This window comes from Lotus japonicus, chromosome 4 (genome assembly GCF_012489685.1).
Source record: "Lotus japonicus ecotype B-129 chromosome 4, LjGifu_v1.2".
NCBI classification, from domain to species: domain Eukaryota; kingdom Viridiplantae; phylum Streptophyta; class Magnoliopsida; order Fabales; family Fabaceae; genus Lotus; species Lotus japonicus.
In genome coordinates this window covers 38303416-38375504 of record NC_080044.1, presented here as the reverse complement: position 1 = coordinate 38375504, position 72089 = coordinate 38303416, and the positions used below count along the sequence as shown (strand labels likewise).

The following is a 72089-nucleotide window of genomic DNA, read 5'->3' as shown; positions in this document are numbered from 1 at the left end:
TCGAATCATATCCTTTTTGAGTTCTTGGTAATGCCACGACAAAATCCATCGATATGCTATCCCATTTCCATTGAGGTACATCCAAGCTTTGTAGCATACCCGCAGATTTCTGATGTTCCACCTTCGCCTTTTGACAGGTTAAACATGCAGCTACATATTCTGCCACTTGTCTTTTCATTCCTGGCCACCAAAAATTCACCTTCAAGTCCTGATGCATCTTTTTCATTCCAGGGTGAATGCTCAACTTACTTTTGTGACCTTCGTCCATTATCAACCTCCTTAAGTCAGGGTTGTTAGGTACGCAAACTCTACCCTTACACCGTAGGATATTGTCACTTCCTACCTTGAATTCTGGGTCCTTACCCTGAATTACCAAATTCCTTTTTCCGAGTAAAAATTCATCTTGTAACTGTTGGTCTCAGATTTCTTCCATCAATCCATTGGTAATCCTGATCATCCCGAACCTCAGTTCTCCCTCGGATACTCTTACGTCCAAACTCAAATCTCGGAATTGTTCCAGCAGTTGCAGCTCCTTCACCATCATTGACGAGATATGCATCTTCCTGCTCAATGCATCAGCAACAACATTAGCTTTTCCAGGATGGTAATGTAAGGTAAAATCGTAATCCTTGAGAAACTCCATCCAACGTCGTTGTCTCATGTTCAACTCCTTCTGGTCGAACAAGTACTTCAAGCTCTTGTGATCACTAAATACGGTGAAATTGCATCCATATAAGTGATGTCTCCAGATCTTCAACGAAAACACAATGGCAGCAAGTTCTAAGTCATGAGTCGGATAGTTCTTCTCATGAGTCTTCAGTTGTCGTGAAGCATAAGCCACCACCTTCCGATGCTGCATCAGCACACATCCCAAACCTTGATGCGAAGCATCACAGTACACTTCATACGGTTCCTCTGGTTGCGGTAAGACGAGTACAGGTGACGTCGTCAAACGTTCCTTCATTGTCTGAAAGCTAGTTTCGCACGCTTCGGTCCATGCAAAAGGTTGATCCTTTCTCGTAAGTTGAGTCAAGGGTCCAACGATCTTGGCGAAATTCTCAATGAAGCGACGATAGTATCCCGCCAAACCGACAAAACTCCTGATCTCAGTCACGGTCTTTGGCCGTTCCCATGACAACACCGTCTCTACCTTTGCTGGATCCACAGCTATACCTTCTTTAGAGATCACATGGCCCAAGAATTTTACCTCTTCGAGCCAAAATTCACACTTAGAAGGGTTGGCGTACAGCTTTGTCTCTCTCAACACTTGTAAAACCTGACGCAAGTGCCCTTCATGATCTTCAGCGTTCTTTGAGTAGATCAGAATGTCGTCGATAAACACCACGACGAATCGATCCAAGAACGGATGGAATGTCCTGTTCATGTAATCCATGAAGATAGCAGGTGCGTTTGTCACCCCAAATGGCATCACTAGATACTCATAGTGTCCATAACGAGTCCGGAATGCCGTCTTCTGGATATCCTCAGTCTTTACTCTGATCTGATGGTAACCCGACTTCAGGTCTATCTTTGAGAATATCGCAGCTCCTCGTAGTTGATCCATCAAATCATCAATTCTAGGTAGCGGATACCTATTCTTGACGGTCACTTTGTTCAGTTGTCGATAGTCGACACAAAGTCTAGATTTCCCATCCTTCTTTTTCACCAATAAGACGGGTGCTCCCCAAGGTGAAACGCTTGGTCGGATGAATCCCTTCGACAGAAGATCCTCAAGTTGAGACTTCAACTCCACCAATTCCGCAGGTGCCATCCGATATGGTGCAATCGAAATCGGTCCTGTTCCCGGTACGATGTCAATAGCAAATTCAATGTCGCGTACAGGCGGCAAACCAGGTACATCGCCAGGAAAAACATCCGCGAAGTCTCTCACAACTAGAATATTACTCACTTTCGGATTCCCTTTGCTCTCCAAATTTAACAAAACTGAATACTCTTGAGATCCTTCATTCAGAGAGACGCTGATCTGATTGGCGAATAAATACTCGGAAAGATCCGAGTCGGGAAATACCACTCTCTTTCGGCTGCAGTCCAGAAGACAATGATAGTGGGACAACCAGTCCATCCCTAGGATAACATCTAGGTTCTTGAGAGTTAGGCACACTAGGTTAGCATGGTAAACTTTATCCCTATAGGTTACTGGGCAATACATGCATGCAGTATTGGCAAGCAGAGTTTTGGCAGGTGTGGTAACTATAAGATCGAAACTCAAAGTAGTAACGGGAAGTTTTAATCTAGCAGCACATTCCCTAGAGATAAAAGAGTGCGTTGCTCCGGAATCGAAAAGTACAGTTAGGAGATTACCGTCAATCTCGCAGTCTCCCCTGATCAGACCATCAACCCCTTCAGCTTCTTCACCATCCATGGTGTAGACTCTTGCCTTGGCAGCAGGACGCTTCCCACGAGCAGTGTTAACAGCTGGTTCTGTCTTGGGTGCTCTGCATTGAGCAGCAGTATGCCCCAACTTGTTACAGTTAAAGCATTTGGGCCTCATGTCAGTACAAGCATTGGCATAGTGCCCAGGCTGCCCACATCTGTAACAGGTCATCTCCCTGTTCACAGTCTGACCTCCAGAACCTCCAACAGTACCCACCATGGGCCTATAAGATCCTGAAGCAATTCCTCTACCTGCAGGACGTTGATACGGCCTCCTGCTCTGAAATCTCCCTCTGCCTTGAAAATTTTGAGAGCCCGACCTCATCGGCCCTCCTGTTCCAACACGGTTAAGTCTCCTGTTCTTCATTATCTCCACCTCAGTGGCTTTCTCAACCAAAGTTTGAAAACGAGTGATTCCCAACGGTTTCACCGAGTCTTCAATATCGGGCCTCAGCCCATTCACAAAGCGCTTGCACATGTAGGGTTCATCGACCCCATTGCGGAAGAATCGAAAGTGCTTGGCCAACGATTCCAGCTTGGCAGCATATTCCGGGATGGACATGCTACCCTGACGAAGTGTCAGGAATTGCGACTCACGCTCGTCCCGAGCACTATCTGGAAAATACTTCTCTAGAAAAGCAGCACGAAACGAAACCCAATTCACTTCCAAGTTGTTTGCTTCCATCATTCCTCTAGCGCCTCTCCACCAGTACTCAGCATCACCCAACAGTAGAAAGGTTGCCATTCCCACCTTGGCCCCCTCAGCAGTCTGTAATACACCGAAGATCTTTTCAATCTCCTGGATCCAGAGATCCGCTTTGTCCGGGTCAGTACCCCCCGAGAACTTAGGTGGATCCTGTCTCCTGAAATCATTCAGGCCTCTGTTCTGGTCCATTGTCACTTCCCTCTGGCGTTGGTGCTGATCACGTGCCTCCTCAGCAGCACGCCTCATAGCATTATCGTTTGCCTGTGCAGTCACAGCTTGGGCCATAGTGGCCATCATCTCAGCTAGTTGGTTAGCGTTCACCATGTTCTGCTAAATTAACAAACAGTTAGTGCTCATCATAAGATAGCATCTAAAATAACTATACAATATGATTAAGCAATAACTTCAAACAATTCTAAGCGAAAAATCGCTTGGCAGACAATCAATTTTTACTCTTTGCAGAGTCACACAACCTAGCACAGAAGACCTATTCCCCAAGACTCCCAAAAGACTCGACTAAGCTCTGATACCACAATTGTAACACCCCGATTTCGGTGGCGTCACTTTAGTAACCAAAAGAAATACTTAAGCGGAAAAAACGTGAATTATTTTTTTTTCGATAATATAACTAAAGACAGAAAGCAATAAACTTTCCAACAAAAGATAAAAGAAACTACTATACAACTGTATACACATGCCTCGCTAAATACAACCACGTCACGAGTAACCTCCAGTGACGGGTGACAGAAAGAGAGTAACGCCCGAAGGCAATATGTACAGTCCAAGGTAAAAATACTGTGTCCGCAACACTAAACCTCAAAATCTGAGAACAAGTTGGCCCAGCGGCCTAAGAAAAGACCCCCTAAATCCAACCAGCTCTCTGTGATCTCCATAGGAAACCACACAAAAAGCTACCGGTAGGAAACTACCCTGTCCCCAAAACTGAAGCATGACGGTCAGAGCATCGACACTACTCCTACACTAATCCCTACCCGAGGAGCCCACACTAGCACTCGATCCTACATGCTAGCGCGGTCGTCATCCGAATCTGCATCCAGGACGACTAAGTCGACATACTCAACACTGCCCTCTCTGTCCACCCTAATGCGCTCCTGCACTGGCCTCTCGGGCTCGGGGCCCGGAACGAGATCCGAGACGACAGCAGCAGCAGTAGACGGACTAGACTCCGTCGAAGCCCCACCTACTGGCACCTCCTCAGAGGGGTCCTCATCATCCGAAGGGGATGGTGGCGGTGGAGGTCCTCCCAAGCCGGGTCCACAGTGTACACCTGGAGGCAGGTTGAAGCTCACTATGTGCCTCCTCATCACCCCCTCCGTCAAGCGTCCGAATCGGTCGACACGGTCCTCCATGACCCGACCGGTGTAGGTCGCACGGTGGCCCTCGGGATCGACCACCCATGCACCTGGGTCGTCTTGATCAAGCATCTCGTACCTGGTCCCCCCCGAGGGGCTGACCATGGTAAACCAATCCCCCATACTCATCTGACAAATGGCGTAGTCCGCCCAAACACACACAGCAGACGCGAGGGTCAACTCCAAAGAATTATATAATTAATAAAACCAGATATAATTATAGGATAATAAATACTTGCCTCTCAGGCTTATAAGTTTTGGGATAGCTTCCTAGGGTTGCATGTATCACAATGAATATAAAGAACCATAAAAACAAGTAGCATGCCTCAAAAATAGGATAAACAGTTACCAATCACACTCAGCAACTAAGTCAGCATGTATGTTGCATGAAATGCAATGCTGGGTAACAAAATGCATTCCGGAAGAAGGATGGACACCATCGAGTCAGCCCTAACACCGGCCAAAGTGGGACCATTCCGCTCGGGCGTCTCTTACACCACACAAAAGTAGTCAGATCAGCAGTGAACCCGTAGGTCTGCCATTCCGTCTGCTACTAAGGACCACCGTAGTGTCCTAAATATGGAAATCCGGGTCTTATGACCATTTTGGAATCCACCGAGGTCCGGTATCACGCCGTGTATTAACCTCAAAATGAGTGCATGAATGCAAGTGATTAGCCAAACAACGTCTCCGACCTCACCCGACACGTCGCCACGTGTTCTAGATAACTTAAAGTCTCTAAAAGAATACCCTAAGGTAAATGTCGATTCTGCGACAAAATACAATTAATCATAAACAAAAGAGTGCAACCACTCACGACAACTCTTCGAGTCATCAATGCTCTCACGAAGTCTCACGCTTCTGTGGAGTCTCACACATTCACAAAGTCTCACGCTTCAGTGAAGTTTTATGCTTTCACAAGGTCTCACGCCTCGGTGAATTTACACACTTGCACGAAGTCTCACGCTTCAATGAAGTTTCATGCTGTTCACGAGGTCTCACGCCTCAGTGAAGATCCATGCTTTCCACAAGGTCTCACGCCTCAGTGGAGTATCACGCATTCACAAGGTCTCACACCTCCGTGAAGCTTCTCGGCTCATCCCTTGGATGGCTAAACAAACTGCTCCCAGAGCGAATGAGTATCAACATACCCAGAACTCGCAATCTTCTCAACACTTGGATCCGACGACACTTCTCGTTCTCCAAAACTAAACTTCAATCCAAAGCTTGCATCCGAGATTGTTATCTTTATTTAAAGGTTTAGAGGTTGTTTAATATCTTATGAATTTTCTTTGTAAAAACAGCTCCTTTTTAGTCTTATCGTATTCCCTATGAGTTTCAAAGTTCCCATAATCCCAAGTAATTCCCTGAGAAGGTCTCGATCCATTGGAGCATGACAAGGTCCGAACTCCGTTCGTCCTTTTAAAACTCTCTCAAAATCTCATAAAAATTTGGCATGACCTGCCCGTAAACCTCACTCTTCAGAATCTCAGGTACAAGTGGAATAGCATAAATAAAACAGCTCAGTCAAAAGCATAAACAGCATATTCCAACACATCCTAAGTTAACCATGTAGCACATAGCATGTGAATCATTTAGCACACAATATCATGGCATCAATTACTCAACAAGGTCGGCCGAAGCCTCAGAGAACAATTCAGACATTTAGCAATTAAGTGCATAACACATAAATCAAGTCGAACTTGTCGACACCTAAAGCATTATCTAGTAATTCAGAGAGTAGCCCTCACCGGTGGGTCTTCCAGCTTCTTCCTCAAAATGTTCTTCAAGCTCTTCTCCTTGATCTCTGGGAATCTCCTCAAACGAACCTTAAGCAAAAATCACAGAAATCAACACCAAGAGTCAGAAACTCAGCAGTCAAAGAGTCCTAGGGTTACACGGTACACTACTACCTCCGTGGTACGACAATCTAACGCGTTAAGACAAGTTTTCGAAAAATCGGATTCTCCCCCCCTTGATATAGCTCTCGGCCACTTCCTTTAATTGGGAGGGTCGATTTTTCTTCGATCAAACTTGGTTCCTAGGTTAACATAAGTCGTAACTAAGACGGTTCTAGGCTCGGAAAAATTTTCGGATCGAAAACTGATATAGGGGTAGTTTGGTCATTATTTTTAGCTCAAAATTTCAAAATTGGATTTTTGAAAAACAAATTGGATGGGGACGTCCACAACGACGTTTATGACGACAAATCCTACTAGCACTAAGCCAAGTCGATAGATTAGAGCGTAAAGGTTGCGACTTTGCCGAAAAATGGGTATTTAAGGTAGAAATTGATCCCGGCGGCATTTCGTCGACATTCGACAAAATCTAATCCGCAGAACACGCTCAGGAGCATGCAGGGAAGAAGTTTAGACACTGAAATCAGCGTATTTGAACAGTTTTTCAAAAACCTCAAAATTTTGAACTCAGAAAGTCGTAGGAGAAGTGGACAGAAACGACGATTCGAAGGAGAGTATAGTTTACCTACCTCGAGGTCTTCGATTAGTGACGATCGGTGAAGCAAACGGGCAAGAAACGACGAAGATCCGGATCTTTCTCTCTCTCTAGGTGCTCGCGGGTTTGGGGAGGGGAAATGGGTATTTTTTTGCAAAAATCTAATTTTCAAGCTATTTATAGGTTTTGGAAAAAGCGGAAAAAAGATTTTTTTTGCGATTCCGATTTTTCCTGCGCGTTCCTCTGCGCATTCTAAGATAGGTTCTGGCGACAGAATTCCAGAACTCAAAACAGGATTCTTGGAATTAAACCAAAAGATCCAAAATCGGCATAAGTCGGTGTAAGTCGGATTATCCCGAAAAACTACTTTTTGCAGTGATCGTCGGATGAGAAAACTTCCTTCTGAAGAAAGATTAGGAATGATGAGAGAAATAGGAGAACGCGGGTGGAATCTTCTTTTGCAGCTCCGAATAGAAAAAGTCTTCATCGTCTGTCGATCTTAGGTTTTCTCGAACTATCAGGGATTCCGTTTCGGCAAACTTCCGAGAATTGGAATTTGACGTTCGTACTTTCCTGGATTTCGCATCGAAATGATTGTTTAAGGACGGAAAAGAGAAGTTCTAACATTTCTCTGAGGATTTTTGGAATTAGTTTCCATCGTGTCCTAAAGCGTAAATTAACCATTCACTAATACCTTGACCTAGGATTAAGCGTATGTTAGTCGTGCTATAACTCTTATCGGTTTTTCGATAAATTCTTGGACTTTTCCTGAACCTTTTTCCTTCCCAAATTTATCTTAATCAAATAACTCTTTTATTTTATTCACTTATCCAAAGCGTTAAAACTTGGGCCTTACAACGGTTAACCCGGTAACCAAATGCATTCCGGAACAGATGGACATCAACGGATCAGCCCTAACACCAGCCACGGTGGGACCATTTCGGCCCGCGTGCCTCTTACTCCAACAACAACGGTAGTCAGATCAGCAGTAAACCCGAAGGTCTGCCATTTCGGTCTGCTACTAAGAGTCGTCTACAAACGCTCTTACGCGGAAATCCGGTCTTATGACCATTTTGGAATCCACCGAGGTCCGAAGTCCGTCTCGTGTTAATACCTCATTAATGGTGCATGAATGCAATGATGATTAGCCAAACAACGTCTCCGACCTCACTCGACACGTCGCCACGTGTTCTAGTTAATTAATGTCTCTAAAAGCTTACCCTAAGGTAAAGTCGATTCTGCGACAAAAGACACTTCTTCACAACAACACATAACTCATGATGATCTCCAAATCATCCGACTCATCTCCATCCGATGGTCACAACTGCTCAACGAGCAAAGAGTATCACATACTCGGAAACTACCTGTTTCCCGGACTTATCCCCCGGATAGCCCAACAACACAACTGCTCCCAGAGCACAAGAGTATCAACATACTCAGAACTTACCAATCACCTCAACACTTGGATCCGACGACACTTCTCATTTTCCAAAACTAAGATTTGCATCCTAAGCTTCCTTTCGAGTTTATTATCATTATTTGAAGATTTAGAGGTTGTTTAATGTCTTATGAATTTTCTTTACAAAATAATATCCTTTTAGTCTTATCGCAAATCTTATGAGTTTTCAACATCCAAATATCCCAATTAATTCCCCGAGAATGTCTCGATCCAACATAACCATAACAAGGCCCGAATCTCATTCGTCCTATCAAACTTTCCCCAAAATCTCAAAATAAAATCGGCATGACCTGCCCGCTATTCTCACTACTCAGAATCACAGATATCATTGAAAAGGCATAATTAAATCAGCACAATCAACCAACATGTCATATATCAACATATTCTAAAATAACCACGTAGCACTTAGCATATAAAGCATGCATCACACATCCTAGATTACCCGCTTAGCATGTACCATGTAATTCAATCTCAAAAACATTCAGTAGATGAATCATCTACATTGTCAGCCGAAGCCTCAGAAAACATTTTTCCAATCAAACACAAACAAGTGCATAAACAGTAAATCAATGTCGAAAGCATCGACCCTAAGCATTAACTAAGGATTCAGTGAGAAGCCCTCACCTGAAGATTCTCCAGGGTTCCCGTCTAGCGTTCCTTCACAATCGATGCCTTGCTCTTCAGGAAATTCCTCAAAAACACCTTTAGAGCAAAACCACAGAAATCAATCACAATGAGTCAGAAACTCAGCAAACAATACTCACGAAGGTTACACGAAGTAGTATATACTCCGAGGTACGATAATCTAGCGCGAAAGGACAAGTTTTCGAAAAAGGAATTTTCCTCCTCCCCCCTTAGGGTGCTCGGCCACTATTGGTAATTAGGTGGGTCGATTTTTCTTCGATCAAACTTTGTTCCTAGGTTATTATTAGTCGTAACTAAGGGTATTCTAAACTCGGAAAAATTATCGGATCAAAAACTGTCGTAGGGGTATTTTGGTCAACATATTTAGCTCAGAATTTCAAAACTGAAATTTCGAAAAACAAATTGGATGGGGACGTCACCAACGACGTTTGTGACAACTAATCCTACTAGCACTAAGCTAAGGCGATAGTTTTCAGCCCAAAGGACGAAGCTTTGCTCCAAAATGGGTATTTTAAGCAGAATTGAAACTCGACGGTAGTTTTTCGAGAATCGGCGCAGTATTATTCGCTAAACATACTAAGGAGAACGTAGGGAAGATGTTTAGAATCAAAAATGAAGTATTCAGGATAGTTTTGCAAAAACCTCAAAACTATGAGCACAGAAAGACATAGAGAAAAGCTATGGAAAAGACGATCAGAGGTAAGGATTAGCGACTATACCTCGGTACCTTGAAGTAGCAACTGTTGGATCAACAATCAAGCAAGAAATGAACAAAATCTTCTCTTCTCCCTCCTCTAGCAAACTCGCGGCCTTGGTGAAGAAAATGGGTAAGATTTGTGATATTTTCTCATTTCTTGGCTATATATAGAGGTTGGAAAAACGCGGGAAAATGAAAGTTTCGCGATTCCGATTTTTCTGGCTTCATTCTCCTTGAATTCTAAGATATGTTTTGGCGAAAGAATTCCAAAACTAAAAAGAGGTTTCCTTGTATTTTTGGCGACTAATGCAAAGTCGGTGTAAAACTATTTTACCCGATAAATTACTTTTTGCATCGAATGTCGGAATAGAAAATTTCCTTCTGAAGAAAGATTGAAATCATCAAGAGAAATGGGTGGACGCGTGTGGAATCTTCATTTGAAGCTCCGAATAGAAAAAATCTTCATCGTCGGTTGATTCTAGGGTTTTGAACTATCAGGGTTTTAGTTTCGGCAAACTTCCGAAGATTGGAATCGGACGTTCGTAGATCCTAGGGTTTCGCCTTGAAACGCTTGTTATATAAGGAATAAGAGAAGTTCTAACATTTCTCTGAAGATTTTTGGAATTAATTTCCAACGTGACTTTAAGTGAAAACTAGCTATTTACTAGGGTTTCTGACCTAGGTTTAAGCGTATATCGATCGTGCTATACCTTTTATCGATTCTGGTACAATCCTTAGACTTTTCCTGAACTTTCTCCTTCATAAATTTATTTCATTTGGTAAACTCTTGTTCAGGTTTCCCTTCACGATACATCAACCCTAATCGTGAATAGGATTCTATTTACTTGGCATAAACTGAAAAACTTGGGCCTTTTACCGGTACTTGTAAGGCCCAAGTACCCTCACCGGTTTGATCACCGGTCCAGTTTTAATAACCTTGCCTAAATCCCATTTAAGTCTAACAAAGAAATCGGATTTTGTTGAAGAAAATCCCTTTTATACAATCAAAAATATCAATACCTACTTAAATTAGATAATAAGAACATCATTATCCAAGAAACTCATTAGAGTTTCTAATTTAAATTTTGGTAATGCCACGTCATTTAAACCACCTTAATCAACTTTATTCACTTTTTACTCATACCCAGAAACTCTAAAAAGTTTCTTAAATGGACCCTACAATATACCCCACTACTTTCTTGTAAATTCGTTTACCTATTTATTTGTTTTCTTATTTGTTTTTTATTTATTTTTAATCATTAAATTTAGAAGAGAAACTTTGAGCAAATTTCTCTAGAAAGAAACTTTGGAGCAAAGTTGCTTGCCATGTGGAGAAACTTCATTTTCTGCAACAGATAAGAAACTTTATTCCAGATGACATGTCATAGTTTCTTTGTTGCAAATGCTCTTAAGTATTATGATGGGCCTAGTATAAAGTTTTAGTCAAGGTTATTTTTAATTTGAATATTAATTTTAAATAAAAGCTACTCAACAAATAGTTTATAACAGATTCAAAAAATACAAGTAGTTTAAAGTAAGTTATCTTCAAAATTTTGTTTCATTTCAATCCAAAATAAAAACACTCAAATATAGTTCATTGGAATTGAATTATACCTATTACCTACGCACTTCCATTATCAGATTTTCAATTACTAAAAAAAAACTTAATGGGTTTAAAAGTAAAATCACTTGAACTTATAAAGTTAATATATATTTAACTATATCATTTTTCTTGGTAATAATTTTCAATTCGTACTTCAACATAAAATAAATAAATGGCCAAGACAATATACCAAAGAACTTTTAACTTACATGTATTTTAAAACTAAAAATTTAAATAACAACTGATAAAGGAAAACTAAATAAATAACAACAAATACACTTTTCAAATAAACTTCATAACTAAACCAACAAAATACATCAGGGGCTTTTTGACCTAGTTCACAAAAAATGACAATATGCAGTAGCATACGCTAACTTAAGAACAACAAACCCTGGGCATGCTAAACCAGCATAGCATTACATGACTAAACTAACTCTGATTGTTCACAAAAAGATACTTGACACAAATACAAAACAAAGTACCTTAAACTAAACTAAAAACAAATAGACCTATATACCATAGGCCAAAATTACATAACCAGCCAAAAAACCATAACTCATATAATCACTGTCAAAATCAACATATATGTTAGTAATAAAGAAATATCCCCTAGGATATTATGCCTAGGCATAAAATCCAAGCAGATATTCTTTTATTTATCTCTAACAATATGATAATTTGACAATATCTGCAACCCAAGCATCCATTTCATCACTTCATAAAGTAAGATCAACAACTTCAGTTGGATCCACCCCTTGCCCATTTGGTTGACTTAAAACTTCAAAGTTATCCTCACACCTGAATGATTCAGTAATATCAGCATATTGATTGTTGTTACACTTATATGAAACTGAAGCATTGCAACCATGATCTGATTTTGTCAAATCCACAAATTCAATACAACTTGACTTCTGCTCCTTTAAATAACCAACATTTCCCATTGGGCTGAACCTATACTCTCCCAGATTACACTCAAGGGCAGGTAAACCTTTTGAACCATCCTCTGATATGGTCAAATCCACAAATTCAATACAACTCGATTTCTTCTTCCTTAAATAACTCACATTTCCCATTGGAGTTAAACTGCTTTTTACCCCATCTACCTTTGACATTGTCTCCAAGGTATCACCCCCAACATCAATTACAGATTTATGGACCATCACTAATTCCTCATCATCAGTGATAACATTCTTCTTAATGTAATCATCAGATTTAACACCCTCAGAACTGTGACATAATACTTTTAAAGAAGATAAACCAGCAGGTTTACTACTACACTCGCCCAGATTATTAAAAATATACTTATCCGATAGCTTCCTTTGAAAAGCAACTTCAACTGCTTTCAGCACTCCAACATATTTATCAACAGCATCATCAAACTCTTGGATCAATTTCCTCTTCAGTGGCCGCCTAATAATCGGTTGATTAACAGATGGATTTGTACCATCAGAAATATACTCCAACTGATTCATGCCTGCCATGTCACTATCATCATCACCCTCAATTTTCTCCAAATCTGTCACAGTCTTATTTTCTACATCAGCACCATCCAGAACGCCCTCTAGCTCAGTGAAGGGTGGGATAAACTTATCCTAACATTAATTGATTAAGCAAATGATTAGAACAAATGAATATAAAAATGACACTACAAACACATCAAAATAAATCACATAGCTCTACATAATTCAACTAAAACATATAAATGTACCTTCGATGGAGTAATGATCGCAATGCCTGAATTGAACATTGCAATAACATCAGCATCAGAGCACAGCCTAAGCACTTCATATATCCTTTCACCATTATATGACATTTGACCTCCAATCCGAACCTTGAAGAGAAATTCTTCACCAAGCAATTTCTCCTCAAGAAGAGTCGGATACTGTGGAACCAATGGATCCTAGGGAAATAATTAATGTTAGACATTGACATTTACAGCAAATCACTATAAATAAGAATAGACTTAAGGAAACTCAGACATAAAAAATTAATACAACAGGATGGAATGTATATATAACCTCAATGAAATTAAGTAACTTCTCGCATGGCAGACCCACAAGTTCAGACACCACAGCATCATTGAGAACAAACATAGCTATATCCGTGCCATCAAATAATTCCAATCTGATGCGATACCTGATGAAAATATACATCTTTAAATATTAAAAGATAATACAACATACATAATTCTTAAAATAAAATTAAAATAATCAATAGAAAAAAGAGGTAATGGTAAAAAAACATCCAACAATAACCTGCGAATAGTCTTGGCAATGTTACGATAACAACGATGACATTTGTAAACATCATCCTCAGGTATGACTTCCGTATGGCAGCGACATGAAACATACCACCACGGAGAATCTTTGATAAAAGAAATGACCAAACCAGAAACAACTGAAACACCATCCTGTAATTACAAGTAGTTTATTATACATTAACTTAAAAAATTGAGTAATTTACAATCTACATTAACACATTTAAATTTCGTTTAAAGAGAAAACATTAAATAATAGCAAATGAACAACAAACCGAAGGCCAACAACATTAAACATTAAATGTTCGAAGACTTGGTTGATATAGATTCTTGAAACATAAGGAATGATCTGCACTGTAAATTTCCCTGCAAACAGATTTAAGTAATCAAAAAATAGAAATGAACAATGAATAATAAACATATGAAATTAAACTAATAAAACATTATTTAAAATAAAGAATAACACCTGACCTTCAACCCTCCTCACATCAACAAACCGAAGGCCAACAACAGGTCGCAATACCCAATTTAAACACAGGTAATCAGAGAGTGTCTGAACAGCATCCCCAATCAACACACAATGACACTTTCCTCTACATGTATTACAAATTTCAGAAATTAAAAACATACGCTTAAATTGAGTTTCAGTCAAAAGATACACATGAGTAAATAAATATGAGCAATAGATATAAAAAAATTTAGACATAAAAGTAAAATGTGAAATACGTATTGTCCATAAGATCGATCTCCATCATCTTGTAAACGTGATTGCCCTTGATGAGAAGTTTTTCTTTGGATGCAGCAGATAAAATCCCAATAACATCTAGGTGAAAGGTTCAACATTTAGTCAGTATTCACCCATTTAATAATAAGAAAGAACAAAACTGTTTGACAAATCACAAACTAAAATAGAACCAGACAGTTAGTAATGTATTGTTTATAACATTAGGCTAGAAACAGACAAATATTACCTACTAAATATCCAAAGTTGGGTCCAACATTTGTGATATTCTCCATGTGGAAAAATGACCATCCATGTCGAGGTATGGACTCATTGTAAGATCAAGATTTGGTCATGTGATACAACTCTATGTTTTGATGATAACAAGTATTTATTTGTGGATGAACAACTATGATACTCTAATGTTTGTCTTGAGTGTTTTGACAAACAGGTTCTAATTCTGACACCAGAAGATATATTCGTCAGAAGATCTGAGGATCAGAGGATCAGAAGGATCAGAGGATCTGAAGATCAGAGGATCTGAGGATCAGAGGATCTGAAGATCAGAGGATCTGAAGATCAGAAGATCAGAGGATCTGAGGATCAGAGGATCTGAAGATCTGAAGATCAGAGGATCAGAAGATCTGAGGATTAGAAGATCTGAAGACCAGAAGCTCTGAAGGACCAGAAGGCTCTGAAGGTCTAGAAGCTCTGAAGGTCCAGAAGCAGAAGTTACGAAGGTCAGAGGATCCAAGCATCCCTCTGACTCTGATCACCAAGCTTCACAAGTTCCAACACGAAGCATAACTCTGATCAGATGTCATTGGTTAAAGGCAAATGTCTCTATCAAGAAGTACAAGAGCAGTGTACTATTCTGACAAGCCTACCTACCAAGGTTCAGCCACAGCAGGTTCTGGAAGTTCCAGAAATGCCCTCCAACGGTCATATTCTCTCAACAGAAATATCCTTTGCACCTTGGACTATAAAAGGCTGAAGAAAAGAAGAAAGCTAAGTGAGAGAGATCAAGAGCTGCAATACAAGAAAAGATTCAAGCCTCTACTTTCTTCATCTATTCTTATTTAGTTTACACTCAGCTTATTTAGAAGCAAACCTTTGTAAACACCAACCTCAAACAGTTGTTTGATTTTCCTTAAGGGACCGGGTAGGTCAGTATCCTTAAGAAGACTAAGAGAGTGAATCTTAGTGGTGATTCCTTTAGGAGATCAAGGTTGATCGAATCCTAGAGAAGACTAAGAGAGTGAATCTTAGTGTGAGCTAAGTCAGTGTATTGTTAGTCACTTGTAGGTTTCAAGTGCAGTTGTAACAATTATCTGATTAGTGGATTGCCTTCATTCTAAGAAGGAAGAAATCACCTTAACGGGTGGACTGGATTAGCTTGAGGGATTTATCAAGTGAACCAGGATAAAATACTTGTGTGCTTTTCTCTTCTCTCTATCTTTATCCGCTGCACCATCTATCTTAGAGAAACCGAAAAGATTTACTTTAAATCTTAAGGGGAAAGTTTTTATATTGAAAACGCTATTCAACCCCCCCCCTTCTTGTCGTTTTTCACACCTTCAATTGGTATCAGAGCGCAAGTTCTGATTACCACACTTAACAGTGTTCAGTAGATCCGGGCCAGTGTGAAAAACTCATGGATTCCACCACTACTACAAGCAAATATCAATACAGTGCAAGACCACCTATCTTTGATGGTCAGAGATTTGATTTCTGGAAAGACAGAATCAAAAGCTTCTTTCTTGGCTTTGATCCTGATCTTTGGGATTTTGTTGTTGATGGCTACACCCCTCCTGTTGATGTACATGGTGTAAAGATCCCAAGGAAGAAGATGAGTGAAGATCAAAAGAAGGAGTTCAGAGATCATCACCGATCAAGAGCTATTCTGCACAGTGCCATTTCATATGAAGAATATGAGAAAATTACTGATCGTGATTCCGCCAAGGGCATCTTTGAATCCTTGAAGATGTCTCATGAAGGAAACAAGAAAGTGAAAGAATCAAAGGCACTGTCTTTGATCCAGAAATATGAATCCTTCCAAATGGAACCTGACGAATCCATTGAGGATATGTTTTCCAGATTCCAGTTGATTATTGCTGAAATAAGACCCCTCAGCAATAGCTACACCACTGCGGATCATGTCATGAGGATCCTTAGAGGTCTTCCTGAAAGCTGGATGCCTTTGATAACTTCCTTGGAGTTAACTAGAGATGTTGAGGAGATGAGTTTGGAAGAACTCATAAGCATACTGAAGTGTCATGAACTAAAGCGTGCTGAACATCATGATCAGAAGAAGAAGTCTATAGCCTTGAAATCCAAATCTGAAAAGGCTAAGGCTCTCCAAGCAGAAGCAGAAGAATCTGAAGAAGCCTCTGAAGATTCTGATGAAGATGAGCTGACTCTGATATCCAGAAAGCTCAACTGCATCTGGAAGCACAGGCAGAGCAAATTCAAAGGCTCATCAAAGGACAAAAAGTCAAAGAAGCATTTCAAGACCAAGAAGAGTCTGATGGTGACTTTTGATGAATCAGAGTCAGAGGATGTTGACTCTGATGGTGAAGTTCAAGGACTCATGGCTATTATCAAAGACAAAGGAGCAGAGTCAAAGGATGCTGTTGACTCTGACTTAGCATTAGAAGGAGATCCTACCTCAGACGATGAAAATGAGGTATTCGCTTCTTTCTCTACCTCTGAACTGAAACATGCATTGTCTGATATCAAGGATAAGTATAACTCCTTATTGTCTAAGCATAAGAAGCTGAAAAAGGACTTATCTGCTGTTTCCAAGACTCCTTCTGAACATGAGAAAATTATTTCTGATTTGAAAAATGATAATCATGCCTTGATCAATTCTAACTCTGTGCTTAAGAACCAGATTGCTAAGTTAGAAGAAATTGTTGCCTGTGATGCCTCTGATTGTAGAAATGAATCTAAGTATGAAAAGTCTTTTCAAAGATTCCTGGCTAAAAGCGTAGACAGAAGCTTAATGGCTTCAATGATCTATGGCGTAAGCAGAAATGGAATATATGGCATTGGTTATTCTAAACCTTCTGAAGTTGCTGCATCATCTCTTAAGAAAGGAACTTTCTCTATGTCAAAATATCATGCTCAAATTCCTTTATATTATCCTGTTGAAAGACCCAAAATTGTCAGAACTTCTGGGCTAACTAACAAGAAAGGACCCAGAAAGTGGATACCTAGGGATAAGATTATATATGTTGCAGATATCTTCAATAGGTCCATCGAAACTCCAACCATGGAACCTGGACAGTGGATGCAGGCAACACATGACGGGAGAAAGGCATATGTCCCAAGATCCAAAACTTGAACCTGAAGGTGAAGTTGATCTTGGAGGCATCAGTAGAGTAAGATTTGGTCAAGGAATCATTGGTTTTTGATAAGAACCCTTCTGTTGATAGTCTGAACGCTATTCATGTTAGAATTAATGATAAGCTTGACTCTGACAAGTCAAAGCTAGCTGAAAAAGCTCGTAGAGATGAGCATGACTGTTTCAGATAGAAACAAAGACTCATAACTTGACGAACCAGAAGCAACAACATCAGAAGATGCTACTACAACTTCTGACTTGCGTCATCAGAAGAAGAGTAGGTTCCTAGCTTCTCATTCTGAAGTATCTGAAGATGAAATTTTGTCCAGAACGGAGATGTCACCAGAACCACACTTCTGCTCTCATCAGAAGATACACTAATCAGTAGCCAAGTATCCCTTGGTATTCCTTCTGAGGGGGAGTATTTCGTCTTATGCTCTTACTATTTTTTTTCCACCTTCATTCTTTTTGCTTATGACAAAAAGGGGGAGAACTTATAGTATCTTGACAACTCCTATATTATTTAGCTCAGAATCTAGATATTACTAACGTTGATATTAAGTACTAGATTCAAGGGGAGCATAGCTCAGAATCAAGCACGAGTCTTGGATTCAGAAGGAGCAAGATAAACTATACACATCAGGATAAGTTTTAACTCTGATACCTTATACTCTGAGTGTATTCAGTTTATTTGTTTAGAGTTGTTCATCAAAATACATGGTTTTGTCATCATCAAAAAGGGGGAGATTGTAAGATCAAGATTTGGTCATGTGGTACAACTCTATGTTTTGATGATAACAAGTATTTATTTGTGGATGAACAACTATGATACTCTAATGTTTGTCTTGAGTGTTTTGACAAACAGGTTCTGATTCTGACACCAGAAGATATATTCGTCAGAAGATCTGAGGATCAGAGGATCAGAAGGATCAGAGGATCTGAAGATCAGAGGATCTGAGGATCAGAGGATCTGAAGATCAGAGGATCTGAAGATCAGAGGATCAGAAGATCTGAAGATCAGAGGATCAGAAGATCTGAGGATCAGAAGATCTGAAGACCAGAAGCTCTGAAGGACCAGAAGGCTCTGAAGGTCTAGAAGCTCTGAAGGTCCAGAAGCAGAAGTTACGAAGGTCAGAGGATCCAAGCATCCCTCTGACTCTGATCACCAAGCTTCACAAGTTCCAACACGAAGCATAACTCTGATCAGATTTCATTGGTTAAAGGCAAATGTCTCTATCAAGAAGTACAAGAGCAGTGTACTATTCTGACAAGCCTACCTACCAAGGTTCAGCCACAACAGGTTCTGGAAGTTCCAGAAATGCCCTCCAACGGTCATATTCTCTCAACAGAAATATCCTTTGCACCTTGGACTATAAAAGGCTGAAGAAAAGAAGAAAGCTAAGTGAGAGAGATCAAAAGCTGCAATACAAGAAAAGATTCAAGCCTCTACTTTCTTCATCTATTCTTATTTAGTTTACACTCAGCTTATTTAGAAGCAAACCTTTGTAAACACCAACCTCAAACAGTTGTTTGATTTTCCTTAAGGGACCGGGTAGGTCAGTATCCTTAAGAAGACTAAGAGAGTGAATCTTAGTGGTGATTCCTTTAGGAGATCAAGGTTGATCGAATCCTAGAGAAGACTAAGAGAGTGAATCTTAGTGTGAGCTAAGTCAGTGTATTGTTAGTCACTTGTAGGTTTCAAGTGCAGTTGTAACAATTATCTGATTAGTGGATTGCCTTCATTCTAAGAAGGAAGAAATCACCTTAACGGGTGGACTGGATTAGCTTGAGGGATTTATCAAGTGAACCAGGATAAAATACTTGTGTGCTTTTCTCTTCTCTCTATCTTTATCCGCTGCACCATCTATCTTAGAGAAACCGAAAAGATTTACTTTAAATCTTAAGGGGAAAGTTTTTATATTGAAAACGCTATTCAACCCCCCCTTCTAGTCGTTTTTCACACCTTCACTCATCTTCAATTTCAAAAATCTTAGAACAACCACTCAGTATAATCCTATATCCCTGTCGAGTAAAGGGTTTTGAATCAGTGTCTCGCACAATGTGAAATCGGGATACCCTGTATACTGCACCCTCCAGCATCCTCTCCTTAATAGGATCATCTTTGAGGACAACAACTTCCATCTTTTCACCCTATAAAACAACATTGAAATTTTTAAACACTTCCATTGGAAAACTTGTCAAAAATCAAAAGTTAAATTTCTGAAATCAAAAGAATAAATGTTTGATTGAAGCTACTTAAAAGATATAACAACATACCTCTCTATCAATAGTCAACATCTCTAGTGATGAATAAGATGAACTGAGAAGATGCTGAGGAATTTCTCATAGAGCTATAATACGAAATTTAATCCTCCAGTGATATTTCACACTGGAAATGTAAGGAAATCTCCTAAAATCTTGCACAACAGAAGACATTGGAAAGCATAAGCTCAAACTCAGGAAGTGAATGAAATAGAAGGTTGAAGAATTGGATAGTACACAAATAATGGTTAGAGGCATAGCTATTTATAAACTAAGAAATCTTATTTTATTGATATACATCCACCACCACAGATAAAAGTACATGAAGCTCATGTTTTTGGCAGAAAAATCAGTAAAAGGAATGCTACAGTGGCTTTATCAATCAAATAGCAGATGAATGATAAAAATCAATACTTATCCATAAACATAGTACAAAGAACTGATATATGACTTGACAAATAATAATTTATTGGTTTTAGTTCAAAAACAAATGAGATTGCCCAGAAGATGAGCTCATCTCATCTCACTAACTAAGTTCAATCTCATTTCATTTCACTAACTAAGTACAAAAGGTCAAAATTCCTATTCATATACAATAACCAAATACAGATAAAAAAAATACATATTCAAATATTGATATTCAATTTTAGTTGCATTCCAACTACTAATTGAGCAACAGCTGAGAAATCATCTTGACCAGACCAAAGGAAAACTGTGGCCAAATGAGAGTAGCTGAAAAATTTCATGATTACTCTGAACTATTGTACAATCTAATACTATAACTTGTCTACTCATACAAAGAGCAGGACACTATGCAATATCCCACAACTAATTTAACACACAATCAATCAAATGGTATAAGAACTGGAAAGTACAATAATTAGGTATCCTTAAATGTAAAATTCATGAAAAAGAGGGGAAAAAGGAACCCAAAACCTTGACCAAAACTTTGGTGGAAAACTAAGAAATCCTTATATCACATGATGCATAGTAAAGGAGTTTCATGATATGCACTGCTCCTTGCTCCAACAGGTGCCAAGGTTTCCAAAAAACATTTCAATAACACCAATCTTCTCCAACCACAAGGATCCACGAGATTTGGTGTTTATTTGAAAGAAATTGATGAAGAAATCCAAAACGGAATTGATGAGATTTTGCGTTTTGTTTGAAAGCAAATGTTCAAGAAATAAAATAAACGAAATTGAACAGACTCAGGGAGTGGTGCAGTTTCGATTGGGAGAAATTGAAGAAGAAAGGGGAGAAAATGATGGATAGGTCACGTGAGTTTTTTTATATTCTTTAATGAGTGAAATATCTAGACCGTGGGATGAATCCAATGGTCAGCTGCAAGGAGATTGAGAGAGTTGTGCAATACAGTTTTTTTAACAATGGAAAATCTTTTATCATTAATATGTTTCCCAATTTTTTAAGAGTATTTCTCTTTAAGTCAGGTGTCGCAATTCTGGAGTATAATAAATTGAAAGCATATATTTTTTTAAGGGAAAATTGAAAGCATATTTATATTTTTTTTATAGGTCAATGTTAGTTGTTGGAAATGTTAGTAAATTAATATAAGGGTCATTGTATATTTTTAAAATACTTTTTGAGATGAAATAAAATATAAAAAACAATCTACTATTATAAATAAAATATATTTCGAATTATTATATATAATTTTTTTATTTTTTGTGAATTTTATTTTATACATCACACGGTAGCATCCGCAACCTGCATTGTGGTAATCGGATTGCTCGCATCCGCAGCACCGTGACCGCAATTTAAAATTCTGGGTCAGACGTCAGGTGTGAGCAATTAGGCTCATGCTTAGTCTTGCCCATGCTCCACAAAAGTCCTAGCTCCGCCACCACAACTGAATCCTTACGCCCTAAAAGGTGGTTGGCTTTAGACTTTTTATCGGTAGACCACAACTGAATCCACTCACCGTCGGTGGATCAAACTTTTTCTCTAATATATATGCCTTACATTAATATCTCTTTTAAAATTTACTAAAAATTTGCTGATTTGTTTGAATAACTAAAAAAATTCATCACAAATGATAACAATATAAAATAACTTTTTTTGACATAAGACATGACAAAATAACTCTTTCTGACAATAATCTTGTTTAACTAATTATAAAGAGAAACTATGAATTAGTGAATCAACAAATAGCCATCTGTAACACCCCGATTTCGGTGGCGTCACTTTAGTAACCAAAATAAACTTAATGCGGAAAACGTAAATATTTTTTTTTCGATAATAACTAAGACAAGACTGAAATAGATAAAACCCAAATGCGAAAGGTAACAGAACTAATACACAATACATATAACATTCCCCGCTGTAAGTAGCGACCTCGTCACGAGTAACCTCCAGTGACGGAAAGTAGAAAAGTATAACGCCCGTAGGCAAAATGTACAATCCCAAAATGTTAGGTCAAGTGTCAGCAACACAAGCCCTCAAAAATAAGAATAAGTCAGAGCTAGAACACTAACACCCAACCTTAATAGACTCTAATCACCCATCCCCCATACTTCCATCATCGACTCCCATCTGGTCATGCATGAAGTCCGGGTCCACGTCGAAGGCTCAATAGTAGTCATTTCGCTCCGGGTCTTCCCCGAACGACGAGGAATCACGGAAGAATCCACCAACGACATCTGACAAAAGGGCATACATAGCCCCCCAAACACAGGTAGCACGTGCAAGGGTCAACTTACGGAATATAGGATAGAGAATACAAGACACCAGATAAGGTATAAGGGGTATATATATACATATGTTGTCTATATACATATAAGTTCTGCATTGTCTACCCTAAGGTTTAAGCATAGCATGTTATCAAATCTCTAGTACAATTCCATCATCAAAGCACATAACGATATCTATCAACATCTACTCATCAAAACACATAACGATGTTTATCAACATCAACTCATCAAAACACATAACGATCTCTATCAACATCTACTCATCAAAACACATAACGATACAATTAGAGTGCATGATATGTCAATGCAACGTCACTCTCGACGGTTCCAGAAAGAGTAGGCTGGGCACGTTTGAGTCGGTCCTAACACTGGCATTGTGTCGACCATAACTCCCGAGTGTCACTTACAACCTTGACATAGCCGGATCAGTCCTAACCCTGCGGGTCGACTTTTCCCTCCGCTATGCCCGACAATCAACAGGTCGATCCTAACCTCACGGTCGATCATATCCCCCGTCGATGTCCGAATTACCCGAAGGTATAAACTGTACCCGAAGGCATAAACTGTACCCGAAGGTATAAACTGTACCCGAAGGCATAAACGGTACCCGAAGGTATAAACTGTACCCGAAGGCATAAACGGTACCCGAAGGTATAAACTGTACCTCATGATGATCTCCAAATCATCCGACTCATCTCTATCCGATGGTCAACACTGCTCAACGAGCAAAGAGCATCAACATGCTCGGAAACTACCCGTTTCCCGGCTCATCTCTCAGATAGCCCAACAACACAACTGCTCCCAGAGCACAAGAGTATCAACATACTCAAAACCTCTCAATATCTCAACACTTGGATCCGACGACATTTCTCGTTTTCCAAAACTAAGATTCGACTCCTAAGCTTCCTTCGAGATTATTATCATTACTTAAAGATTTAGAGGTTGTTTAAGGTCTTATGAGTTTTCTTCACAAAATAATATCCTTTTAGCCTTATCGCAATTCTTATAAGTCCTCGGGATCTCCAAATCCCCAAATGACTCCAGAGAATGTCTCGATCCATAAAACACCATAACAAGGCCCGAATCTCATTCGTCCTATCAAACTTTCCCCAAAACTCTCAAAATAAAATCGGCATGACCTGCCCGCTATTCTCACTATTCAGAAACTCAGATCTCATAGCTAAAGCATAAATAACTCAGCACCATCAATCAACATGTCATATATCAACATAATAAGCAATAACCACATAGCACTTAGCATATAAGGCATGCACCACACATCCTAGATTACCCACATAGCACATAGCATGTAAGTCAATCTCAAAAACATAGTAGTAGATTCATCATCTACATTGTCAGCCGAAGCCTCAGAAAAACATTTTCCCAATCATACACAAACAAGTGCATAAACAGTAAATCAAGTCGAATGCGTCGACACCTAAGGCATTAGCTAGTAAGGTAAGTTGCCCTTACCTCTAGTTATTCCAGCGTTCTCCTCAAACGTTCCTTCACAATGAGCTCCTTGATCTTCAGGAAATTCTTCAAAAGAACCTTTAAAGTAAAACCACAGAATTCTATCAAAATCTATCGGAAACTAAGCTATCAATGCTCACTACGGTTACACGAAGTAGTTCATACTCCGAGGTACGATAATCTAGCGCGAAAGGACAAGTTTTCGGAAAAGGAATTTTCCCCCTCCTCCTCTATAGGGCTCGGCCACTTTTCACAATTGTGGGGCTCGATTTTTCTTCGATCAAACTTGGTTCCTATGCTTTCATAAGCCGTAACTAAGGGTATTCTGAACTCGGAAAAATTATCGGATCAAAAACTGTCGCAGGGGTATTTTGGTCATGACTTTTAACTTAGGATTTTCAAAACTGAAATCCCAAAAATAAAATTTTGCAGGGACGTCACCAACGACGTTTATGACAACTAATCCTACTAGCACTAAGCTAAGGCGATAGTTTTCAGCCTAAAGGTTGAAGCTTTACACCAAAAACTCCAAAAATGGGTATTTTAGGTTCAAATTGATTCCGGCGGAATTCCGGCGACATAACGGAAAATCTAATCCGGCAGAAGTGATCTTGGGCACATATAGAAGAGGTTTAGAATCAGAAATGAAAGATTCAGGATAGTTTTGCAAAAACCCATAAACTATCCACTCAGAAAACTCTACAGAAAAGCTATGGAAAAAAGCGATCGGAGGTAAGGATTAGCGACTATACCTCGAAACCTTGAAGCAGCAACTGATTGATCGACGATCAAGCAAGGATTGAACAAAATCTCTTCCTCCTTCTTCTTCTTCTTGGCCGCGGGTTTGGGTGGGGAAAATGGTGGAAAATTTGTGTTTTTCTTCCTTTCTTGGCTATATATAGAGGTTGGCAATTCGCGGGAAAATGAAAGTTTCGCGAATCTGATTTTTCCGGCGTCATTCTCCGTGAATTAATAGATATGTTTTGGCGAAAGAATTCCAAAACTATAAAGAGGTCTCCTTGTATTTTTGGCAACTAATGCATAGTCGGTATAAAACTATTTTACCCGATAAGTTGCTTTTTGCATCGAATGTCGGAATAGAAAACTTCCTTCGGAAGAAAGATTGAAATCATCAAGAGAAATGGGTGTACGCGTGTAGAATATTCATTTGAAGCTCTGAATAGAAAAAGTCTTCATCGTCGAGAAATTCTAGGGTTTTGAAATACCAGGGATTCGGTTTCGGCAAACTTCCGATGATTGGAATCGGACGTTCGTAGATCCTAGAGTTTCGCCTCGAAACGATTGTGATATATGGAAAAAGAGAAGTTATAACATTTCTCTGAAGATTTTTGGACTAAAATCCTACAGTGTTCCAAAGGTGGAACATAGTGTTATTTCCTAAGGTTCTTGTCCTAGGTTTTAAATGCGAATATTAGTCGTGCTATAACTTAAATCGACTTCGATACAATCCTTTGACTTTTCCTGAACTTTCTCCTTCATAAATATATTTCATTTAATAAACTTTCGTTCAGGTTTCCCTTCACATTACATCAACCCTAATCGTAAATGGAAATCTCTTCCACTGATCCTAAGCTTAAAATCTTGGGTCTTACACCATCTAATAACTACAACAAAAAAACCAATATTAAAATAGATAGAATCACTTAAATTGAATCGAGAAGATTAATATGGGAAGCACTCAATGATAAAACAATGCTCCCATGAACACTGCCACGTAGTAGAGATGAGATAAAACTAAGCTTGAAACTAAATAAAAATTGACTCAAATGACAAACCAATGACAAACCAATGTGAAGACAAATTCAAATACTTCAATCACTATCCAATAAAACTATCTCCTATTAATTTGACCCTAGAGGATCCGTGAATGCAGACATATTAAACATTTTGATAATTTTTAACTTTAACCTCAAAGGTTCTTTTTATGGTTGTGTTAGTGATACTTCGAAGAGGACCAAAAAGTCCAACACTAAATATGAAATCTAAGCACTCAATTCATTTAAAAAATAGTCATATAACTGGACAAAATAAAACTATACAATTATAAACCAGAACCAGGAAATGTCTGCTTCAAAATTCAAGATCCCTAGACCAAGATATGAAAGAAAATGTAACTAACCAAGGTTTGACACCAAGAAGCAAACATATTAATGAATAATGTTTCCTTCACACACTAAATCTACTTCCACTGGTTAAATAATGAAATAATGAAAAAATTGAAGAGAGAAATGCTTCCACTCAACCATACCATACAAAACATAATAGTAATTCTTATAAGAATGCTTCCACTAATAGCTAAATTTTGAACCATTAACCCATTTGAAATTCTAGATCCCTTAGAACAAATGTCCTGCACGATGCTGGGACAATCGATTAGAACATCATACGACTGAAAGACCTGAACACAAAACAACAAACAACTAAAAGGAAACAAGACACAGGAAATTGTTAACCCAGTTCGATGAAACTACACCTACGTCTGGTTAGCTTTCGCCCAATGAAAAGGAATTCCACTATCTCAAGAACTAGGTATTACAGACACACATGAACACATCAAGTTCATTGTTCTTAACCTAATCTACCCAGTGGTATTCTACTTAGAACCACAGCCTAAGTATGAGAGCCCCTCTCACTTTTCCTCAATCACTGCCACAGTGATTGGTAACAACAATAACACAAGGTTTGTTTGACACTCAAACACAAAACAGAACTCAGTCTCACTTTATAGAATCAGTGAGCAAGACGAGTTCACAACTAACAAAGACAAAGAACAACTTACACTCTTAAGAACACTTGATCTTCAAGGTGATTCTCTCGATCAACTTCAAGCTTCAGGTCTTTGTCAATATATACTTCAGCAGAGGCGGCTAGGGTTTATTTGGGCTGAAGAACACTTTGATCCAACTCATATCAGTAGAGAATCTTCCAAGATCTGATATGAGTGATCAACAAGTAAAATAGAAACAAATCTTTTAATCACAGATTTGCTCCAACAATAAACAGCCCGCAATTGGCTCCCAACAATCAGTTACTTGTCCTTCAAGTAAGCACAAAACATACCATAAAACATAACCACAAGGGACCCACTTGCATGCCAGCAGGGGCGGATGTCCTGGCCTTCATCAAGGCAGATGTCACAACATCGGCTAGGACATCAGGTTGTTTTTAACAAAATTGATGACAACAAAGGAACAACAATCTCCCCCTTTGTCAAATTTTGACTAAAAACAACTTCACTACCAGAGAGGGAAAAAATATCAAAATCATCAGAGTTAGCAGCAGAAATACTCCCCCTCAAACCAATGCATCCACAACAGCCAAAACATGGAGGAACTCCCCCTCAAAAGATGCATCCAAATAAACACTGCATAAAGTATATAGAACCCATATGCAACACAGTACAAACTAAACAAGCACACTTGGTAATACTTGAACAGAAGCTAGCTTGTAGCACTTGAACACTTGAACATAAAATATCTCCTGAACTGGTCTTGTCTTGACAGAGCTGCATACTTATTACATAACATAACCAGAATACCAAGTCTTCAAAAAAAAAAAAACCACAACACACTACTACTCCCCCTTTTTAGCACAAATTTGGCAAAGGTGGAAAGAATTTAACCAAGGCCAACGAAAAATCAACTAGGAGATGCACTAAACACCAGAAGAAGTGGAGTGTTCCTCATCATTTTCTGCAGATCCTTCCCTCTCAGCATCAGCTGCATGCTCACCCTCCTGACCAGCTTCCCCCTGGAGAGTTTGAATGAGAGCATCCACCTTAATCTTCCTAGCAGCAGCAATCCTGATCGTCTCTTGAAGTTCCTTAGAAATGGCCTCAAGTTCAGCAATGACACTGTGAGTGCCTGAGGCAGACATAGAGGCAGGAACAGATGTCCTACTGGATGGCAGATCAATGTCCAGGACATGAGGGTCCAGGAACAACCGTTGGTCCAAGGTGATGGGAGGTCCTTTAGGCACAGGAACATCATCAACAGTGAGGATATTAGGATGTTGTTTCAGAATGATAGCAGTCAGTAAAGAAGGAAAGGAGATGGGGAGTTTCACAGCACATGTCTCTGCATGCTTCAAAGTTTGGGAAAACACAAAGTTGCCAAAGTCATAAGCAATTTCAGTCCCAATGCGATAGAGAAGCTTGGCAAGCATAGCAGAAACAGCAGAAGTATGGTTAGAGGGAACCCAATTCACCACTCCAATCCTATTCAAAATAGCATACTTCACACTCAGAACCCCAGTTGATAGAAGCTTCTTAACAGGCCACTTCTTGACTCTTCCAGCAGTCAATTCCTCAGCAACCGTATCCAGAGAAAGTTCTTCTTCAACAAATTCAGCCACACTTCTTCCAAGGGTTTGGTTGATGATAGCAGGAGAGAAATTCACACACTTACCCCTGACAAACACTTTCCTGAATTCAGGACTGGCAGAATTAGTAACATCATCAGAGAGATTGACAATAAATTCCTTCACAAGCTTGTCATAGCATTTTCCTATGTTCATCACAGTCTGCCTCAACCCTGCTTTCGCTATCAAGGCAATGATCTCTTTGCAGGCTAACACATCAGAATCAATCTCCCTTTCTTTGGCAACACGTCTTTGATAGACATATTTCCATTTGAAGGCATTTTCTGGAGCATGAATAGACACATTATCTAGAGGAACATTAGGAATATCTGAGGGAATACGCTTACCAGAGAACATTTTCTTCTCAGAGGCAGTGATGTCCAGGACATCGCCTTCAACATCTGATTCAGTCTCCAAATCAATTCTGGAAACTTTATGCTTTTTCCCAGTAGTCTTCTTGGCTTTCTTCCCTGATGATTCCACAGCATTCTGCTTGCCTTTCCGTGACGCATCGGTTGCCCTTGATTTTGAAGATCCAGTAGTGATCTTGGTTTTCTTCTTCTTGACAACAGGGGTTTCTTCAACAGATGCTCTTCTTCGCTTAAGCATTCTGGCAGCAACACTCACCAGAGGCGCATCCTCTGAATCTTCATCATCAGAGACATCATGAACAATAGGAGGAGTCTTCATCGATTCCTCTGACAAAACATCCATTGAGTTTGCAGCCATGGAATCAGAACTCTTGGATGAAGAGGAAGAATCCTTTGAGAGTGAAACTTCCTTGACAGGCTTATCAGACAATGTCGCGACATCGTCTTCATCATTTGCAGAGACAGAAGTGTTGGAGACTTCCTCAGGCACAGGGGCTTCTGGGTTTTGCATTGAGGTTGCACGAGACTTGTAGTGCTTTTTGGAAGGAGTTCTTGAGTTCTTCTTAGATTGAGTGGAAGAACTTGTGTGCAAACCCATAACCCTAGCACCACCAGCAGTTCTCTCTATCTTTCCTTTCACAGACTCTTTCTTGCTTGAAGACATGATGAACTGGTAAAGCAAACGGACAAAAACAAGAAATTGAGAGAAATGTAAGTGATGAGAATCAGAAATTGTTAGAGCAAGATTGACAACTTGTGGTGAGATTGTGATGAAGCCATTGGTGATGATTATATAGCAGTTGAGTGAGAAGGAAGCAATGATGTCACAACGGCAGTTACTGGTAGTTACAAGGAAACTAGCCGTTAGACAGAAAAGGGGCTTTAATTGCTATGCTTCTTCGAAGAGGCAAATCCCAAGATTTCCTCTTAATTTATCAAATGTAGCAGCATCTAAGGGTTTGGTAAAGATGTCAGCCAATTGTCTCTCTGTGGAGACATGTTCCAAAGTGACAATTTTATCCTCCACTAATTCCCTGATGAAGTGATGTTTGATATCGATGTGTTTGGTTCTGCTATGTTGTATAGGGTTCTTGGCAATATTGATAGCACTCAAATTGTCACAGTACAATGTCATGACATCTTGCTCAACTTCATATTCCTTGAGCATCTGCTTCATCCAAATAAGTTGAGTACAACTGCTTCCAGCAGCTATATATTCAGCTTCAGCTGTGGATAAAGACACACAGTTTTGCTTCTTGCTAAACCAAGAGATTAAGTTGTTTCCAAGGAAGAAACACCCTCCAGATGTACTCTTTCTATCATCAGCACTCCCTGCCCAATCTGCATCACAATACCCTACAAGAGAAGGGTTAGTATCATTTGTATAAAGAATCCCATAGTCACAAGTACCATTTATGTACTTAATGATTCTTTTCACTTGTAAGAGATGACTGGTCTTTGGAGCAGCTTGATATCTTGCACAAGCACCAACAGCAAAGGTAATATCAGGTCTGCTAGCAGTGAGGTACAACAAACTTCCAATCATGCTTCTATATAAGCTTTGATCAACATCCCCTCCCCGATTGTCTTTAGACAGCTTGATATGTGTAGCAGCAGGAGTCCTTTTATGTCCAGATTTTTCAAGTCCAAACTTCTTGACAATGCCCCTAGCATACTTACCCTGGGAAATAAACATGGAGTCTTCCATTTGTTTGATCTGAAGTCCCAGAAAGTAGTTCAATTCACCAACTAAGCTCATCTCAAACTCTGACTTCATTTGTTGGACAAAATGTTCCACCATTGTGTTCGACATCCCACCAAATACAATATCATCAACATATATCTGTGCAATCATGAGTTTTCCTCTTTCATTTTTCACAAATAATGTCTTGTCTATTCCTCCCTTGCAATAACCATTGCTCACCAGAAACTCTGTAAGACGTTCATACCAAGCTCTAGGAGCCTGTTTTAATCCATACAAGGCTTTCTTGAGTTTGTAGACATGTTCAGGATGATGTGGATCTGTGAATCCCTTTGGCTGTTCAACATAAACTTCCTCATTCAGATAACCATTTAGAAAAGCACTTTTGACATCCATTTGGAATAATCTGAACTTCAAAAGACAAGCAACACCAAGCAAAAGTCTTATGGATTCCAACCTGGCCACTGGAGCAAAGGTTTCATCAAAGTCTACTCCTTCAATCTGAGTATATCCTTGAGCCACCAGTCTTGCTTTGTTTCTAGTTACTACACCATTCTCATCTGACTTGTTCTTGAAAATCCACTTGGTTCCTATGATGTTTACTCCCTCAGGCCTAGGAATGAGATCCCATACTTCATTTCTTCTGAATTGATCAAGTTCTTCTTGCATAGCATTTATCCAGTATTCATCCGTCAGAGCCTCCTTGACATTCTTGGGTTCTAACTTGGATATAAAACATTCATGAGCAATGTAGCTTCTAGCCCTGGTAGTAACTCCTTCTTTGAGGTCACCAATGATATTCTCTTGAGGATGATTCTTTTGAATTCTGATCGATGGAGCTTTATTTGCAGAGGTCATCTGGTGATCTTGCTCATCAGAACTGGTTTCTGATTCAATGTCGAGGTCAATAGTTGGGACATCGGCTGTGACATGTGGACCATCATCATCTTCAGTTGCACCAATGTCTTCTCTTTCATTTGGTTGATCATCAATAGAGACATTTACAGATTCGATCATTACCTTTGTTCGAGAATTGTACACTCTGTAAGCTTTGCTGTTTGTAGAGTATCCCATAAAAATTCCTTCATCACTCTTAGGATCTAGCTTTCTTCTTTGTTCACGATCAGCCAGAATATAACATTTACTCCCAAAGATATGAAAGTGTTTCACAGTTGGCTTCCTTCCTTTCCAGAGTTCATATAGAGTGACTGTGGTTCCAGCTCTAATGGTTACTCTATTGTGAATGTAACAGGCTGTGTTCATGGCTTCTGCCCAGAACTTGTTGGAAATCTTCCTTGCATGAAGCATAACCCTGGTGGATTCTTGAAGAGTCCTGTTTTTCCTTTCAACAATTCCATTCTGCTGAGGTGTAATTGAAGCTGAGAATTCATGGCTTATTCCTTCTGAATCACAGAAGTCAGAGAATTTGGAGTTCTCAAACTCTCTTCCATGATCACTTCTGATTCTTACTATAGAGCAATTCTTCTCAGTTTGAAGTTTCAGACATAGCCTTCTGAATATGTCAAAGGTTTCTGATTTTTCCTTCATGAAGTCAATCCAAGTGAACCTGGAATAATCATCAACACAGACATAAACATATTTCTTACCTCCTAGACTTTCTACCTGCATGGGTCCCATCAAGTCCATGTGAAGAAGTTCAAGGACTTTTGTTGTAGTTGGATGCTGAAGCTTTGCATGAGATGTTTTGGTCAGCTTTCCAATCTTGCATTCTCCACATATCTTTTCTTCATCTATTTTCAGTTTTGGTAGCCCTCGTACAGCATCTTTAGAGATAACTTTCTGCATACTCTTGAGATTGATGTGACCTAAACGTTGGTGCCATAGATTCAACTCATCCACTTTTGATATCAAACATCTAGACACTTGGGCTTTCTTTTGTGGAATCGACATGTAGCAATTGTCTTTGGACCTGACACCTCTCATCACAATCTCTTGATCACTAGTGGTAACCATGCATTCAGTCTTGCTAAACTTCACATCCAGATCTTGATCACACAACTGACTTATACTGATTAGATTTGCTGCCAACCCCTTGACAAGAAAAACATTGTTCAGACTAGGAGATCCAGAGTTTACCAACTTCCCAATGCCTTTGATTTTTCCTTTAGCACCATCTCCAAAGGTGACTGATTTACTGGAGTATTCCTTGAGATTTTCCAGATACTCCTTATTCCCAGTCATGTGTTTTGAGCAGCCACTATCAAAATACCAGTCTTCACTTGATGAGACTCTAAAGGATGTGTGTGCTATAAGACATGAAACTTCTCCTTTGGGTACCCAAGCTCTCTCAGATGTCTTGAGAACCTTCTGGATCTGAGGATATCCGTATAGCTTGAAGCAGTAGGGCTTAATGTGACCAAACCTACCACAATAATGACATCTCCATGGAATTTGAGCAGTAGCCTTCTGAGTAGTAGGATGTGGAGGCATATGTTGTGACATCGGGCTTGACCTCTCTGATAGTTCTCTGGGTTTTTAAACTCAGAGTTTTCTTTAGCTCTTACAAACTTCCTTGATGCTTTCTGATTTCCTCCACTCCCAGACTGGTAACTGAAACCAATGCCTTGAACACTCTTTCCTTGCTTGCTTGTTTCTTCCAGAATCTCTTCAAGCATATTAGATCCACTGTTCAGCATACGCACTGACTTGTAGGTATTTTCCAGTTTGGCTGTCAATGTAGCTACTTTCTCTTGAAGATCAGCTATGGTTAACAGAAGCTTGGCTTTTTCAACAGTTTCAACATCCTTTAATTTTGAGTTCCATTTATCCAAATCATCTTGCAGTTTATCAATGGTCTCCCTTAGGTTTTCATTTTCAGTCTTAACTTGTTTCATCTCATCTTCTTGCTCCTTCAGATGTTTGCAAGTTTCCTTCCATTTAACATGTAGGAGTTTGTAAGTCTCTTCCAAATCCTCAAATGTCATTTCATCACCACTGGAATCTGAGTCATTGACAGCCCCTGAGAAAGCATTAACCTTGTTGGCAGATAATTCTTCCTCATCCTCAGTATCTTCATCTGACCATGTCACTACCATGCCTTTCTTCTGTTTCTTCAAGTAGGTTGCACACTCAGATCTAATGTGACCATAACCCTCACATTCATGACACTGAACACCCTTGTTTTGGCCTGATTTGTCCTCTTCTTTGACCTTTCGCTGGGAATTGTAGGATTTATAGTTGTCTGACTTAATGTCCTGGACATTTGGCCTAGTCCTTCTGTCTATCTTCCTTAGAGCTCTGTTAAATTTTCTAGCAAGAAGGGCCAGAGCTTCAGATAGATTCTCACTTTCACTATTAGCATCATCTCCTTCAGTGGTGTTGGATACAAAAGCAATGCTTTTGGTCTTCTTTTCAGGTTTTTCACCCAACTTTAACTCATAAGTCTGCAGAGAACCAATCAGCTCATCCACTTTCAAACTGCTGATATCTTGAGCTTCTTCAATAGCAGTGACCTTCATTGCAAACTTGTTGGTTACATACCTCAAGATTTTCCTCACAAGCTTTTCATCTGACATAGGTTCTCCCAGAGCAAATGAAGCATTTGACAGATCACGCACACGCATGTGATATTCAGAAATAGTCTCATCTTCTGTCATTGTCAAGTTCTCAAAACGAGTAGTAAGCATCTGGAGTCTAGACATCCTCACCCTGGTTGTACCTTCATGTGCTGTTTTCAAAATCTCCCAAGTATCTTTGGCAACAGTGCAAGTATTAATCAATCTAAACATGTTTTTGTCCACAGCATTGAAGATAGCATTCATTGCTTTTGAGTTTGCCAGAGAAGCTTCTTCTTCAGCACTTGTCCATTCATCCTCAGGTTTTTCTTCAGGAGTAGATGTACTTCCTTCTGCTTGAGCTTTGACAGGATGCTTCCAGCCTTTGACTACAACCTTCCAAGTTTTGATATCAATAGACTTGAGAAAGGCTATCATTCGAACCTTCCAGTAATCATAATTGGAGCCATCCAGGATTGGTGGCCTGTTGATCGATCCTCCCTCCTTATTGTCCATGAGATCAAGAAAATATCTCCCTGGAGCTCACCCACACAGAACAGGGGTGCCTGCTCTGATACCAATTGAAATTCTAGATCCCTTAGAACAAATGTCCTGCACGATGCTGGGACAATCGATTAGAACATCATACGACTGAAAGACCTGAACACAAAACAACAAACAACTAAAAGGAAACAAGACACAGGAAATTGTTAACCCAGTTCGGTGAAACTACACCTACGTCTGGTTAGCTTTCGCCCAATGAAAAGGAATTCCACTATCTCAAGAACTAGGTATTACAGACACACATGAACACATCAAGTTCATTGTTCTTAACCTAATCTACCCAGTGGTATTCTACTTAGAACCACAGCCTAAGTATGAGAGCCCCTCTCACTTTTCCTCAATCACTGCCACAGTGATTGGTAACAACAATAACACAAGGTTTGTTTGACACTCAAACACAAAACAGAACTCAGTCTCACTTTATAGAATCAGTGAGCAAGACGAGTTCACAACTAACAAAGACAAAGAACAACTTACACTCTTAAGAACACTTGATCTTCAAGGTGATTCTCTCGATCAACTTCAAGCTTCAGGTCTTTGTCAATATATACTTCAGCAGAGGCGGCTAGGGTTTATTTGGGCTGAAGAACACTTTGATCCAACTCATATCAGTAGAGAATCTTCCAAGATCTGATATGAGTGATCAACAAGTAAAATAGAAACAAATCTTTTAATCACAGATTTGCTCCAACAATAAACAGCCCGCAATTGGCTCCCAACAATCAGTTACTTGTCCTTCAAGTAAGCACAAAACATACCATAAAACATAACCACAAGGGACCCACTTGCATGCCAGCAGGGGCGGATGTCCTGGCCTTCATCAAGGCAGATGTCACAACATCGGCTAGGACATCAGGTTGTTTTTAACAAAATTGATGACAACAAAGGAACAACACCATTGATACCTCATTATAAATTCATAAATACTTTCACCAAAGATTTGACACAGGAAATTTAACACATTAAAGTAACACTGCCAACATAATTACTGATCATAGTAGTTCATATACAAACCAACCCAGTAACCAACATTACAAAATCAGCAGACTGTCATAAAGGCAGGAAACATAACTGAAGAAATAAATAAACAAACAAACAACCCACTACTTAGTATTATAGTTCAGGATTGCGTAAAAATTTCGTCAAAATATTGCTAGAACAAAATGTTCCGTGGCCTACACAAAAAACCAAAGACCTTGAACAAAGGACCTAGATATTATCCGCCTTATTGTTCCTCAGCCTCATCCTCTTGGCTGGCTTGGACAGATCAGTATCAACAATTCCAGCACTGCCACCAGAAGTTACAACACATGAATCTTCACCAGTTGATATATCATCTAGAGACACAGGACTGGGCCCAATTTCTGATAGATTCCCTGAACTACCACCTGACTCCTCACTCATATTGCACCATTTGTTGATCCAGAACTAAATTTGGAAATAAATGACCCAGTCATTGACTGTAAAGAACAACATTCAAAACATTAAATTAAGATCATTGAAATAAAAGAGTATCAACTATTTTGGAAAAAAAACACCACAAACCTTCTTAGGAGTTTGCACACTGCTCAAGTTCTTGAAAGCTTCAATCACAAAGGAAACATCACAGATTTTCTTCACTTTGAACGAATCATCATACTTTACACCATGGTCAGCCGACTTCTCAACCTTAAAGAGAAATTCCTGGCCAACAATTTCCTTTATAGCATCAGGATACACATCCACAGGTAAGCCCTGTAGATAAACCACCAAAAACAAACAAAACTACAAATGTGAGAAATATACATATACATATATTAATATAAGTAACAAAAAACCAGATAATTTAAACTTCAGTATACCTTGGCAGAAACAACTAACTCCTTGCATGAACTTTGAAGTAGATGCTGACCCTCAAAGTCAAACAGAACAAATATTGCAGACTCATTAAGATCAGAAACTTCAACCTTAATCCTGAACGTGCACATTAATTAAAAACTCAGTCCTACATATTACTCAAAAAACAAATAGTGATTATATAAAAAAAATAATACATATACAAAATAAAATAATAATAATTAGAATATATTCCTTGGAATCACTTCAAGAACAAATGTGGAACAACTATTGCAACGAAACATTCCATCTTCAACAGTCACAAATTTGTGACATTGACACGATGAATACCACCACTTCTCCCCTTCGACTAAACCAGTGATTTTAGCCAACACTATGAACATACCCTCCTACAATGACAGTATAAAATAAAATCAGAAATCAGAAATTATGAAAAAGTTGAAAAAATATATCTGCATTCACCATTGAATTACCTCCTCAGTAGAGTGTAACTCATGCAGTGTTTTCCTTGGAAATAATTTCAGAAACTTATCATCCATATGAATATGACGAATACCATCATCAATGTCACCGAGGGGCATACATGGATCAATACCATGCAAGGACAACCTAATCAAAATCATAAAAGAAACATTTGTTAAATCCATAATCTATAATCTATAATCTCACCAACGAAAAAAAAAAAAATAAGCCTCGCAGTGAACAGTACCCAGCACAAAAAGAAGCAACTTCAGGAATTTCAGGATTCCAAAGGACCTTTGTAGCATTCATTACATTCTGAAGGACCACATTACCTAAATTTAAGATATAATGATTAAATACATTTTTTCTGTCTACAATGTACAAAATAGAATCACCAAATGGTAACATGCTAAATAAATAGTTTAAATTTATCATTACAAAAATATATGGATGTATGGACATGACAAAATAAGAATGGATAAACACCACACTAATACAAAAAATTGATTCAAACAGAGTACACAACAATACAACCAAGATCAATTTTGGGAAATATAAAAGGCATGAAATAACAACAAAAAATATTCATCAGAATTTCGCAACTATTTTAAGATACACAAAAGTAAGATATTGGTAATCTATGCTGTAAAATGAATGAAACAACAAAGAAACCATCTAAAAACATAAAAAAAGAGTGCTGAAACTGAATGATAATATATCACTTAAAAAGCTATCATTTAAAGTAGTGCATAGCAACCAACTAATCAAGATTACAAAATCCTAGACAGCCAGAAGTCTTCGAAACATAACTAAAGAAATCTAATGCAGTACGAAACAACAAATAATCCAACTAACAACATATAAAAAATGGGGTGGTCAGACCGAATGATGATATATCACTTAAAACGACATCAATTAAAGTAGTACATAGCAAACCACTAATCAAAGTTTACAAAATCTTAGACAACCATAAGGCTTAAGAACATAACCAAAGAAATAAATCAACAAACCAACAACCAACTTCTTAAGTATTAAAGTCCAGGATTACCTTAGAAGTTTGCCAAAAATTTTGAACCATTTTAAGAACACATAAAAGTAACATATTGGTAATCAGTGTTGTAAAATGAATGAAACAACAAATAACATAGAATTAATAGGATATTATTTTTCCTTCAAAATAAACAGGATGAACTCGTCACATCAAATCAATGAAATATCAATAACAATCAAAACTAACTAAAAACAAAACAATAATGAACACCATCAACTAATAAACTAATCAACTGATACCAGAACATGACACACTAACAAAACATGAAAATATCAATAAATTAAATCCATAAGTAATGATATATACTACCCCTGAATAACTTAATCTTCGCATACTGAATAACAGCGACAGGTAACCAATCTAGACTTCCATTTGAATCAAGAAATTCTTTAATAATATCAACATAGTTCCCAAAAAGGGCACACCTTATCTTCCCCCTGTAAAAAAAAAAATCACAAATTTTCACTTAGCCGAACAAAATGTTTCAGATAATACTACAAATGATAACTACACATCTGATTCTTCATACTTGTCATCAGTTAATTCAAGTTCAATCTTCCTTGTAGTCTGACCATCCTTAGCATAATTCTTCTCAGTTGAAACACCAGTAACTAATCCAATCATATCTGCATTCAGAAATAGCAGAATATGAAAATCAAAATGAAAACAACATACAACTAATACCTCAGAATTTAGTAGACCAATTTTTATGCATATTTTTAATGAAAAACATATGATCATGATCATATAAATACAAAATACACAATATATAAGTATACAAAATCACCTATTAGAAAGTCAGATTCACCAAGTGTCATCCTAATTTCAGCACAGTGCTTCAATGATAAACCAATAGTTGGAATCGTCTCACCAGAATCAGGCACAACCTTTGTCCGGCTATTAAATACTATCTTGAACCCATGCTCAGTGGCACGAAATGCACCGGAGCTTAAAATAACATTAAAATAAGTTATCATGTATACACTGCCCTCAACCAGTTCACCTCTAAACTTTTTTAGCATCCCTTTCTTAATAATGCCCTCAATTTTCACACCCTGTAAAACAGAAATCAAGCATCATATACATGTAGAAACTATAACATGACTAACTTCAAACAAATGACAGTAATGATATACAACCTCTACATCAATAAGCACAACATGGATAGCATAAGGTTTTGAGGGTTCACCAACTGGAAACATATCCCAAACACGAAGAACCCGAACCTTCACTCTCCAAGTATCTTTTTTAGGATCGATCCCAATGCATATGGAACAAAGGGGATTCAATGCTCCAGCCATTAAAACCATCAAGAAAACACAACAGAATATGAAAATGCTCAAATAAGTTTGGATACTTCAACCCCAAACAAAGGAACAACCAAGGATGAGGAAAAATAACAAAACAATGGTGGTATTTATAGATAGCTTGGGATGGAGATTTAATATAAAAAATCAAGAACCCATAACTCTACCAATAGATGGTCATTGGAATATGGATAGGTTAACTATTTGTACAATCAATCAATCAATCAATGAGTCAATTTAGACAAGGGGGATTGAACAAAGAAGTTAGAGAGGAAGATAGCTCTTTCTACAAATCAAACCAAATTCCATCTCATACAAATCGAATCAATCAGAATTCAAACCTGCTGACTGATTCTGCATCAAGTACTTCGCATAAGCCTCACCAAGCCGCTCCATCACTCTTCACGAACCATCCCTTTCGATTTCGTACAAGCCTCACCATACCCTCTGCCAAAACCCGTTCAAGTTCGTACAACCGTCACCCATACACTCTGCCAAAACGCGTATGGAATAGAGTTGATTGAACCGTTCAGAAGCAAAGGAAAAACCTAGATGATGGGTGAATAGGGGAGCTGGGCCGACAACATCTGAAACCCTAGCAGCTGCAGAACAAAAAAACAGAGGGTCCAGAAACCCTAGCAGCCACCCTTTCTTCTCTTCTCCTCTGGGTTCGTCTTTTTTCTCTGTTCTTCTTCTGAATCTCTTCTTCTTCTTCATCTCTTCTTCTTCTCGGTCACTACCTCTCTAGCCCCAAACGCTCCCATCTATGGTCCCAATGCCTCCAAACGCCTCGATCCACCACCAAACAACCCGATCCGCCTCAAAGGCCATGCTCCGGCCAAGACCCGCCACGATCCGGTCTCCAATCTCGCAAAGGAAGCTCCTTTGTGCATGATTTTTTTATTCAATGAATTTCGGTTGATATTCATCTTTGGAATTCAATGAATTTCTCTTTTCTCTTGTTATGGCCGGATCTGTTTCCTATCTAGCTCTGGAAACTTTTGAGCTGGATCGTACTATGCACGTTTACAAAAGATAATGCTGACAAAAGCAGATGAAGTAAATTAGATCTCTACCGTAGGATAAAAATGAAGAATGAATGGCCAAGATGCAATTTCTCTTATGAATAGTGCTTTTCAAATAGCCCATTAAGTAGATGTAGATAGTCACGATATAATATTTTCATCTCTCACAATAAATATTGTTATATATATAATATCCATAGATTTTGAAATAACAACTTACATTTAATAAAATAAATTGATAATAGGAATAAGAATAATTATATCTCCACACCTCATTTTTGAGGTGTGGAGAGGTGGAGGAAGAGAGAGATAGGAAGAAAGAAGAGAGAAAGTAAAGATGTGATAGGTGATTTGATTGATAGAGAAAAGAGAAATAGATAGAAATGAAGATGGAAAAGAAGTAGAGAGGTGTGTATATATCATAACTCTAGGAATAATGTCGAATAGAACTCTTTACTATGCTTGCTACCATTATTTTAAATTTCCATCTTGGCAAATTTCATTCTGTTTATTTTTTTGGCGTATCACATTAAAAAAAATTCATTGATCATATTAAATATTTAACTTTAACATGCCCGGAGATATCAGTGGCCAGTGGGGAGTGAAAAACAAATGTGTATTTAACTAATATTACTCTTACGGTCATTTTTTCATATACCCTTACACCCATTTCCTAAGGTAAAGCTCTAAATTTTTGTATCTAACTTTAAAAAGTGCAATACAGCGATAAAGGTTACAACTTATGGCGTGAGAAGTATAGAACATCAGTTGGAAAAACATAAAACATGAGGATATTACTCCAAAAAATAACAACTCTTAACATTCACTTTGAATGAGGAGAGATAAACAATGCATGGTCGTAAGATAAAATTTGAAGAAGGACCCATCTGATAAGGAATGAATGGAACACCTTAAAACAAATTTCGGTTCATTCTTTCTCGTTCCTAAAGCATGACAGAAATAAAAAAGGCCTTGTGCAAGAACTTTGATGAATTCGTAGGTAAGGCTAAGCAACATGAAATTTGCACAACTTCTTCACCATCTTCCTGTATTCAGCAGAGCACAACATAGCACAAATTCATAAGCTATATAGCTTTACATATTCAACAAATATAGCCTTTAGATTATTAATGTTTGTTTAACTCCTTGATTCTCCAAAGCTTTACCCTTGTTGATTTAGTTGTGAACAAATATTTGGCTCTAAATTGAGGAAAAGAAGTAAAAGACAATTAAATAAATGAAAAAAGCAAAAAAAGGAATTAAGAGAGCATCATAGTAAGTTTACTTAAATTGTTACTTCCAAGCAGACTTTGGATGGATAATAGAATTGTTCTGACAGTGACATCATATGCATATGACCACTTATCCTATCCTATAAATAACAAATGATAAAGAAGATAAGTATACAATGCCAAAGGAAGAAGAGCAATTTCCTCCAATGTCATGATTTTCACATTACCGGAAGTATTTCCGAGCATATGTTGCCATGCACATCAACATTGGGATTGGGATTGAAGCAGGTTATTTCAAATTTGACTTTTGGAGGCTTGAAAGAGAAATCATTGGGAAAGGAAAGGGATAATGTAACACCCCGATTTCGGTGGCGTCACTTTAGTAACCAAAAATCAAATAAAGCGGAAAAACGTGAATATTTTTTTTTCCGATAGTTTTAAAAATAAAATAACTTGTCGAAATAAAGATTCAACCCCAAAATGTAAACAAAACTAATGTACAAATATATTTACAGCCCCCGATGTAAGTAGCAAGCCACGTCACCAGTAACCTCCAGTGACGGGAAAAGTAGCAGAAAGTATCTGAAAGTAGTGCCCGCGGGCAAATATGTACAAACCAGAGTAAAGGTCAAGTATTTGAAATACAGTCCTCCAAACGAAAGTATGTCAGCCCAAACGGCCTAGACAAGACCACCTAGCCCAACCAACTCTCTGTGATCCCCATAAAGAGAACCACACAGAAAACTAAAGGTCGGGGACCTACCCTGCCCCAAAATGAGAAACATGACGACCAGAGCTATAACGCTACTCCTACTCTATCCATCCCAGAGAAGCGCATCTCAAAACTCCTCCTCCTACACGCTGGCGTGGTCGTCGTCTGAATCAGAATCCAGAACGACTAGCTCCCTGTCTGCATCAATCACCTCTCTTGCTACTGACCGGGTCTCAACCCTAGAAACTCCCGTCACCGCATCCACTACGCAAACGAACACATCCTCCTCGGTCAGGTGCACCAATGGCACAACATGATAACCACGGGGAGAAGTCGATGTCCTCAAGCGAAGGGTGGCAGCAGCGACAAGCTCCTCTGCAGGCATCGCGGGTTCTGAACCCGATCTAGTATCATCACGGTCAGCAACGGTGGGGGGGCTCGATCCTGAAGAAGCCCTCCCCCCCGCCGCACAAACTCCTCCTCCGAGGGGTCCTCGTCGTCAGACGACGACGGTGGTGGTGGTCCTCCTGCACCAGGTCAGTACTCCCTCCGTCAAGTGTCCCAGATGGTCGACGCGGTCCTCCATTATTCTCCCCGAGTAGATAGCTCGGTGGCTAGAGGGGACAACCACCCATGAGCCGGGGATATCCTGATCCAACATCTCGAAACTAGTCCCCCCCCCCCCCCGAAGGGTGGACCATCGTAAACCAATCCGCCATTGACATCTGACAATGAGCGTATTCTGCCAAAACACAAACAGCAGGCGCAAGGGTCAACTCAAATAATTACTTAGTAATACAACCAATAGATAAAGATTACGGGGATAGATACTTAGGTTCAATAGACTTATAATAGCATTATAAGTAATGTATCCTCCAATGAAACATAAATGACAATTCATGACAGTTTAACAATTATCAGGTAAGATAGCAAATATCAATCACATTTGACAATTAGGTCAGCATGTATGATGAGATGCAATGACATGCTTAGGACCAAGAATGCTCTGGAAGGATGGGAACCATCGAGTCAATCCTAGCACCGGCCTTGGTGGGACCATTTCCGCTCGGGCGTCTCTTATACCAAACAAAATGTAGTCAGATCAGCAGTATACCCGCAGGCCTGCCATTTCCGTCTGCTACCAAGAATCACCGCAGTGTTCTTATGTGGAAATCCAGGTCTTATGACCATTTTGGAATCCACCGAGGTCCGACATCCCACTGTGTATAAACCTCAAAATGTGTGAATGATGCAATATGATTAGCCAAACAACGTCTCCGACCTCACTCGTCACGCCGTCACGTGTTCTAGCTAATTTATTGTCTCTAAAAAGAATACCCTAAGGTAAATGTCGATTCTGTGACAAAAAGATAATTAATTATAAAAAGAGTGCAATCACCCTTGATGACTTCTCGAGTCATATGACTCATCTAATTCCGATGGTCAAAAACTGCTCATCGAGCGAAAAGTACCAATGTACTCGGAACTTATAGTTCCCCGGCTTATCTTTTAGATAGCCAAACAATAAACTGCTCATTGAGCAAAAGAGCATCAACGTACTCAGAAACTTATTAGTTTCCCGGCTTATCTTTTAGATAGCCAAACAATAAAGCTGCTCATCGAGCAAAAGAGTATCAACGTACTCAGAAACTTATTAGTTTCCCGGCTTATCTTTTGGATAGCCAAACAATACTTGGATTCGACGACACTTCTCATTTTTCAAAACTAATATCCAAGCCCTAAGCTTTCATCCGAGATGGTTATCATTATTTAAAGGGTTCATAGGTCCTTTAGTGTCTTATGAATTTTCTTCGTAAAATAGTTTTCATTTAGGTTTATCTCTAATCTTATGAGTTTAAAAGATCCCATCATCCCAAGTAACTCCCAGAGAATGTCTCGATCCATTAAAACAATAACAAGGGCCCGAACCTCGGTTCGTCCCGTCAAACTTTCCCAAAATCTCATGATGAGTGTGGCATAACTGCCCGTTATCCTCACTCTAACGTACAACAGATATATGTGTAATTGCATAATCAAATTAGCACAATCCAACAGTCATGGCACATATATCAACACATCCTAGATTAACCATTTAGCACATAGCATGTGAATCTATCAACAACAATTCAAGTGATAACAATCAACAATGTCGGCCGAAGCCTCAGAAAACAGAGACACACGTCTCAATTAGTTCACTCGGCCGAAGCCTCCAGAAAACATTTCCCAGTCAATCACAATCAAGTGCATAAACAATAAATTAAGTCGAATTCGTCGACACCTAAAGCATTAGCTAGTATTCAGTGAGTAGCCATCACCTCTAGTTCCTCCAGTGCGTTCCTGCAGGGTTTCTTCACAATCTTTTCCTTCCGCTCCACGGAATTCCTCAAACGAACCTTTGAGCGAAATCACAGAATTCAATCACAACAAGTCAGAATTAACCAAAAAATAATTACTAACGTTATACGAAGCATCGTAAGCTCCCGAGTACGATAACCTAACGCGATAAGATGAGTTTTCGAAAAAGAGAAATTTTCCTCCCCCCTTGGAGGTGCTCTCGGTCGTGCACTACTTTTAGTGTACCGGCGCTTTTTCTTCGATCAAACTTGATTCCTAGGTTATCATTAGTCGTAACTAAGGTGAATTGAAGCTCGGAAAAATTATCGGATCGAAAATCGAAGCAGGGGTATTTTGGTCAGTGTTTTTAGCTCAGAAATTCAAAATTGAAATTTCGAAAAACAAATTCGATGGGGTCGTCACCAACGACGTTTATGACAACTAATCCTATTGGCGCTAAGCTCAGTCGAGAGTTTTAAGTCCAAAGGGTGAAACTTTAGCCGAAAAATGGGTATTTGAGCAGAATCGAAGCTCTACGATGATTCGGCGAGATTTGGCGAAATGTAATCCGCTAGAAGTGCTCTTGGGTTAGTAGGGAATAAGTTTAGACACTGAAATCAAGTTATTCATACATTTTTACGAAAAGCTCGAAACTTTGAGCACAGAAAGACATAGAGAAAAGCAACGAAATTTACGATCAGAGGTAAGGAATAGCATCAGTACCTCGAGGTCTACTCGTAGCAACGAACGTTGCAGCGATCAGGCAAGAATCGGCAAAAAAATTTCTCCTCCTTCCTCTTTGGTGCTCGCGGGTTTGGTGGTGAGGGAAAATGTGGGAAAATGAAAATTTAGCGATTCCGATTTTTCCTGCGCGTTCCTCTGTTAATTCTAAGATAGATTCTGGCGACAGAATTCCAGAACTCGAAACAGGTTTCTTGGAATTAAAGCAAACGATCCAAAGTCGGTGTGGGTCGATTTAACCCGAAAATCTACTTTTTGCAGATGATGTCGGATAAGAAAAATTCCTTATGAAGAAAGATTAGAAACATCGAAATAAATAGGTGTACGCGTGTGGAATATTCGTTTGAAGCTCTGAATAGAAAAAGTCTCCCTCGACAGTTTATTTTAAGGCTCTTGAGCTATCAGGGATTTAGTTTCGGCAAACTTCCGAGAATTAGAATCGGACGTTCGTACATTCCAGGGTTTCGTATCGAAACGCTTATCATGGAAAGGAATAAGAGAAATTCTATATTTCTCTGAAGATTTTTGAAATTAGTTTCTATAGTGCTTTAAGAGTAAATTAGTCGTATACTAACGCTCTTGCCCTAGGCATAAGCGAATAAGACTCGCGCTATAACTTATATCGACTTTAATATTATTCTTAGCCTTTTCCTGAACTCTCTCCTTCATAAATTTATTCCATTTGATAAACACTTGTTCAGGTTTCCTTCACGTTACATCGAACCTAATCGTGAATAGAAATTTCATCAATGTATTCTAAGCTTAAAAACTTGGGTCTCACAGATAAGTTGTACTTGTGCCTTCAAACACTGATCAATGGGAACGAAATGAAATGGGATTATCAGGAGAATAGAAAAATAGCATACAAAACTGATCAAATATAAGTAACATCAAGAGAAAACAGAAACCTTAACTATAAGAACAGCATGATAATATGTCAGAACCTGGCATTCTCACTGAAATACCAACAAACTCAACCCTAAAGGTCGCAGCTCTAGATTGTGCTTTCTCATTTAAGCCACTGCAGACATGTCCTTGAGCCAAGAGCCAAGAGTCTAGTGCTTTGCCAATGGAATAAACAATTAAACCAATTTCCCTCAGTTTGTTAACATCTACAACATTCTGGCCATCAAATATGAATGTAGGTGGGCTTTGCACATTTTCATAAACTTTCTGGTAATCAAGCTTTTTGAACTCGTCCTAATCAGTCAGAATACAAAGGTAAATCAACCTCAAAACAACCAAAATAAATACAGCACGAATGGAAGCTGACTAAGTGGAACTGAATCCAAAGTTCAAAGGCCAAGGCCTTCTCTGTAAATTAGTTTCAGATCAAAATATAGGCTACACTGAGACACCTTATACTTATAATTCTCTTCCTTTGAACCTTCAAACTTGAAATTGTTTAACTATACTGATAGTTCCTTGTCATTCAAAATTTTCAATATCCTGTGGTAGCAGAGGGGTGGCTATCTGTTAAAAGAAAATCATTTTTATTATTACTTCAAATAAAAAATACCACCAAAATTAGGGACGGAATGGAAGTACTACTGCTTGGTGGATTAATCACTTCTGTATAAAAAATAAAGCAGAGGTTGGAATAGTCCTTTTTCACATATTTGAAATGTTATATAAAAGAGAAAAGAAACAGAAGGGGAGGAGGATAGTTCTTGACCTTTTTAAAGAATTTTTTTTTTTAAGTATGAAGGGGTACCAACAATCTTAGCCATTTAGTAGAAACCAACACTGCATGAGGTGGATTGCCAGCAAGCAGGGACATTCCAACTCTTTTACTGTGAATATGTCAACCAAGAGCAGCAGCCTATTATGCTTGAGGGCGGTGTTTATAAGGCCAGAGGCAAAGCCATTACAGCACCAAGTGGAAATGGCTTTTCAGTTATGTATCAAAGGTAAGAAATGAAAAAAATAAAGGCATGTTTTAATTATATAAGCAAAAGAAGATGACAATCAAGAGTATATCATTATTGAGATCGAGAGATGGCTGATTGAGAGGAAGCAAGTAGATTGAACTAAAAAATAGTAACAAATGCAAAATATTTGAGTTGAGATTATAGATTAAATTTAGGGATTTGATAGAAGAATTTGTGCAAACATAGTTGACATAACGAAAACAATGAGAAAGAGAGTGATGGAGTAAAATGAACTTTTAGATAGGCACCTGCATTGTTTCTAAAGCATCTGTCTCTGAATTAAAGTCATAATAGATACTTGCAGTTGTAAGCTTCAAAGAAAGGAACTGCAAGAAAAGCCAAATAAAAATTGATAATTAAGGCCAATATAAAAAGAATATTAACTCAAATGACTTTTACATTAATCCTCATGTATCCCTCCCACCACAGAGTTATCAATGGACTATTAGGTCCAACTTTATTCCTTTTTTTTTTAGATAAACCAAACTTGTATTCAAACTCAAACTTGTATTTAACATCACTTCATGTCCCAGCAACACGGTCCAGTAAACCTCATAAGGAATGAATACAAATGATGGGGTTTGACTTCCACTCACAGTGAGAAAGAGAACCCTTCCAATTTAGATTTAAGACACAGCCATGAACGCCACTGAATCATATCTTTGCTTCTTACTAATGCCATGACAGGGAAATTGTTGAAAGTGACCCCGCGTACATTGTTATTAGTATTAAGAATAAGATATGCAAGAACAAAAGCACAAGGAACTCCTTATATATGTCAACACAGATGCAAATAGCTGAATGCGAGAAAATATTAGCAAGAGGATCCTATTTATAGACAACAACAGATGAGAAGATGAGGGAGCTCAATTCAACAATGACGTATTGCTGGTTTTCAGCAATATCTCATATGAATTGACAACACATACCAATCAAATTCGTATGCTGACAGAGAAAAACCATATATTTACCCCAAATATCAATAGAAACCCCATAAAATTTGGCAACAAGTAAGTTTGTTGAGGGAACAGTTATGGAGCAAAATACCTGGGTCGAACGTAATAGACATGGAAGGTTTTGTCACACATAAAATCAAATCGGAAAACCAAGGCTATAATCCACGACGATTTGAGTGAGAAAGGAGAACATTGGGAAAACTAATCAATAAAAGTACCAAATCGTGATTCATGAATGACGGCAAGAAGTTGAAATTTGAGAGAAATTTTAGGGAGAGAAGCGATATTGCCGTGTGAGATCAGGTTCAGATTTCTTTCACTCAAAAATGGTACGGTTATGATGATAGAAGACGTTAGATGGAAATGTCGTGAGTAAGTATCAAACGAATGAAACTAAAAGTCAAACATACTTGGAATCAAACTGGATACATGGAGGCCCACCGGCTAATTTAATCTCCATAAATTGGGCCAATGCTAGTTGCACCAAAAAAAAATCGGCCATCTGAAATGAACGGGAAAAAACAGTACTCTTAGTAACACGGTAATAATATGTAGGAGATTGCTCATTATGTATGAAGGTGAAGGCCTTTATAAAAATAGACTTCAATTAATATGCATTGAAATTACAGTGCAAATTTTTACAGTGATCCAATTAAAATCCATCAATTTGTAATGTTATAATTAAATTTGAATTTCAAAATATTTAAAATAAAATTAATTAATTCTTTGGTGATGCTTCACTTTTCTTCAAAATTTTGGTATATATATATAACATATACATGATCACTTTATCATTTTCTTTAATTTATTCCGGTCATTTTTTGTCGATGTTGAATAAAATGAGAACCGGATAAGGTATTTTGGTAAGTTTGTAAAAATATTTTGGTAAATCAGTTGAAGTATGAAAGCATGAAAAAAAAATACAATTTGTTGCACAATTTATATTTGATCAGCTTAAATCGATCAATCATTCAGAATGTGTGTAAACTAAGTATAGAAAAGAAGAATCTTAAGAATTCATAATCTTCATAAGTGATTGTTATTGTAATCCCCCGATTTTCAAGGGTAACCTAGTGATGTAAAAGTAAATAAAACATGCTATCACTACAGCATTTTTGGCCTTTTGCCGCGGATGGAAAACCGCGGGCTCATGTCAAAAAACTGTAACACCCCGATTTCGGTGGCGTCACTTTAGTAACCAAAATAAACTTAATGCGGAAAAACGTGAATATTTTTTTTTATAATAATAACTAAGACAAGACGGAATTAAATAAAACCCAACAATAACAAAATCAGAACTAAGATACAATATATAAACAGCCCCCGCTGTAGTAGCAATCTCGTCACGAGTAACCTCTAGTGACGGAAAGAAAAGTGCAACGCCCGTAGGCAATATGTACAAACTAAATAAAAAGGTGAAGTGTCCGCAACACCACCCCTCAAAACTGAGAATAAGTCAGCCCAGATGGCCTAAAACAAGACCTCCTAAGTCCAACCAACTCCCTGTGATTCCCGTAAAGAAACCACACAAAAAGCTATAGGTGGGAAACTACCCTGTTCCCAAAGGAACAAATGATGTTCAGAGCTAGGACTCTACTCCTACACTAATCCCATCTCGAGGAGCTCACACTAACACTCAATCCTACATGCTAGCATGATCGTCGTCCGAATTCGAAATCCAGAACGACCTAGTCTACATACACCATCCGTCCTCCTCTCGCAACCGCGATACGCTCCAGTTCCTGCATCTCAACTCTAGTTTCCCCCGAAGGGTGAACCGTCGTGAACTAGTCCGCCAAAAACATCTGACAAAGGGCGTTTGTCCGCCAAAGCACACACAGAAGACGCGAGGGTCAACTCCAAAGAATTACGTAAATAATAGCACCAATAGATATAGATAAGAGAATAGCCACTTAGGCTTATAGCTAGGGATAACATCCTAGGGTTGCATATTCCATAGTGAACTTAACAGCAATAATAATAATTAACATGTTCCAAATAGGATTAACAAATAACAATCACACTCGAAAACTAAATCAGTATGCATGAATGCAGGATGATTAGTCAAACAACGTCTCCGACTCTCACTCGACACGTCGCCACGTGTTCTAGGTAAATTAAAGTCTCTAAAAGCTTACCCTAAGGTAAAGTCGATTCTGCGACAAAAGACACTTCTTCACATCAACATAGTAACTCATGATGATCTCCGGATCATCCGACTCATCTCAATCCAATGGTCACAACTGCTCAACAAGCAAAGAGTATCACATACTCGGAAACTACCGGTTTCCCGGACTTATCCCCAGGATAGCCCAACAATTAGGCATGTCAAGTCGATCCAACCCCTTGGGTTGAACATACGGACTCGCACACGCAACTCCCACAATTAGGCATGTCGAGTCGATCCAACCCATCGGGATGGACATACGGACTCGCACACGCAACAAATGACAACGCCAAGTCGGTTCACTCAAAGGAGTCGAACATACGGACGTTGCGCGTGTCCAATGACTATCGCCGAATCGATCCAATCCATCGGATTGAACATACGGATCCGCGCGTGTCGAAAAGTTGTCGCTGAATCGATCCAATCCTTCGGATTGAACATACGGATTCACGCGAGGTAAAATGGAAATCGCTGAATCGATCCAATCCATCGGATTGAACATACGGACTCACGCGTGCCTGAGTGACTACCGCCGAATCGATCTAATCCATCGGATTGAATATACGGATTCGCGCATGTCCACAATTATTGCCGAATCGGCCCAACCCGTCGGGTTTGGACATACGGATTCGCGCCGCAAAGTCGAAGATACACCCAACAACATAGCTGCTCCAACAGCACAACCACAATAGCTGCTCCAACAGCACAACAACAAACGCTGCTCCAACAGCACCACAACATCTACATACTCGAAGCCCCTCAACTTTCTCAATGCTGGGATCCGACGACACTTCTCGTTTTCCAAAACTATGATTTGCATCCAAAGCTTCCTTCCGAGATTATTACCATTACTTAAAGATTTAGAGGTTGTTTAATGTCTTATGAGTTTTCTTTACAAAATAATTATCCTTTTAGTCTTACCGCGAATCCTATAAGTTCTCGGGATCTCCTAATCCCCAAATGACTCCAGAGAATGTCTCGATCCATACAACACCACAACAAGGCCCGAATCTCATTCGTCCTTTCAAGCTTTCTCAAAACTCTCAAAATAAAATCGGCATGACCTGCCCGCTTTTCTCACCGTTCAGAAACTCAGATTATAGTGCAAAAGCAGAATTAACTCATCATAATCAATCAACATGTCATATGTCAATATCTTAAGCAATAACCACATAGCACCTAGCATATAAGGCATGCACCACACATCCTAAATTACCCAATTAGCACTTAGCATGTCATTCACTCCTCAAAAACATTCAGTAGATGCATCATCTACATTGTCAGCCGAAGCCTCAGAAAACATTTTCCAATCACACACAATTCCAGTGCATAAACAATAAACAATGTCGAAACATCGACCCTAAGCATTAACTAGAGATTCAGTGAGAAGCCCTCACCTGTAGATTCTCCAGGACGATCTCCTAACACTTGCTCACAATCAAAGGCTTGCTCCTCTGGGAATTCCTCAAAATCACCTTTAGAGAAAAACCACAGAAATACTATTAGAATCTATCGAAAACTAAGCTATTGATACTTACTAAGGTTACTCGAAGTAATCTATACTCTAAGGTACGATAATCTAGCGCGAAAAGACAAGTTTTCGGAAAAGGAAATTGTCCTCCTCCTCCCCCTATAGGCTCGGCCACTTTAGGTAATTAGGGGACTCGATTTTTCTTCGATCAAACTTGGTTCCTATGCTATCATTGGCCGTAACTAAGGGTATTCTGAACTCGGAAAAATTATCGGATCAAAAACTGTCGCAGGGGTATTTTGGTCATGATTTTTAACTTAGAAATTTCAAAACTGAAATCCCAAAAATAAAATTTTGCAGGGACGTCACCAACGACGTTTATGACAACTAATCCTACTAGCACTAAGCTAAGGCGATAGTTTTCAGCCTAAAGGTTGAAGCTTTACACCAAAAACTCCAAAAATGGGTATTTTAGGTTCAAATTGATTCCGGCGGAATTCTGGCGACATAACGGAAAATCTAACCCGGCAGAAGTGATCTTGGGCGCATAAGGAAGAGGTTTAGAATCAGAAATGAAAGATTCAGGATAGTTTTGCAAAAACCCATAAACTATCCGCTCAGAAAACTCTACAGAAAAGCTATGGAAAAAGCGATCAGAGGTAAGGATTAGCGACTATACCTCGAAGCCTTGAAGTAGCAACTAACGGATCAACGATCAAGCAAGCGATGAACAAAATTCTTCTTCCTTCTTCCTTGTTCTTGGCCGCGGGTTTGAGGAGAGAAAATGGAGGAAAATTTGAGTTTTTCTTCCTTTCTTTGCTATATATAAAGGTTGGAAATTCGCGGGAAAATGAAAGTTTCGCGAATCTGATTTTTCCGGCGTCATTCTCCGTGAATTAAAAGATATGTTTTGGCGAAAGAATTCCAAAACTAAAATGAGGTCTCTTTGTATTTTTGGCAACTAAAGCATAGTCGGTATAAAACTATTTTACCCGATAAGTTGCTTTTTGCATCGGATGTCGGAATGGAAAACTTCCTTCGGAAGAAAGATTGAAATCATCAAGAGAAATGGGTGTACGCGTGTGGAATATTCATTTGAAGCTCTAAATAGAAGAAGTCTTCATTGTCGAGAAATTCTAGGGTTTTGAAATACCAGGGATTCGGTTTCGGCAAACTTCCGATGATTGGAATCGGACGTTCGTAGATCCTAGAGTTTCGCCTCGAAACGATTGTGATATATGGAAAAAGAGAAGTTCTAACATTTCTCTGAAGATTTTCGGAATTAACTTCCGTCGTGCCTAAAAGTGAAAATTAGCTATATACTAGGGTTTCTGACCTAGTTTTAAGCGTAAAACGATCGCGCTATAACTTTTATCGATCACGATGCATTCTATAAACTTTTCCTGAACTTTCTCCTTCATAAATATATTTCCTTTAATAAACTTTTGTTCAGGTTTCCCTTCTCAATACGTCAAACCTAATCGTGAATGGAAATCTCTTCCACTTATTCTAAGCTTAAAATCTTGGGTCTTACAAAAACCGTGGGTAAAAGCTTACGCCGTGGTTTTGCCACGGTTTTCGTGTCGCAGTGTATGTGGCTGTGGCCAAGCTCAAGTGCCACGGTTTTGTCAAGTTAAAGCCACGGTTTGCTCAAAACCTTAATGCCACGGTTTATATAATACCGCGTTTGGGAAACCGTGGCCTTGGAAATTTCAACCACAGCTTTTGGACAAGTTTATGCCATGGTTTCTTTGTGCCTTAATCCCACGGTTACTAGTGCCTTTTGTTGCCACAATTTTTTAATCGTTGTATCATAGTGGTTTTTTAGAAATCTTTATACTACAGTTGCTTTTTAGAACCTTTTAAGCTACTTTGTTTCACCTGCGCTTGCAATGTACCCTATGTCCTACCCATTGTATTCAAAATTCATGATAATTCAATTCATTATAAAATCTTAGAAGTTTGACAACTAGGATTACCAGTGACAAGTTTGACATGTGACTTAGAAGTTAGTACCCCAACTAAGAATACTAGTAGAACCTCTGAAGTGTGTGAGAGATGTTGCGTGGTTACTCTAGGGAGAACTTTTGAACAAGACTTAGTGTTCTTATTCTTGGAAGGACTAGATGTGATTCTGGGGATGGATTGGCTATCGGCCAATGATGCTACGCTAAATTGTAGGCACAAGACAGTTACTTTTGGGGATGAAGGACAACCCAAGAGGTTCAAGCAAGCGAGTGAGTATAGGTTTGAGCCCGATTTAGAGGTACTTTGAGGGACGCTATAAGTAGGAGAATAAGGTCCTAGCATGGATAGAATGGTTGTAGTGAGGGAATTTCCCGACGTGTTTCATGAAGAAGTCACTGAGTTGCCACCCAAGAGAGAGAGACAGAGTTCTATATAGACCTGATTCCTGTTCCAGGACCGATTTCTATTTCCCCTTATAGGATGTCACCGTTGGAGTTGACGGAATTGAAGAAGCAAGTGGAGGAGTTATTGGAGAAGCAGTTCATTCGACCAAGTGTATCCCCTTGGGGAGCACCCGTTTTGCTAGTCAAGAAGAAGGATGGCAGCATGAGGTTGTGCGTCGACTATCGGCAGCTAAACAAAGTCACCATCAAGAACAAATACCCGCTACCAAGAATTGATGACTTAATGGATCAATTGAAGGGAGCTGGAGTATTTTCCAAAATCGGCATACGATCTGAATACCACTAGATTCGAGTAAAGAAGTAAGACGTGCCGAAGACCTCCTTTCGGACGCGATATGGGCACTATGAGTACTTAGTCATGCCGTTTGGAGTGACTAATGCACCCGCAATATTCATGGATTTTACATGAATAGAATCTTCAACCCGTACCTAGACAAGTTTGTTGTGGTCTTCATTGATGATATTTTTATCTACCAAAAAAGTTAGGAAGAGCACGAGGAACACCTTAGGTTGGTACTGGGAATTTGGAGAGAGCGAAGGTTGAATGCCAAGCTATCCAAGTGTGAATTCTGGTTAGAATCAGTGCAATTCTTAGGTCATGTGGTGAGCAAAGCTGGCATAGGAGTGGATCCAGCGAAGGTAGAAGCGATAAACTCGTGGGAAGCACCAAAGACAGTCACGGAAGTCCGAAGTTTCCTCGGATTGGCTAGATATAACAGAAGATTCATCGAAGGATTTTCAAAGATTGTCACGCCTTTGACGAAGCTTAAAAGGAAGGATCAGCCTTACGAGTGGACACCGGAATGTGAATATAGTTTTAGAGAGCTTAGGAAGAGATTGACCACGTCACTAATCTTGGTTTTACCCGATCCCACAAAGGACTTCGAGGTATATTGTGATGCGTCGAAGATGGGATTAGGTTGCGTATTGATGCAAGAACGCAAAGTGGTAGCTTATGCTTCTAGGAAATTGAGGCCACATGAGGTGAATTACCCTACGCATGATTTGGAATTAGCAGTCATCGTGTTTGCACTGAAGATATAGAGACACCATTTGTACGGAGCAAACTTCACCGTGTTTAGTGATCCCAAAAGTCTCAAGTACCTGTTCGATCAGAAGGAGTTAAACATGAGACAAAGAAGATGGGTAGAATTCCTGAAGGATTACGATTTCAAGCTACAATACCACCCAGGGAAGACGAACGTTGTAGCAGACACTCTTAGCAGGAAGAGTTTACATATCTCTACATTGATGATCGATGAAATGAAGCTGCTTAAAACATTCAGAGACCTGAGCTTTGCAGTGGAGCTAGAGCCTAAGTATATGAAGTTCGGAATGATTGTAGTGATTAGTGAAATTTTAAAAGAGATTAAGCAAAGTTAGGAAGAAGATCAAGAGTTTCAAGAGCAAATGAGGAAGAATGAAGGAGAAAAGAAAGGAGAATTCACAAAAGGAAGAGATGGATTGTGGAGATTCAGAGAGCGAGTGTACATTCTAGAAGATCAAGGATTGAGGGAAAGGATTTTGCAAGAAGCTCACAGAAGCGCTTTGAGTATACATCTAGGATTCACCAAGATGTACCAAGACCTGAAAGAGAGATTTTGGTGGTCAGGGATGAAGAAGGACATATTGAGAAAAGTGATGACATGTATGGTGTTCCTGGTTGGAACATTTAGAGATAGGGTAGTACCTAAAGTGTTGTGTGATTGCACTAGAGAGAGTTTAGAGAGAGAGTGAGTAACTGAATTTGATATGTGTTATTGAGAAATGAGCAAAAGTCCCTTACATTTGGTAACCGTCACCTATTTATAGGTGTGGGGTGCTGGGCTAGCGCGCTAACCTACCCCTAATGGGTCAGTTGGGCCGCGTGAATTAGGCCTAAATCGTAAGCCATGTGGCCCGCCAATGGGCGGACAACCCTAGGGCGTTTCCCCTATAGGGCCTTGCCCGGTCCAGAAGTCCACAAGACACCAGGCTTGAGGCATGAAAGCCGAGCGTGTCTTAAAGAACTTAACAGTCTCCTAAGCCAAACTTAGTTCTAGAACAATCACTTATCATAGGTCGCCAACATGGAGTTTCAACGTAGGTCGTCTATACAAGGCCCTAAATTTACGAGTCCACAAGTCCACGAGTGTACTAGCGGCGAGAGGCGATCGTAGGAAAGCGAATCCGGAGGCGATCGGGAAAACCGGATCGACGGATGTGGCGATCAACGGCTCCCAATGGACACTGTCCTTTCAAATCCATCATACATCACTTTAGAGCTGAAGTCAGAAAGGCTTTACATCAATCGCACGCGTTCACTCCCTTCGATGCGCCGCCTGCTCTTCCCAAGGTAATCATTTCCCTACAATTATGAGACACGTATCCCCATTGCCCCCACGTAACCACGGGCTCCTCCTTGCCAACCGTCAGCCCAGACCTATAAAAGCCCTGCTTCTCCATCATTTCTAACTTTCATAACCCCTCCTTCCTTCTCAGATTTCCTTGAGAAAACCTCCTGCGTACCTCCGTTCCAGCACCGTCACTATCCATCCTTTCTTCAACCCCTTGTTCACTTCCTCCTCTAGTGAGTGTTCTCCTCCCTTCCCTCCATCTTCTTCTTCGTTTTTGCATTACTTTTTGAGTAGTTTCAAGCTTTTCCCCTTTACTCCACCATGTCTCCTAAGCTCTGAGCCGCGTCCTCCTCACAAAATTCCCTTAGGCACGAGCCTGCACCTGAGAACACACCTGATTCCTCTGCTACCAACGGGGTTACCTTAAAGCCTTCTGAGGTCGCTGCCTTCCGGCAAAGAACCTTTGCCACGCTCCTACTTCCTGTCCAAGTGGCCCTCCATGAATTGGTGATTGATCAACCTTCAGAGTACACCTCAACGACACATGGTGATCGGTCTTATTGAGGCGGTCGATGGTCTATGCCATGAGGACGATCTTAATGAAAAGCTTCGCGCTGCGGCTTGTAGAGAAGAGGATTGCCCCTGGCTTCACAAGGTTGATGGCGACATAGCCCGCTATCATATTTTCTATGCCTATGAGTACCTATTCACGGAACTGGGAATTAAGTTCCCTTTTTGGCCCTTCTTTTGCGTCGTCCTATCCGACATCATTGTGGCCCCCAGCCAACTACACCCCAACGCTTGGGCGTTTATGCAGTGCTTCGAAATTCTGGGTGACGCCATCCAGATCACACCATAGCCTATCCACTTCTTCTTTCTATACGATGTGGATGCCAAATCTTTGAAAGCCAAAGGATAGGTCTCCCTAAAGGCTCGCCCTGACCGCAAATGCCTTAACCCCTTTAAGAGAAATGCCAAAATCAACGGAATCATCGATCCTCTAGAAGATTCTCTAACCAGCGAGGACAAATCCATCATCAACTTCTTCGCCCAACTTCCGATCCTTGATTGCTCCAAGGTTATCGAGGGCGCACGTCATTCCAAAACCCCGACTAAGTGTTCCCAACCTGCCCTCGACGCCGCTACCCGCCAAGGGGAGCAAAACTTCTCCCCGAGGTCTCCTCCTCGCCAACCATCGCCTCCACCAACTCGTCAGACAACGAAGCCTCCGCCAAATCACAAAGATACTGAGAATCCCAGCCCCGTTCGCCAAGGGACTGGCGAAAAGTAGGTCACACTGGCTTAAGGGAAAGAGAAGGCCGCTCTGTCTTGGGTGACAAAGAAGTTCGCTCTGACCTGGGTTAAAAAGAAGTTCGTTGCGACCCCCCCCACCATGTTGCGCGACGCCACTGACCCTATGGAGTTCCTACTTTCCGGGATCAACCATGATTACCTGGAAAAAGAAGTTTTTAACAAAGCGGTCGAGGAGGGGGGGACAAGAATGTGTGGCGTCACTCCTGCACGCCGGGTGTATCTTTGTTCACACCTTGAAGAAATTTGGGGCCTGTGCTGCTGAAGTGGAGAAGCTCCAAGCTGACTACGCCGCACTCCAAGCAGACCTCTCAAAGTGTGGTGACCGACGGGACAAGATTGTGACTGGGCGGCGAGAGAGAAAATCACCGTTGAAAAGAAGCTGGTGTTCATTGCAAACGAGTTGGCCGAGGTAAGGGTCGACCTTGGTTACCGTGTCGAGCAGATCGCCGAGCTCGTTGCAGAGATGAAGGACAAAGAGCAACAGGCCTAGAAGGCGCTGGCGGCCAAGGATGATGCCCTTACTGTGAAGGTCCAAGAACTTAGCTCACTGAGGGCAGAGCTTGAAGAGAAGAAGAAGGAACTCGCTGAAGAGAAGGAGAAGGTTGTCAAGGCGAGGGAAGCAGTTATGGATGACGCTTATGAGCAACGCGAGGAAGGTTTCTGTAACACCCCGATTTCCAGGTGTCACTTTAGTAACCAAAAATAATCTTTACGCGGAAAACAGGTAATTTTTTTTTTCGTTTTCTTTCCTTTAAATCAAAACGATAAGGAAGTAAAGACAAAACCCAACTACTAAACTAATCGATATACAACATATATACATGTACAGCCTCAGCTGCACTCCATGTCACGCGCACTCGCAGTGACTCCAAAGCAGTGTGCCCGTAGGCAAATATATACAGACCCAGAAGTGTAAGTGAGAAAATTATAATTACAAACCACTAGGAGAAAGTCGGCCTCAATATGGCCTAAGCAAAGACCCCTATGGTCCAACTGACTCACTGTGATCCCTCAGTAAGAGAACCACACGAAAAGTCATGCGTCGGAAACCTACCCGATCCCAAAAGCAAAACGAATCAGAGCTCTACACAAAACATGACGCCTGCCCAAACCTAACCTCCCAGTGCCAAACCCACAACGATCTGAAGTCGGCAAGTTGAAGCTCAACTCCATGCGCCATAGAACTCCTTTCGTCAGACGTCCACGCTCGTCAGTCCGGTCCTCCACGACCCTTCCCCGATACGTCGCCCGGTGACCAGCAACATCGATCACCCAAGCGGTGGGGCATCCCGATCCTGCAGCTCATATCTGATCCCCCCCCGAGGGAGAGACCACCGAGAACCAGTCGGCCATCGACATCTGGCAGCAGGCCGACCGCCCAAACACAAACATACAAACAAAGCCAAGGCGCTAGGGTCAACTCACAGCAATAAGTACATATACACTCAACATGTGACAGGGTATATATATAAGTTGTTATATAAGCATAAAAGTAATCCTAGCATGTTATGGCTCTAACATTGCTTCAATAAACAAACAGCACACATGTCTCAGTCAGCATGAATGTATGCGTGAAATGCACAATATGAATCCGGATTTGTGACGCGTTCCCGTTCGCCACAAGTGAAGCATTCCCGTTCTTCACTATGGATGGACCATTCACGTTATCCATCCTGGATGAACCATTCCCGTTATTCATCCTTGGTGAACCATTCCCGTTATTCACCATATGATGAACCATTCCCGTTATTCATCATTTATGCAAGGTGAACCATTCCCGTTATTCACCATGATATGCACAGGTGAACCATTCCCGTTATTCACCCGATTGAATGCAACGTGGTTAGCCAAACAACGAATCGCCCTTACCACGAAAGTGTTTAGCTCACAACCCAATCTCAACAAACCCATGAGTTAGTGTCCGTCAATACAACACAACTCGGAGTAAGTGTCGGTCAATACAACACAGCTCCACCAACAAGAATACACAAGGGTCTAGTGTCGGTCAATACAACACAGCCCAAACAACAAGAGCGCTAAGTGTCGGTCAATACAACACCGCTTCAACAACAAGAGAACCCAAGGGATTAGTGTCGGTCAATACAACACAACCCCATCAACAAGAGTACGTAAAGTACTCGGTGACTTTCAATCATCACCATAGCTCACCTTAGTGGCTTTCCCCAATTCCAATAACTCACAACAAAGGTCGACTTTTCCCCGTCTTTCGTAAATATTTTCCCCTTCAGTTTTCCTATACTTAAACGTTAATAAAAATGATTTCAATTCAGATTAGTCAGGTTATGAGTTTATTTCTCAAAATCTAGGTTTCCCAAGTCTTTAGTTTTCGAAATTCTAATCCTTCTACGTTTTCCGAAAACCAACCACCCAAAAGAAGTTTCCCGGGGAAAGTCTAAGTAAACCAACAAATACCAACCAGGCTAGGTCTCAAACCCCTAATTTGGACTTGCCTAGGGTTGCTCATCCAACCCAAAATATCAAAGATCACCAGATCAATGAATCTCCACTCCGAAGTCGCGTCAAAACGCTCAATTCAACACAACATCACATCATAAGTTATGAAAACATTCATAACAATAAACCATCATCATAATCAATATCATAGCAAAGCATAAGTCGAATTTATCGATGCCTATCATGCAATCATAGCTAATATATATGTAAGTTGCCCTAACCTCGAGCTGTTCCAGCTTCGCAAACAAAGTTCTCCTCAAACAATTGCTCTGAGTATTCCAAAGTTCCTTACTCTGAACCTCGGAGAAAAACAAAGCAGAATCCAAACAAAATCGATTAGTTCGATCGCAAAACAATACATAAACGATAGACAAAGCATTAAAGCATCAGAATAGGACAATCAGGTACGAAAGGACATGTTTTCGAAACCGAAAAACTCCCCCCTAAAGGAAATAGTCCACGGCCTCAAAGGAAAAAGGGCTTCGGCTCTTTTTCTTTGATCAAATCAATTCACAAGGTAGTTTTAGGATAAAACTAAGGCAAAGAAACTGTCGGAACAATTTTCGGACAATCGGGTCGAAATATGACTATCCAGGGGCATTTTGGTCCAAAATAAAGGCTCAAAACTTCAAAGTTATCAGTTCTGAAAACAAATTTGACAGCAACGATCCTCATGACATTCGTGACAACAAATCCTAAAGGCACGAAGTCAGATTATGACTTTTCGACAATAAAGTTTCGAAATGTGAGACAAAAAGGTTTTGAAACAGTTTTTCAGATCCCTGTCAACTGGATCACAATCAGAGTTTACTGACAGAGGTTTTAGGCTCATGGGAACCTAGAGAACATAACCCAAGCAAGAAATCGAAGAAAACGGACAATTTTAGAAAAAGCTCAAAACTGTGAGCATAGAAACGACTTCAGAAACGCAACAGAAACAACAATCAGAGGTAGGAATCGTGTTAGTTACCTCGATACCTAGAAGTAGGGACGAACTGCGCGAAGATCAGTCAAGTTTTCGCGAAAATCTCCTCCCCCCTTGCTCTCCACGAAATTCGGCCACAATAGGAAGAAAATGAAGGAATTTTTGCTTTTTGAGCTATTTATAGGCAGGCGAAATCGCGGGAAAATGAAAATTTCGCGATTCTGATTTTTGCAGCACGATCACCGAGGAATTCTAAGAGAGATTCTGGCGTCGGAATTCCAGAACTCAAAACAATTATCTAAGATTTGGGAAAAACGATATCCAAAACGCCAAAAGCGGTGTAAGTTAGTCTGTCCCGAAAAACTACTTTTTGCTGTGATGCTCAGACGACAAAACTTCCAACAGAAGAAAGATTGGAAATGTCGAAACAAGTTTGGCAACGCGGACGGAATCTTCGTTAGATGTCCCGAATAGAAAAAGTCTTCATCCTTCGCTCAAAACTAGGGTTTCGAAGCAAAGAAATTAGAGTCGTCGAGCTTCCGGAAAGTGAAACCTATCGTGCGTACAGTCCAGAGTTCCGAAATGAAACGCTGGTCGATGGAAAAATAAAGAGAATCTTTAAATTTTCCGAGAGTTCGAAAGCTCACTCAAAACGTTGCTTTAAGAGCGAAATAGCCTATTCTGGACACGCTCGCCATAAGGTAGGTGTGCAGACGACTCGCACTAACTCAGAAAACAACTACGCAACATTCCTCAAGCAATTCCTGAACTTTCTTCTTCATTAATCTTTCTCTAATGTCAAACTCCTGTCACGCTTACACTGATTCTACGTGTGAGTCGGAAACTTAACTTGTTCTGAAAATCCAGGTCTTACAATACTCCCCTCCAAAAAGAAAGTTTCGTCCTCGAAACTCAGAGTTCTGCGAAAAGTCCGGAATACAGTTCCTCGATCTTATCTTCCAATTCTCATGTAGTAGTGCCTGTGTCATTGTTCCTCATAATCTTTACTTAAGCAACCTGCTTTCCCCTTAACTGTTTCACTCTTCTATCCCCACTGCTAACTGTCGGCGTCTCAAAAGACAAAACATCATTCAACCTCATGTCGTCTGACTCGATTACTTGCGTCGGACCTCTGCTTGAAATGATACCGGTTGGCACTCCGTGCAGTCGCACAACCTTAGCCACTTACTTCTTTACTTTCTGTCGTCCGGAATTCTTCTTAAACTCAGTGCCTCTCTGTCATCTCAAAGTAGATACTCAACTTGTCCTCGTGATCTTCATCTACAGTCCAAAACTCCACTTGTTCGTTCGATAACTTCTAGACGAATCCTCCCCCTTGGAAACCGCTAGTCCATTAAAACACCTCTAACTTCGTAACTATTTTTACACACACCAAGAAATCACACTTCTACTTAGTCACTATTCGAATTAAAGCTCGACTTATGTCCTTATTTCTTGTCCTTCACTAATCTTATCCCCTTCAACATCAATTTATCAACAACTTATAAGATAATCCTCTTCTTAATATCTAACAATCCAGTATTATCGTCTTCTTCCTTAGAACTTCCCTCACTCAAACCTATTTACACTTACTGAAATCACTAACACTTCGCACAAATCGAGACTTATCCTCTAGAAGATCAAATCATAACTATACCTCAAGGGACTTAACTAGCCATTTTATCATCCAATCCTTCAACATTCTGAGATTTAACTGTTATCGTAACCGCTAACACCACTAAATCTCTTATGTGTACATGAATCTCAGCTCATTAGGTCAACCTTAGCCCTAGGATTCTCATTCAACTTAGTAAAATTCACTTGTTAACCGTAATATGCATCATCAAAATCCATAACAAAGTTTCATCCACTCTTAAGCTCTAAGAAACTTGTCCAAACATAACAACTTCAAGTATTCATCTTAATACTAAAACTTTCCTTTTTGTCACTCAATCACCATCTTGTCAATCAACCTCTTAATCCCTCAATCAAATTCTGACAAACTTCGAGTCGTACACACCTTAGATAGACATTCATAGATTTAAAACCTAAACCTTCACCAAGTTTGGTCCTCTAATGACCTTTAATCCTTCAATACTTCTTAAATGAATATCCGTTTCTTAAAAACTATAACTCCTTCACTTACCCAACGACCTGATAAGTGTCGTCATGCTTCCACACTCACCCCTTGGTCCTGATATCCATAATCATAACTTATTATGCTAACATCATTCAAATCTTATCACATGGTCATTATGTCCGCAACCTCATAATCAACATCAATCGATCACCAACCTTAACACTCCACACAACCCAGAATTCCCTTACTTCAAGATCTCTCTTATACTACACCTCAATGGTCTTAACCCGAAACTCACCTTCAGGTCTTCAATCTTCTAAGATTCAACTCCTATTGTCACACCTACAACCATAAGATCTCCTACTCGTACGTGATTCTCGGCTCTCAAGATTCAATCTTAACCCTAAGATTTCAATCCAACTTAGTATATCTCACTTAGTAATCTCAGCATATTTCTTTGGAATCCATATCAACAACCTCAAGTATTCAACTTATGCTAAAACTTTCTTTCTCCAACTTAATCATTAATTCAACACTTTTCAAGCGAAAATTCATCTCTTAAGACTATAATGTCTCCACATATTAATCAAACGCTTAGCAAAACTTATTCCTCGAACTCGACTATAACAATCTAGTTCAGAGCTAATTCTTCTCAATCTCGCTACCATCAAGGTATCATCTAAAACATGATTAAATCCAACTTATTTAGTCTCTAACAACTCCCCTCAGCAATCACATAACCTATGACTTCATAACTTCCGAGAAACTACTTAATACTTTTCCAGCACTAAATCTCTTGACTTGGTCTACCTCTACTTGGAGTAATCACACGAACTAACCAATCAATGTCTATACGACACTCATCGACTTCCACAGATTCAAATCTTAATCTTTTACAATCAAATGTTTAACACGAACTTTCCTCCCAAATCCGACTAATCCTCAATCAATTCAAATTCATCTTACCCGTCCTTCTATCAAAGTCCATAACCAGCTGTGATTCCGAATATCACCCCCTCAATATTAGGTTGATCAGGCCTAATACATCGAAGGTGGAAATTTAGAAAAACCCACTGGAACAGACAATGAGTTCCTAACATCCAGTAACCACAAATATCCTGATATCAAGTTCCTAACGATTCTGCTACGGAACCACACACCCTCAATCCATGTAAAAGGTTAATCTTTCCTCGTCAGTTGAGCCAAAGGTCCAACAATCTTGGCAAATCCCTCAATGAAGCGTCTATAATATCCAGCTAAATCCACAAAACTTCTGATCTCTGTCACCATCTTCGGTTGCTCCCAAGCCAAAACAGTCTCCACTTTCGCCGGATCCACAGCTATGCCCTCCTTCGAGATAGCATGGCCTAAGAAATTGACTTCCTCCAGCCAGAATTCACACTTGGAAGGGTTCGCATACAGCTTTTTCTCTCTCAACAATTGTAAAACTTGGCGCAAATGTCCTTCATGTTTATTCGCGTCCTTCGAATAGATCAATATGTCCTCAATAAACACCACCACAAGCCGATCTAAGAACTCCTGAAAGATGCGGTTCATGTAATCCATGAAAACAGCAGGTACATTCGTCACTCCAAACGGCATCACTAGGTACTCGTAGTGTCCTTAACGTGTCCTGAAAGCAGTCTTCGGTATATCCTCAATCTTCACTCTGATCCGACGATAGCCTGACCTCAAATCTATCTTGGAAAATACGGTAGCCCCTCGTAGTTGGTCCATCAAATCATCTATCCTTGGCAACGGGTATCTGTTCTTGATCGTCGCCTTGTTCAATTGTCGATAATCCACCCACGATCTCGACCTTCCGTCCTTCTTCTTGACTAACAACACTGGCGCTCCCCACGGTGATACACTTGGTCGAATGAATCCTTTTGCCGAAAGATCCTCCATCGAATCCGCTTCAAAACTAAACGCCCTAAAATCCTACGTATCGTACCCATAAGGAATTCCCCTGAGATCCTAGCTTCCTTATCGACGCCTCGGTAAAACAACTCCCTAGCTCCGCGTGCTATTCTAGATCTCGTGTAACCTCTATAGTTAAATCACGAGAAACTTCGAATAAGGTCCTACTAGGGATAATAATCATAGGATCATAGTCTAAGTAGTAAATACAAGTTAGGCACGTCACACTCGCTTGAATATAAAAGAGTAAGTTATTCTAGAATACGAGAACAGTTAAAATATTACCATCGTTCCCACGTTCTTCCTCGTTCGACTCCTCAACTCTTGCTCCTTCCTTGATATGAATCCTTTCCTCTGTAGCAAGTTGTTTCCTTTTCCCAACATTCCTTGATGATTCGCCCTTGAGTGCCTTACAATCTCTGGAGAAATGTCTCGGTTGGTTGCAATTAAAGCAAAGTTTTCCCTTGATCTTGCACTTACTAGCATAGTGCCCTACTTCCCTGCACCTGTAACACGTCACTGCTCTTCCCGAAGTCTTGTTTCCTGTCCCTTCGGTAGCATCATTCCCTTTCATCTTACTTACTATCAGACGTTTCCTCCTGGGGTGTCTTGCAGTTCACAGCTAGATGCCCCTCTCGGTTACACTTGAAGCATCTCCGTCCAGTCACTGAGCACTTGTTAGCAAAATGCCCAAACTTTCCACAACGAGTACATGTCACACCTTTGTCACCAACTGGCTCCCCTCCAGTATCAGCAGTCGTTGGTTTGTAGACTCTTGAGATAAGATCTCTTCCCTTGAAACGTTGATACAGTCCCCACTGATGGTAGCTCTCCCTTCTGTTGTAGCCTTGAGATCCTGATCTTATTGGTCCCCAGCTCCTGTTCGGTTCATTCCCCTTTGTTGATACATTGCCGTCGCCATCAGTCGTTGGTGATGCTCACGTGCAGCCTCTTCAGCGCGCATGTAAGCGTCTTCCGCAGCCTGGTTCATCATTGCCTCGATCAGTGTAGCTATTGCCTCCGCCATCCGGTTAAGATCCACCATCCTATATCCCATCGAACGTCCGATTAGTACTAACCATATGGTAGCACTAGACAAACCATTCAATCCGATTGAGTAGTAATGCAAGCAATTAGAGCGAAAATCGCTCTGCAGACAATCAATTTTCACTCTTTGCAGAGTCACACAACCTAGCACAGAATACCTATTCCCCAAAGACTCCCAAAAGACTCGACTAAGCTCTGATACCACAATGTAACACCCCGATTTCCAGGTGTCACTTTAGTAACCAAAAATAATCTTTACGCGGAAAACAGGTAATTTTTTTTTTCGTTTTCTTTCCTTTAAATCAAAACGATAAGGAAGTAAAGACAAAACCCAACTACTAAACTAATCGATATACAACATATATACATGTACAGCCTGAGCTGCACTCCATGTCACGCGCACTCGCAGTGACTCCAAAGCAGTGTGCCCGTAGGCAAATATATACAGACCCAGAAGTGTAAGTGAGAAAATTATAATTACAAACCACTTGGAGAAAGTCGGCCTCAATATGGCCTAAGCAAAGACCCCTATGGTCCAACTGACTCACTGTGATCCCTCAGTAAGAGAACCACACGAAAAGTCATGCGTCGGAAACCTACCCGATCCCAAAAGCAAAACGAATCAGAGCTCTACACAAAACATGACGCCTGCCCAAACCTAACCTCCCAGTGCCAAACCCACAACGATCTGAAGTCGGCAAGTTGAAGCTCAACTCCATGCGCCATAGAACTCCTTTCGTCAGACGTCCACGCTCGTCAGTCCGGTCCTCCACGACACTTCCCCGATACGTCGCCCGGTGACCAGCAACATCGATCACCCAAGCGGTGGGGCATCCCAATCCTGCAGCTCATATCTGATCCCCCCCCCCCCGAGGGAGAGACCACCGAGAACCAGTCGGCCATCGACATCTGGCAGCAGGCCGACCGCCCAAACACAAACATACAAACAAAGCCAAGGCGCTAGGGTCAACTCACAGCAATAAGTACATATACACTCAACATGTGACAGGGTATATATATAAGTTGTTATATAAGCATATAAGTAATCCTAGCATGTTATGGCTCTAACATTGCTTCAATAAACAAACAGCACACAGTCTCAGTCAGCATGAATGTATGCGTGAAATGCACAATATGAATCCGGATTTGTGACGCGTTCCCGTTCGCCACAAGTGAAGCATTCCCGTTCTTCACTATGGATGGACCATTCCCGTTATCCATCCTGGATGAACCATTCCCGTTATTCATCCTTGGTGAACCATTCCCGTTATTCACCATATGATGAACCATTCCCGTTATTCACCATATGATGAACCATTCCCGTTATTCATCATTTATGCAAGGTGAACCCTTCCCGTTATTCACCATGATATGCACAGGTGAACAATTCCCGTTATTCACCCGATTGAATGCAACGTGGTTAGCCAAACAACGAATCGCCCTTACCACGAAAGTGTTTAGCTCACAACCCAATCTCAACAAACCCATGAGTTAGTGTCGGTCAATACAACACAACTCGGAGTAAGTGTCGGTCAATACAACACAGCTCCACCAACAAGAATACACAAGGGTCTAGTGTCGGTCAATACAACACAACCCAAACAACAAGAGCGCTAAGTGTCGGTCAATACAACACCGCTCCAACAACAAGAGAACCCAAGGGATTAGTGTCGGTCAATACAACACAACCCCATCAACAAGAGTACGTAAAGTACTCGGTGACTTTCAATCATCACCATAGCTCACCTTAGTGGCTTTCCCCAATTCCAATAACTCACAACAAAGGTCGACTTTTCCCCGTCTTTCGTAAATATTTTCCCCTTCAGTTTTCCCATACTTACACGTTAATAAAAATGATTTCAATTCAGATTAGTCAGGTTATGAGTTTATTTCTCAAAATCTAGGTTTCCCAAGTCTTTAGTTTTCGAAATTCTAATCCTTCTACGTTTTCCGAAAACCAACAACCCAAAAGAAGTTTCCCGAGGAAAGTCTAAGTAAACCAACAAATACCAACCAGGCTAGGTCTCAAACCCCTCATTTGGACTTGCCTAGGGTTGCTCATCCAACCCAAAATATCAAAGATCACCAGATCAATGAATCTCCACTCCGAAGTCGCGTCAAAACGCTCAATTCAACACAACATCACATCATAAGTTATGAAAACATTCATAACAATAAACCATCATCATAATCAATATCATAGCAAAGCATAAGTCGAATTTATCGATGCCTATCATGCAATCATAGCTAATATATATGTAAGTTGCCCTAACCTCGAGCTGTTCCAGCTTCGCAAACAAAGTTCTCCTCAAACAATTGCTCTGAGTATTCCAAAGTTCCTTCAACTGAACCTCGGAGAAAAACAAAGCAGAATCCAAACAAAATCGATTAGTTCGATCGCAAAACAATACATAAACGATAGACAAAGCATTAAAGCTTCAGAATAGGACAATCAGGTACGAAAAGACAAGTTTTCGAAACCGAAAAACTCCCCCCTAAAGGAAATAGTCCACGGCCTCAAAGGAAAAAGGGCTTCGGCTCTTTTTCTTTGATCAAATCAATTCACAAGGTAGTTTTAGGATAAAACTAAGGCAAAGAAACTGTCGGAACAATTTTCGGACAATCGGGTCGAAATATGACTATCCAGGGGCATTTTGGTCCAAAATAAAGGCTCAAAACTTCAAAGTTATCAGTTCTGAAAACAAATTTGACAGCAACGATCCTCATGACATTCGTGACAACAAATCCCAAAGGCACGAAGTCAGATTATGACTTTTCGACAATAAAGTTTCGAAATGTGAGACAAAAAGGTTTTGAAACAGTTTTTCAGATCCCTGTCAACTGGATCACAATCAGAGTTTACTGACAGAGGTTTTAGGCTCATGGGAACCTAGAGAACATAACCCAAGCAAGAAATCGAAGAAATCAGACAATTTTAGAAAAAGCTCAAAACTGTGAGCACATAAACGACTTCAGAAACTCAGCAGAAACAAAAATCAGAGGTAAGATTCATGATTGTTACCTCGATACCTAGAAGTAGGGACGAACTGCACGAAGATTGGTCAAGGTTTCGCGAAAATCTCCTCCCCCCTTGCTCTCCACGAAATTCGGCCACAATAGGAAGAAAATGAAGGAATTTTTGCTTTTTGAGCTATTTATAGGCAGGCGAAATCGCGGGAAAATGAAAATTTCGCGATTCTGATTTTTGCAGCACGATCACCGAGGAATTCTAAGAGAGATTCTGGCGTCAGAATTCCAGAACTCAAAACAAATATCTAGGATTTGGGAAAAACGATATCCAAAACGCCAAAAGCGGTGTAAGTTAGTCTGTCCCGAAAAACTACTTTTTGCTGTGATGCTCAAACGACAAAACTTCCTACTGAAGAAAGATTGGAAACGTCGAAACAAATCTGGCAACGTGGACGGAAACTTCGTTAGAAGTCCCGAATAGAAAAAGTCTTCATCCATTGCTCGAAAATAGGGTTTTGAAGCAAAGAAATTAGCGTCGGCGAACTTCCGAAAAGTAAATACTATCGTATGTACAGTCCAGAGTTCCGAATTGAAACGCTGGTCGAGGGAAAAATAAAGAGAATCTTTAAATTTTCCAAGAATTCGAAATATCGCCTAAACATTGCTTTAAAAGCGAAATTAGCCTATTCTGGACACGCTCGCCATAAGGCAGGTGTGCAGACGACTCGCACTAGCTCCGAAAGCAACAACGCAACATTCCTCGAGCAATTCCTGAACTTTCTTCTTCATTAATCTTTCTCAAATATCAAACTCCTGTCACGCTTACACTGATTCCACGCGTGAGTCGGAAATTAACTTGTTCTGAAAATCCGTGTCTTACAATACTCCCCTCCAAAAAGAAAGTTTCGTCCTCGAAACTCAGAGTTCTGAGAAAAGTCCGGAATACAGTTCCTCGATCTTATCTTCCAATTCTCATGTAGTAGTGCCTGTGTCATTGTTCCTCATAATCTTTACTTAAGCAATCTGCTTTCCCCTTAACTGTTTCACTCTTCTATCCCCACTGCTAACTGTCGGCGTCTCAAAAGGCAAAACATCATTCAACCTCATGTCGTCTGACTCGATTACTTGCGTCGGACCTCTGCTTGAAATGATACCGGTTGGCACTCCGTGCAGTCGCACAACCTTAGCCACTTACTTCTTTACTTTCGGTCGTCCGAAATTCTTCTTAAACTCGGTGCCTCTCTGTCATTTCAAAGTAAATACTCAACTTGTCCTCGTGATCTTCATCTACAGTCCAAAACTCCACTTGTCCGTTCGATAACTCCTAGACGAATCCTCCCCCGTGGAAACCGCTAGTCCATTAAAACTCCTCCAACTTCGTAACTATCTTTACACACACCAAGAAATCAAACTTCTACTTAGTCACTATTCGAATTAAAACTCAACTTATGTCCTTATTTCTTGTCCTTCACTAATCTTATCCCCTTCAACATCAATTTATCAACAACTTATAAGATAATCCTCCTCTTAATATCCAACAATACATTATTACCGTCTTCTTCCTCAAAACTTCCCTCACTCAAACCTATTTACATTTACTGAAATCCCTAACACTTCGCACAAATCGAGACTTATCCTCTAGGAGATTAAATCATAACTATACCTCAAGGGACTTAACTAGCCATTTCATCATCCGATCCTTCAACATTCTGAGATTTAACTGTTATCGTAACCGCTAACACCACCAAATCTCTTATGTGTACAGGAATCTCAGCTCACTAGGTCAACCTTAGCCCTAGGATTCTCATTCAACTTTAGTAAAATTCACTTGTTACCCGTAATATGCACCATCAAAATCCATAACAAAGTTTCATTCACTCTTAGGCTCTAAGAAACTTGTCAAAATATGACAACCTCAGGTATTCATCTTAATACTAACACCTTCCTTTTTGTGACTCAATCACCATCTCATCAATCAACTTCTTAATCTCTCAATCAAATTCTTACAAACTTCGAGTCTTACACACCTTAGACAACCATTCATAGATTTAAAACCTAAACCTTCACCAAGTTTGGTCCTCTAATGACCTTTAATCCTTCAATACTTCTTAAATGAATATCCGTTTCTTAAAAACTATAACTCCTTCACTTACCCAAACGACCTGATAAGTGTCGTCATGCTTCCACACTCACCACTTGGTCCTGCTATCCATAATCATAACCTATTATGCTAACATCATTCAAATCTTATCACATGGTCATTATGTCCGCAATCTCATAATCAACATCAATCGATCACCGACCTTAACACTCCACACAACCCAGAATTCCTTTACTTCAAGATCTCTCTTATACTACACCTCAATGGTCTTAACCCGAAACTCACCTTCAGGTCTTCAATCTTCTAAGATTCAACTCCTATTGTCACACCTACAACCATAAGATCTCCTACTCGTACGCGATTCCCGACTCTCAAGATCAATCTTAACCCTAAGATTTCAATCCAACTTAGTAAATCTCACTTAGTAATCTTAGCATATTTCCTTGGAATCCATATCACCAACCTCAAGTATTCAACTTATGCTAAAACTTTCTTTCTCCAACTTAATCATTAATTCAACACTTTTCAAATGAAAATTCATCTCTTAAGACTATAATGTCTCCACATATTAATCAAACGCTTAGCGAAACTTATTGCTCGAACTCGACTATAACAATCTAGTTCAGAGTTA

The 72089-nt window shown here is 39.8% G+C and overlaps 2 protein-coding genes and 2 long non-coding RNA genes across 9 annotated transcripts; all 4 read right to left on the bottom strand.

Moving 5' to 3' along the window:
• Window positions 1–11605: 11605 nt before the first annotated feature.
• LOC130711920 (uncharacterized) lies at window positions 11606–21168 on the bottom strand. 5 transcript variants are annotated; one of them, XM_057561701.1, is made up of 9 exons: window positions 19933–21168; window positions 18937–19806; window positions 14315–14411; window positions 14060–14181; window positions 13878–13954; window positions 13587–13741; window positions 13350–13467; window positions 13040–13231; window positions 11606–12923 (listed from the first exon to the last, which is right to left on the bottom strand). In XM_057561701.1, exons 2-9 carry the CDS (start codon window positions 18989–18991, stop codon window positions 12048–12050), a joined length of 1692 nt encoding a protein of 563 aa, XP_057417684.1. In that variant the 5' UTR covers window positions 18992–19806; window positions 19933–21168; the 3' UTR covers window positions 11606–12047. The 5 variants fall into 5 exon arrangements, with proteins under 5 accessions (XP_057417684.1, XP_057417687.1, XP_057417688.1 ...); XM_057561704.1 differs by having other exon boundaries at window positions 15683–19806; window positions 19933–21167; XM_057561705.1 differs by having other exon boundaries at window positions 19732–19806; window positions 19933–21167.
• A 15297-nt stretch (window positions 21169–36465) lies between these two features.
• LOC130712719 (replication protein A 70 kDa DNA-binding subunit C-like) lies at window positions 36466–40254 on the bottom strand. Its single transcript, XM_057562538.1, has 8 exons — window positions 39122–40254; window positions 38770–39037; window positions 38512–38608; window positions 38292–38419; window positions 37179–37263; window positions 36943–37078; window positions 36800–36858; window positions 36466–36586 (listed from the first exon to the last, which is right to left on the bottom strand). Exons 1-8 carry the CDS (start codon window positions 39290–39292, stop codon window positions 36466–36468), a joined length of 1065 nt encoding a protein of 354 aa, XP_057418521.1. The 5' UTR covers window positions 39293–40254.
• A 5898-nt stretch (window positions 40255–46152) lies between these two features.
• On the bottom strand, window positions 46153–48588 carry LOC130713940 (uncharacterized). Of its 2 annotated transcripts, none has more exons than XR_009011076.1 (3): window positions 48312–48588; window positions 47513–47590; window positions 46153–46806 (listed from the first exon to the last, which is right to left on the bottom strand). It is a non-coding gene; the product is annotated as an uncharacterized LOC130713940 (long non-coding RNA). The 2 variants fall into 2 exon arrangements; XR_009011077.1 differs by having other exon boundaries at window positions 46153–46533.
• Window positions 48589–58713: 10125 nt separating this feature from the next.
• Window positions 58714–60703, bottom strand: LOC130714571 (uncharacterized). Its single transcript, XR_009011341.1, has 2 exons — window positions 60637–60703; window positions 58714–59299 (listed from the first exon to the last, which is right to left on the bottom strand). It is a non-coding gene; the product is annotated as an uncharacterized LOC130714571 (long non-coding RNA).
• Between the last annotated feature and the right edge of the window lie 11386 nt (window positions 60704–72089).

Excerpts from the sequence above, each read along its gene's own strand:
- LOC130711920 (XM_057561701.1), bottom strand. The coding sequence starts at position 18,991 with ATGACCGTTGGAGGGCATTTCTGGAACTTCCAGAACCTGTTGTGGCTG. Across the intron at positions 14,182-14,314 it reads ATCGATCTTATGGACAATAC|AGGAAAGTGTCATTGTGTGT; the intron begins GTATTTCACATT and ends TAATACATGTAG. Across the intron at positions 13,742-13,877 it reads TCGAACATTTAATGTTTAAT|GATGGTGTTTCAGTTGTTTC; the intron begins GTTGTTGGCCTT and ends TTGTAATTACAG.
- LOC130712719 (XM_057562538.1), bottom strand. The coding sequence starts at position 39,292 with ATGGTTTTAATGGCTGGAGCATTGAATCCCCTTTGTTCCATATGCATT. Across the intron at positions 39,038-39,121 it reads TTGTGCTTATTGATGTAGAG|GGTGTGAAAATTGAGGGCAT; the intron begins GTTGTATATCAT and ends TCTGTTTTACAG. Across the intron at positions 37,079-37,178 it reads GTTGCTTCTTTTTGTGCTGG|GTTGTCCTTGCATGGTATTG; the intron begins GTACTGTTCACT and ends GATTTTGATTAG.